Genomic DNA, 72,089 nt, shown 5'->3' on the forward strand with positions numbered 1-72,089 from the left:
AAAAGAGACAGGATCCTGGGAAATTTTCAATACCTTGTACCATAGGCACCATGACCTTCAAGAAGGCCTTGTGTGACTTAGGGTCAAGTGTAAACCTCATGCCTCTCTCTGTAATGGAGAAGTTAGGGATCTCTGAGGTGCAAGTTGCAAAAATCTCACTAGAGATGGCAGACAACTCAAGAAAACAAGCCCATGGACTTGTAGAGGATGTTCTGGTTAAAGTTGAAGACCATTACATCCCTACTGATTTCATAGTCCTAGAGACTGGGAAGTGCATGAATGAATCCATCATCCTTGGCAGACCCTTCCTAGCCACAGCAAAGGCTGTGATTGATGTTGATAGAGGAGAGTTGATTATTCAAGTGAATGAAGAATCCTTGGTGTTTAAGGCCCAAGGATATCCCTCTGTCATCATGGAGAGGAAGCATGAAGAGCTTCTCTCAAAAACAGAGCCCCCACAGTCAAACTCTAAGTTTAGTGTTGGGAGGCCACAACCAACTTCTAAGTTTGGTGTTGAACCCCCACATTCAAACTCTAAGTTTGGTGTTGGGAGGTTTCAACATAGCTCTGAGCATTTCTGAGGCTCCATGAGAGTCCTCTGTCAAGCTAATGACATTAAAGAAGCGCTTGTTGGGAGGCAACCCAATGTTTTATAATTAACTATTTTCCTTTGTCATTTTATGTTTTTTTTTTGTAGGTTGATGATCATGAGAAGTCACAAAATCAATGAAAAAAGCAAAAACAGAATGACAAACAGGAAGAAAAATAGCACACCCTGGAGGACGCACCTACTGGCGTTTAAACGCCAGTGAGGTTAGCAGATGGGCGTTTAACGCCCAGTCTGGCACCATTCTGGGCGTTTAACGCCAGAAAGGGGCACCAGACTGGCGTTAAACGCCAGAAAAGGGCAAGAAGCTGGCGTTAAATGCCAGAAATGGGCACCAGCCCGGCGTTTAACGCCAGAATTGGCACAAAACGAGATTTTGCTTGCCATTTGGTGCAGGGATGACTTTTCCTTGACACCTCAGGATCTGTGGACCCCACAGGATCCCCACCTACCCCACCACTCTCTCTCTTCTTTACCCACTCACCAATCACCTCAACACCTCTTCCCCAAAAACCCTTCACCTATCAAATCCCATCTTTCTCTTCACCACTCACATCCATCCTTCATAAAACCTCACCTACCTCACCATTCAAATTCAAACCACTTTCCCACCTAAACCCACCCTCCCTTGACCGAACCCTACCCTTCCCCCACTCCTATATAAACCCTCCTTCACTCCTTCATTTTCACACAACATACACACCACTTCTCCCCCTTTTGGCCGAACACAAAGCCATTCCCTTCTTCCTCATTTCTTCTTCTTCTACTCTCTTCTTTCTTCTTTTGCTCGAGGACGAGCAAACATTTTAAGTTTGGTGTGGTAAAAGCATTGCTTTTTGTTTTTCCATAACCATTTATGGCATCCAAGGCCGGAGAAACCTCTAGAAAGAGGAAAGGGAAGGCAAAAGCTTCTACCTCCGAGTCATGGGAGATGGAGAGATTCATCTCAAGGGTGCATCAAGACCACTTCTATGAAGTTGTGGCCTTGAAGAAGGTGATCCCCGAGGTCCCTTTTTCACTCAAAAAGGGTGAATATCCGGAGATCCAACATGAGATCCGAAGAAGAGGTTGGGAAGTTCTTACCAACCCCATTCAACAAGTCAGAATCTTGATGGTTCAAGAGTTCTATGCCAATGCATGGATCACCAAGAACCATGATCAAAGTGTGAACCCGGATCCAAAGAATTATCTTACTATGGTTCGGGGGAAATACTTGGATTTTAGTCCAGAAAGTGTAAGGTTGGCATTCAATTTGCCCATGATGCAAGGAGATGAACACCCTTATACTAGAAGGGTCAACTTTGATCAAAGGTTGGACCAAGTCCTCACAATCATATGTGAAGAGGGCGCCCAATGGAAGAGAGATTCAAGAGGGAAGCCGGTTCAATTGAGAAGGCATGACCTCAAACCCGTGGCTAGAGGATGGTTGGAGTTTATCCAACGCTCAATCATTCCCACTAGCAACCGGTCCGAAGTTACCATAGACCGGGCTATCATGATTCATAGCATCATGATTGGAGAAGAAATAGAAGTTCATGAGGTTATAGCTCAAGAGCTTTATAAGGTGGCGGACAAGTCCTCTACCTTGGCAAGGTTAGCCTTCCCTCATCTCATTTGTCACCTCTGTTATTCAGTTGGAGTTGACATAGAGGGAGACACCCCTATTGATGAGGAAAAGCCCATCACTAAGAAGAGGATGGAGCACACAAGAGACCCCAATCATCATGAGATCCCTGAGATACCTCAAGGGATGCACTTTCCTCCACAAAACTATTGGGAGCAACTAAACACCTCCCTAGGAGAATTGAGTTCCAACATGGGACAACTAAGGGTGGAGCATCAAGAACACTCCATCATCCTCCATGAAATTAGAGAAGATCAAAGAATCATGAGAGAGGAGCAACAAAGACAAGGAAGAGATATTGAGGAGCTCAAGCACTCCATAGGATCTTCAAGAGGAAGAAAGAGCCGCCATCACTAAGGTGGACCCGTTCTTTGATTTCCTTGTTCTTTATTCTTCTGTTTTTCGAATTTTATGCTTATGTTTATCTATGTTTGTGTCTTGTGATCATTAGTGTCTTAGTGTCTATGCCTTAAAGTTATGAATGTCCTATGAATCCATCACCTCTCTTAAATAAAAACGTGCTTAATTGAAAAAGAAAAAGAATTGCATGAATTTTGAATTTTATAACAGTTTAATTATTTTGATGTGGTGGCAATATTTTTGTTTTCTGAATGTATGCTTAAACAGTGCATATGTATCTTGAATTTGTGGTTCATGAATATTGGCTCTTGAAAGAATGATGAAAAAGGAGACATGTTACTGAGGATCTGAAAAATCATAAAAATGATTCTTGAAGCAAGAAAAAGCAATGAACAAAAAATCGAAAAAAATAGAGAAAAGGGGAGAAAAAGAAAGAAAAAGAAATAAAGTTGTGATCCAAGGCAAAAAGAGTGTGCTTAAGAACCCTGGACACCTCTAATTGGGGACTCTAGCAAAGCTGAGTCACAATCTGAAAAGGTTCACCCAATTATGTGTCTGTGGCATGTATGTATTCGGTGGTAATACTGGAAGACAGAGTGCTTTGGGCCACGGCCAAGACTCAATAAGTAGCTATGTTCAAGAATCATCATACTTAACTAGGAGAATCAATAACACTATCTGGATTCTGAGTTCCTAAAGAAGCCAACCATTCTGAATTTCAAAGGATAGAGTGAGATGCCAAAACTGTTCAGAGGCAAAAAGCTTAAAGCCCCGCTCATCTAATTGATACTGATCTTCATAGATGTTTTTGGAATTCATTGCATATTCTCTTCTTTTTTATCTTGTTTGATTTTCAGTTGCTTGAGGACAAGCAACAATTTAAGTTTGGTGTTGTGATGAGCGGATAATTTGTACGCTTTTTGGCATTGTTTTTAGTATGTTTTTAGTATGATCTAGTTAGTTTTTAGTATATTTTTATTAGTTTTTAGTTAAAATTCACTTTTCTGGACTTTACTATGAGTTTGTGTGTTTTTCTGTGATTTCAGGTATTTTCTGGCTGAAATTGAGGGACCTGAGCAAAAATCTGATTCAGAGACTAAAAAGGACTGCAGATGCTGTTGGATTCTGACCTCCCTGCACTCGAAGTGGATTTTCTAGAGCTACAGAAAACCAATTGGCGCGCTCTCAACGGCATTGGAAATTCGACATCCTGGGCTTTCCAGCAATATATGATAGTCCATACTTTGCCCAAGATTTGATGGCCCAAACCGGCATTCAAAGTCACCCTCAGAAATTCAAGCGTTAAACGCTGGAACTGGCACCAAAATGGGAGTTAAACGCCCAAACTGGCATAAAAGCTGGCGTTTAACTCCAAGAGAAGTCTCTGCACGAAAATGCTTCATTGCTCAGCCCAAGCACACACCAAGTGGGCCTGGAAGTGGACTTTTATGTCATTTACTCATTTCTGTAAACCTTAGGCTACTAGTTTTCTATAAGTAGGACCTTTTACTATTGTATTGAGATATCGAGGGGTAGCTATCTTCATTTTTATGCTATCATAGATCATTGGGAGGCTGGCCTCATGGCCATGCCTAGACCTTGTTCTTATGTATTTTCAACGGTGGAGTTTCTACACACCATAGATTAAGGTGTGGAGCTCTGCTGTACCTTGAGTATTAATGCAATTACTATTGTTCTTCCATTCAATTCCGCTTGTTCTTGTTCTAAGATATTACTTGTTCTTCAACTTGATGAATGTGATGATCCGTGACACTCATCATCATTCTCACCTATGAACGTGTGACTGACAACCACCTCCGTTCTACCTTCGATTGGGTGAATATCTCTTGGATTCCTGATTGCACGATGCATGGTTGATCGCCTGACAACCGAGTGCTCGCCTGACAACCGAGCCAACCATTCCGTGAGATCAGAGTCTTCGTGGTATAGGCTAGAACTGATGGCAGCATTCAAGAGAATCCGGAAGGTCTAACCTTGTCTGTGGTATTCTGAGTAGGATTCAATGATTGAATGACTGTGACGTGCTTCAAACTCCTAGCAGGCGGGGCGTTAGTGACAGACGCAAAAGAATCACTGGATTCTATTCCGGCCTGACCGAGAACCGACAGATGATTAGCCATGCTGTGACAGAGCATAGGAACATTTTCACTGAGAGGATGGGAGGTAGCCACTGACAACGGTGAAACCCTTGCATAAGCTTGCCATGGAAAGGAGTAAGAAGGATTGGATGAAGACAGTAGGAAAACAGAGAGACGGAAGGGAAGGCATCTTCATGCGCTTATCTGAAGTTCCTACCAATGAATTACATAAGTACCTCTATCTTTATCTTTGTGTTTTATACGTCTATCACTATATCCATTTGAGTTTGCCTGACTAAGATTTACAAGATGACCATAGCTTGCTTCATACTAACAATCTCCGTGGGATCGACCCTTACTCGCGTAAGGTTTATTACTTGGACGACCCAGTGCACTTGCTGGTTAGTTGTGTGAAGTTGTGTTAATGCCATGGTATTGAACACCAAGTTTTTGGGGTTCATGACCGGGGATTATGAGAGTTGTGAAAAGTATTGTTCACAATTTCGCGCACCAGTAGCCATTGACGCCAGTGAAACCCAACATATAGCTTGCCATGGAAAGGAGTATGAAGGACTGGATGAAGGCAGTAGGAAAGCAGAGATTCAACAGGAACAAAGCATCTCTATGCACTTATCTGAAATTCTCACCAATGAATTACATAAGTATCTCTATATTTACTTTCTGTTTATTTATCTTTTAATTATGAAAACTCTATCACCCATTTGAATCCGCCTGACTGAGATTTACAAGGTGACCATAGCTTGCTTCAAGCCGACAATCTCCGTGGGATCGACCCTTACTCACGTAAGGTTTATTACTTGGACGACTCAGTGCACTTGCTGGTTAGTTGTGCGAAGTTGTGACAAAGAGTGAGATTACAATTGTGCGTACAACTTGTTGGCACCATTGTGTATCACAATTTCGTGCACCAATAAGCTAGAATCAATTGGCAGCATTCTTGAGATCCGGAAAGTCTAAACCTTGTCTATGGTATTCCGAGTAGGATCTGGGATGGGATGACTTTGACGAGCTTCAAACTCGCTACTGTAGGGCATGGTGACAGACGCAAAAGGATAGTAAATCCTATTCCTAAACGATTGAGAACCAATAGCTGATTAGCCATACGATATCTGTGCATGGTATTTTTCATTCGAGACGAGAAATCTGACAGTTGATTAGCCGTACAGAAACTGTAGAGGACCATTTTCACTGAGAGGACGGGAAGTAGCCATTGACAATGGTGACACCCAACATACAGCTTGCCATGGAAAGGAGTATGAATGATTGAATGAAGACAGTAGGAAAGCAGAGATTCAGAAGGAATAACGCATCTCCATACGCTTATCTGAAATTCCCACCAATGAATTACATAAGTATCTCTATCTTTATTTTATGTTTATTTATCTTTTAATTATCAAAGCTTCATAACCATTTGAATCTGCCTGACTGAGATTTACAAGATGACCATAGCTTGCTTCAAGCCGACAATCTCCGTGGGATCGACCCTTACTCACGTAAGGTATTACTTGGATGACCCAGTGCACTTGCTGGTCAGCTGCACGAAGTTATGTATCACGATTTTGTGTACCAAGTTTTTGGTGCCGTTGCCGGGGATTGTTTGAGTTTGGACAACTGACGGTTCATCTTGTTGCTCAGATTAAGTAATTTTCTTCTTGTTTCAACCATTATCTTATTTTCAAAAAGTTTTCAAAAATCTTTCAAAAATTTTTCTTCTTTTTCGTTTTTCTAAAAATAATTTTTGAAAAAACAAAAAAAATTATAAAATCATAAAAACAAAAATGTTTTGTGTTTCTTGTTTGAGTCTAGTGTCAATTTTCAAGTTTGGTGTCAATTGCATGCTTTTATTTTCCGAAAATTTTTGAAAAATTCATGCATGGTATTCTTCATGATCTTCAAGTTGTTCTTGATAAGTCTCCTTGTTTGATCTTTAAATTTTCTTGTTTTGTGTCTTTTCTTGTTTTTCATATGCATTCTTGTTTTGTTAGTATCTAACCATTAAAAATTTCTAAGTTTGGTGTCTTGCATGTCTTGCTTTTCTTAAAAATTTTTCAAAAATAAGTTCTAGATGTTCATCATGATCTTCAAAGTGTTCTTGGTGTTCATCTTGACATTCATAGTGTTCTTGCATGCATCATTTGTTTTAATCCAAAATTTTTATGTGTTGAGTCATTTTGTGGTTTTTCTCTTTCCTCATTAAATTCAAAAAAAATAAAAGATATATCTTTCCCTTATTTCTCTCATAAATTTCGAAATCTTTGGGTTGACTTAGTCAAAAAATTTTAAAATAAGTTGTTTCTTGTTAATCAATTCAAGATTTAATTTTTAAAAATCTTATCTTTTCAAATCTTTTTCAAAAATCAAATCCTTTTCATTTTTTTCTTAATATTTTTGAAAATTTTAAAAATTGATTTTCAAAATCTTTTTTCTTAATTTCATTTTCAAAGTTTCGAAAACTTTACTAACAACTAATGTGATTGATTCAAAAATTTGAAGTTTGTTACTTTCTTGTTAAGAAAGGTTCAATCTTTAAATTTTAGAATTATATCTTTTAGTTTCTTGTTAGTCAAGTAATCAATCTTAATTTTAAAAATCAAATCTTTTTAATTTCCTTTTCAAATCTTTTTCAAAATAAATTTCAATCATATCTTTTTAATCATATATTTTTCAAATCATATCTTTTTCAAACTTTAATTTCAAAATCTTTTCTAACTTCTTATCTTTTCAAAATTGATTTTCAAATCTTTTTCAATTAACCACTTGACTTTTTGTTTGTTTTAATATCTCTTAATCTTTTTCAAAACCACCTAACCACTTTTCTCTCTCTAATTTTCGAAAATCACCTTCCTCTTTTTTAAATTTTTTTTAATTAACTAATTGTTTTAAATTTTAATTTTATTTTACCTCTTCCCTTAATTTTTGAATTTTAACTAATAATTAAAATAAAAACAAAAATATTTTTCTTTTCTCTTAATTAAAATTTGAATTTTATCCTCTCCCTCTCTCTGAGTTCGAATTTTTCTCTTTCTTTCCTCATTCTTATTCTTCTTCTCTTCTACTCACATAAAGGAATCTCTATACTGTGACATAGAGGATTCAATACATTCTTTGTTTTCTTCTCTCTCATATGAGCGGGAATAAGAAAAGAGGCATTCTTGTTGAAGCTGATCCTAAACCTGAAAGGACCTTGAAGAGGAAGCTAAGAGCAGCTAAAGCACAGTACTCTGAAAAGACCTAACTGAAATTTTCGAACAGGAAAAGGACATGGCAGCCGAACCCAACAACAACAATGCAAGGAAGGTGCTTGGTGACTTTACTGCACCAAATTCCAACTTCCATGAAAGAAGCATCTCAATCCCTGCCATTGGAGCAAACAATTTTGAGCTAAAGCCTTAATTAGTTTCTCTGATGCAACAGAATTGCAAGTTTCATGGACTTCCATCAGAAGATCCTTTTCAGTTCTTAACTGAATTCTTACATATCTGTGACACTGTTAAGACCAATGTAGTTGATCCCGAGGTCTATAAGCTTATACTTTTCCCTTTTGCTGTAAAAGACAAATATAGAATATCGTTGGACTCTTAACCTAAAGATAGCCTGAACTCTTGGGATAAGCTGGTCACAGCTTTCTTAGCCAAGTTCTTTCCTCCTCAAAAGCTGAGCAAGCTTAGAGTGGATGTTCAAACCTTCAGGTAAAAAGAAGGTGAATCCCTCTATGAAGCTTGGAAGAAATACAATCAACTGACCAAAAAGTGTCCTTCTGACATGCTTTCAGAATGGACCATCCTGGATATATTATATAATGGTCTATCTGAATTGTCTAAGATGTCATTGGACCATTCTGCAGGTGGATCTATTCACCTGAAGAAAATGCTTGCAGAAGCTCAGGAACTCATTGACATGGTTGCAAATAACCAGTTCATGTACACTTCTGAAAGGAATCCTGTGAGTAATGGGACACCTCAGAGGAAGGGAGTTTTTGAAATTGATACTATGAATGCCATATTGGCTCAGAACAAAATGTTGACTCAGCAAGTCAATATGATTTCTCAGAGTCTGAATGGTTTGCAAAATGCATCCAACAGTACTAAGGAAGCATCTTTTGAGGAAGAAGCTTATGATCCTAAGAAACCTGCAATGGCAGAGGTGAATTATATGGGTGAAGCCTATGGAAACACCTGTAATCCCTCATGGAGAAATCATCCAAATTTCTCATGGAAGAATCAACAAAAGCCTCAACAAGGCTTTAATAATGGTGGAAGAAACAGGTTTAGCAATAGCAAGCCTTTTCCATCATCCTCTCAACAACAGACAGAGAATTCTGAGCAAAGCCCCTCTAGCATAGCAAACATAGTCTCTGATCTATCTAAGGCCACTCTAAGTTTCATGAATGAAATAAGATCCTCTATTAGAAATTTGGAGGCACAAGTAGGCCAGCTGAGTAAAAGAGTCACTAAAACTCCTCCTAGTGCTCTCCCAAGCAATACAGAAGAGAATCCAAAAAGAGAGTGCAAGGCCATAACCTTACTTGGTGTGGCCGAACCTAGAGAGGAGGAGAAGGACGTGAATCCCAGTGAGGAAGACCTCATAGGACGTCCTCTGGACAAAAAGGAGTTCCCATTTGAGAAACCTAAAGAATCTGAGGCTCATCTAGAGACCATAGAGATTCCATTGAACCTACTTCTACCATTCATGAGCTCTAATGATTATTCCCCATGTAATTGGCCTCTTCCATCCTCTCTGAAAACTTACACCAGCGTGCCACGCCTTGGACTTCAAGTGGCACGCCTAAGTGACATGTTCGGAAATACCTCAAATTATATTAATTAAGAAAATCAATCCTAACATGAAAAAATTCATAAGCCAAATAGGCAACATAAGTAATACAAGCATTAAAGCATCTGAAAGTAAAAGAGAAATATAAAGTAAAAGGAATATTGAACCTGATGAAGAGTTGAAATCCTAAATCCTCTAAGAGGAATCCTAATCCTAGAACCTAAGAGAGAGGAGAGAACCTCTCTCTTTCTCTAAAAACTACATCTAAAACCTAAAATTGTGAGTAATGATTGAATGAATGATTCTGCCCCACTCCTAGCCTCTAATCTGTGTTTTCTGGGCCGAGAATTGGGTTGAAATGCCACCCAGAATCTATGCCAGCGACTTCTGTAATTCTGCAGATCGCGCACGTCATGCGGCCGCATCATCCACGCGTTCACATCACTCAGCGTTTTTCGTACCACGCGTGCGCGTCGTTTACGCATTCGTGTCGTTCGTGCAGCTTCCAATCCGCGCGATCGCGTCATGCACGTGAGCGCGTCACTGTGATTTCTTCCATTTCGTGCGGTCGCGAGCCATGTGACCGTGTGACTTCTTGCTGGTCATCTCCTCAATTCCTTGTGTTCCTTCCACTTTTGCACGCTTCCTCTTCATCCTCTAAGCCATTCTTGCCCTGTAATCCCTGAAATCACTTAATACACATATCAAGGCATCGAATGATAATAAGAGAGGATTAATATCAGCGAATATAAGGCCAAAGAAGCATGTTTTCAATTATAGCACAAAATTCGGAAGGAAAACGTAAACCCATGCAATTAGTATGAATAAATGTATAAAAGGTTGATAAAATCCACTCAATTGAGCACAAGATAAACCATAAAATAGTGTTTTATCAACCTCCCCACACTTAAACATTAGCATGTCCTCATGCTAAGCTCAAGAGAAGCTATAAGGGAGTGAATAGGAATGATAGAATGTATGAAATGCAACCTATCTATGTGAATACAACTACATGCTAAAATGATTCTACCTACTTGGTGAAAAAATAAATAAATCTTTCAAGAACAAATATGAACTGGATTTTACTAATCCAAATCACAAAATACAATACAAATAACTTGCAAGAAGAAGATAGCTCATGAAAGCAGGGAACATAGAATTAAGCACTGAACCCTTACTGGTAGTGTATATCATTCTAACTCTCAAGTGTCTAGGGTCAATTCTCTCAATTCTCTACTAATCTTGCTTTCTATAGCTTGCTCTTCATCTAACAATCAACAAAATTTAATGCACGGATACACATATCAAGAGGTCTTTTAAGGATTGTAATGGGGTTAGGGTCAAGGTAGGATTGTATTTGGTCAAGTGGACTAAAATCTGAATCCTTGATTAACTTAAACTTTCCACCTAACTTAGGACAATCCATGTAATCATAATATAAAAACAATAACTACCCATTAACTGCGTTTACTACATATTTATGCATTCCAAGTTTTGAGTACAGTATATGTGCATTGCTATCACCATTTACTTTGGGGGCATTTTGTCCCCTTTTTATTTTTTCTGCTCTTTTTTTCTTTTCTTAATTTTTTTTTCAATGCATATTGTTCCGAGGGTTACCTGAAACTGGAGGTTGATCTCGGACGAGATATTCAGTACTGGTCGTAGCTGGTGTGTCCGGCAGGTGGATGACAACCGGAGCTGGTACGTCCGACTTGTTGGACTGATGGTGCTGCTGATCCTCTGTCACCGAAGGGTGGGGGTACCTACAAGGGACTCCGATGCTTAAGTTAGTAAGGGTATTAAGCAGGTTTTATGTAGAATCAGAGTATGAGTTATACCTGGGTGCTCCAGCGTATTTATAATGATGAGATGTGACCTTTTGGATAAGATAAGTTAGTTATCTTATCTTATCTTTATCTTTGAGTTGAGGTCAGCGTATCTTCAATGGAACTGCCTTTATCTCTATAGGCTTGGGTTGCCCTAGGATTTGGGTCATGTTCCTCTGTTTGGGCCCTTTACTGGGCTCTCCTGTCGATTTGGCCGGGCTCTTTGAGAAGAGGTCAGCTAGTCGGACCTAAGGAGGTCAGTCGCTTTTATCGCCAATCATCCCAGGTCGGGTAACTCGATCCAGGGTATGAATAGTGCCCCTGCTTGAGCTCGGTCTTTTTGTCGAGGTCGAGTTTTTTGGACTTCGGTCCTTCTATGATGAAGCCGAACTCAAGCATTTCGTTGATTTTTTCCTTATGAAGAATCTTTTGAATGTAGAACATTTTCCTCTATATCAGTGCTTTTTTGGGAATGCAAGAAGGTTTTAATATCTGCATTTAATTGGCATTAATTACCCCATTTTCTCTTGGTCTTTTATTTTGAATTTCTCAATCAAAAAATGGTTTCTCTTCTTCACTTCTTCTTCGTAACTTCTCCCTTTACTCTCTCATTTTCTGTTTCTTTCATAGCTTCTTCCGTCTGTTCTGTCGTTGCTTTCTGTGGAAGAGGGGTGATTTCCAGGTTTTTTCCTCCGCAGTTTTCCGCTTTCGAGGGGTGGCTTTGTGGCTTCTGTTCTTTCGGCTTTCGAGGTTTTCTTCTACTTTTTTCCAGGTTTGTTTTTTCTTTCTTCTGTTTCCTTATATGTGGAAAGTTTGCATTTTGTTTAGAGGAAGTTTGGGTCTTTCTGCTTTTATCATGCTTGACTGTTGCATGCTCTGGAATTTCTTTGTTTTTGGTGCGAATCTTTTTCTTGTTGCTTGAATCTTTTTCTTTATGTTGTCACCGTTTCTGCTTGTGCCTTCGCTGATGATTTTTTGCTTGATTCCGAAAAAGTTTGCGTCTTTGCTATTTTTCTGCTTGGCATTTTTTGGTGTTTTTGACAATGCTTTTGCTGATAAACTGTAGAAGGGTGGCAACTTTGTGTTTTTACTTCCTTTGTATCCTTTGAGACTTTATTTTCTTTTTGATGAGTGTCAGGACGTGAGCTGTAGAGATTTCTTAAAAAACCTTGCTTTGTTACTGCCTCCAAGGGATGCCCCAGGACTTTTGGCTTGAGTCTTGGGGTTTTCCTTTTCTGTTTGTCCGTCCGTCGAGTTGTTTTGCCCCTCATCCGAGATGTTTTTTTAAGTAATTCGCTCTTCTTTTCTTTTTGTAGAATTTAGTTGGCCTCATGTCTTCCCGAAATAACGTTGTAGAGATGTCTTCCCAGGTCCCTGAGGGCATGGCCGATTGGGTGGACTCGATGGTTCTTATGTGTGTCTCTCTGGTTGATTCTGAGTTTTACGCGTAGCTTAGGCAGTTTCATAGTGTCTGTAGTAATCCTGGTGATGAGAAGAACTATGAACTTGTCCCTCCCTTATATGACGAGAGAGTCTGCTTCTCTACTCGGGTTGTTGACGATTGCCCTTTCTTCTATGTTTATGACTTTTTCTTTGGTCAGCTGGGTATCACCCTTCCTTTTACTAAATTTGAGGCCGACCTGTTATGGTCCTGTAATGTCGCCCCCTCTCAACTTCACCCTAATTCCTGGGGTTTCATAAAGATTTTTCAATTGTTGTGCAATGGTTTTGGTATCCCTGCTTCCCAATCTCTCTTTTTCTATCTGTTTGCCTTGACTAAGCCCGGAGTGGTAAAAAAAGAAGGCAGCTTGGGTCTTCTTTCGCTCTACCCAGGGAAAGAAGGTCTTTTCTATGTTTGACGAGTCATTCCGCGATTTTAAAAACTACTTTTTCAAGGTCCGAGCTGTTGAAGGAGCTCGGCCCTTCTTTCTGGATGAAAATAACGAGCCTACTTTTCCCTTGGAATGGCAAAAAGATGTGAGGGTGTCCCGATATACGTGGGAAATGTTGGATGAGGCTGAGCGAGCCTTTATGACTGACTTGGAAGAACACTAGGGTCAACCTCCCAATCTCGACACAAAGAAATTTCTAACCAATCCCTCTCTTCTTCAAACTGAGCTGGGTATTTTGTGCTTCCTTTTTTATCTGTTTATATTGCTTGTGACTGTCTTTTCTGACTTGTAGCTTAATTTCTGTTTTATTTGCAGAGGCAATGAAGAATAATGAATCTGTTCATACCCTGGGTCGAGCTATCCGACCCGGGATGATTGGGCATAAAGTGACCGACCTCTTCAGGTCAAACTATCCGATCTCTTCTTAAAGAACTCGGCCAAATCGACAGAAGAGCCCAGTAAAGGGCCCAAATAAGAGCAGCACGACCCAAATCCTAAGGCGGCTTAAGCCTATAGAGATAAAGGCGGTTCCGTTGAAAGATACACTGATCTCAACTCAAAGCTAAAGATAAAGATAAGATAACTAACTTATCTTATCCAAAGGTCATATCTCACCATTATAAATACACTGGAGCACCCAGGTATAACTCATACTCTGATTCTACATAAAACTTGCTTAATACCCTTGCTAACTTAAGTATCGGAGTCCTTTGCAGGTACCCCCCACCCTTCGGTGACAAAGGATCAGCAGCACATTCAGTCCAACAAGTCGGACGCACCAGCTCCGGCTGCTATTCACCAGCCGGACACATCGGTTCCGACCAGCACAGAAGATCTCGTCCGAGATCGACCTACAGCTTCAGGTAACCCTCGAAACATTGGCACCGTCGCCGGGGACCTGGAAGTCATCCCATGACCATGGCGGACGACCATGACAACGACCACGATTCAGGTCTGGAGGATCGGACACCGCACAAAAATACAGATGTCACGCTACAAAACACTCCGGAAACCAACAAAGACAAAGACTCACCAAATTCAGGGGCAATAGAAGCGCTCCTGGATCGCCTAAAATAACTGGAAAAAGAAACCCAACAACAACGGAAAATTGGAAGAGATCTCCAAAGAGAGGTGCAGCAATGTCGGGAGTTGGAAGAAAAACTACAGCAATTGGAAGCCGATCTCAAATCAAAAGCCCCCCGGGCTAATCTCGAGGAAAATTCACGCAAAGAGCAAGACCCGTTCACCAGGGAAATCATGAAAACCAAAATTTCAAAAGACTTCAAACTCCCGGATATGACCCTGTATGATGGCACCACGGATCCCAACCACCACCTCAGCAACTTCAGAAGTAGAATGTACCTCACTGACGCCCCAGATGCTGTTCGCTGCAAGGCTTTTCCAACAACTCTCAGAAAGACAGCGATCCGATGGTTCGACAACCTACCCCCGAAGTCCATCTCAAGCTTTGATGAGTTAGCTAAAAAATTCCTAGCCATATTCTCCATTCAGAAAGATAAAGCCAAACACGCCCCCAGTTTACTAGGGATCAAACAAGTAGATCGGGAGAGCCTCCACAACTACATGAAGATATTCAACAAAACATGCATGGACATACAAAGTTTACCAATGGAGGCCACCATCATGGGACTCATCAATGGCCTACGAGAGGGACCTTTTAGCCAATCTATATCAAAAAAGTACCCGACCTCCTTAGACAAAGTGCAGGAGCGGGCAGAAAAGTATATCAGCATGGAGGAAAACGCTCGGTTAGGAGAAACCTCAAAATCGGGGGCCTCCTACCGAGACAAAGACAAGGAATCCAAAAGAAAAGAAGATTGACAAGGGGAGAAAATCAAAAAATACCATAACTACACCCCTCTCAGGGCATCCCTAGTCGAGATATACAAAGAAGTTTGCCATACAGAAAAAATCCCCCAGCACGGCCACTCAAAGGCAAAAGGGGAGGAGAAAACTGAAAGGAATATTGTGAATACCATCGAGTCCGAGGACACTCCACAAACGAATGCTTCGACCTAAAAAACATCATAGAAAAATTGGTGAGAGAAGGAAAATTAGATCGATCGATTCCTGGCCACCCGAGAAGATGATCAAAGAAAGAGACGAAGGGATGAAGATATCGACCGAACTGAACGATCACCTCGGACACCGAAAAGACATGTCCACATGATACATGGCGGATTTACAGCAGGTCGGATCTCCAAAACCTCTCGCAGAAGATATCTCAAAGAAGTATATCATGTCGAGGGAGAGGAGGAAGCCCTCAACATCCCAGCAATGGCATTCACTAAAGAGGATGCATCTGGAATCATCACAGGACACGATGATCCCATTGTTATCACCATCATATTAGCAAACGCCAACCTACATTGCACATTGATAGACCAAGGGAGTTCTTTCGACATCTTATTCAAGACAGCCTTTGATAAACTCGGCTTAGAAGAAAAAGAAATTAAGGCATATCCAAACAGTCTGTTCGGGCTAGGAGATACCCCGGTGCGACCACTAGGATACATACCACTACACACAACCTTCGGAAAAGGAAACCAATCCAGGACTCTCAAAATAGACTACATCATAGTCGATGTAAGTTCAGCTTACAATGCTCTCATAGGTCGGACAACACTCAACCAACTCGGCGCAATAGTCTCGACCCCACGCCTATGTATGAAATTCCCAACTCCAAAAGGGATAGCCTCGATAAAAGCAGACCAGAAGATGGCACGTTGCTGTTATAACGAAAGCCTAAATCTCAGAGGCAAAGGAGAAGAATTTCACACAATCGAGCTAGGCGGAGTTCAACGATGAGAAGAACTTCGTCCCCAGCCAGAGGGCGAGATAGAAAAGATTCAGATCGGGGACACCTCGGAAAAAACAACTAATATCAGCATAATCCTAAAAGGAGATTAAAATAATTACTAATACAATACTTGCGAGATAATGTCGACCTTTTTGCATTGAAAGCTGCAGACATGCCAGGTATCGACCCTAAGCTAATGTGTCACAAGTTGGTAGTCTACCCAGGATCTCGACTGGTGCAGTAGAGACGGAGAAAACTTGGGCCAGAACGATCCCAAGCTGTGGAAGAGCAAGTACAAGCACTCTTGGAAAATGCACCTTTGCGGTAGAAACAGGCAAATTCTTAGGTTTTATGCTCACACAAAGAGGAATTGAAGCAAATCCAGATAAATGCCAGGCCATACTCAACATGAAGAGCCCAACCTGCGTCAAAGAAGTACAGCAACTCAATGGGAGATTGGCTGCCCTATCCCGATTCTTAGCAGGAGCCACGATAAGATCCCTCCCCTTCTATGCTACTTTAAGAAAGGGAAAACAGTTCGAATGGACGGCAGAATGCGAACAAGCCTTCCAAGACTTTAAGAAGTTCTTAGGATAGCCACCTATCCTATCCCGACCACGAGAAGGAGAACCACTCATATTATATCTCGCAGTAGGAAGCAGGGCAGTAGCGTCAGCACTGGTCAAAGAAGACAAAAACGGACAACAACCCGTCTACTTCATTAGCAAAGCACTACAGGGATCTGAGCTGAACTATCAGAAAATAGAAAATTTGCCTATACTCTCGTTCTAACATCTCGACGACTCCGCCCTTACTTCCAGGCCCACACCATTAAAGTTCGAACTAACCAGCCCTTAAAAGGAATATTGCAGAAAACAGATTTAGCAGCAGAATTCTACAATGAGCAGTCGAGCTGTTAGAGTTTGACCTCCAATATAAAGCTCGGACGGCCATCAAATCATAACACCTGGCTGACTTTATCGCAGAATTCATAGATGTCTTGGAAACCCCCATAGAGTGGAATCTCTATATGGATGGTTCTTCAAATAAAACAGGAAGCGGCGCAGGAGTGATAATAGAAAGCAACCAGGGAACCCAAGTTGAGCTCTCCCTCAAGTTCGGATTTCTGGCTTCAAATAACCAGGCAGAATACGAAGCATTGCTAGCTGGTTTAAAACTGGCTGAAGAGGTGGGAGCTCAAAAACTTAACATTTACAGTGATTCGCAAGTGGTCACATCACAAATAACAGGGAGCTACCAAGCCAAAGATCCCACCATGAAAAAGTATTTGGATAAGACCAAGGAACAGCTCGGACAAATCGGGGAATACATGATCTGCCACATACCCCGTGAGCAAAATGCCCGAGCTGACGCTCTCTCAAAACTAGCCAGCACCAAACCAGGGGGCAACAATAGAAGCCTCATCCAGGAAATGTTACAGAACCCATCAATCTCAAAAGTAGAAAAAGTCCTAACCATAACGGGCCAGGACCAAGGATGGATGATCCCCATAATCAACTACCTCAAAACAGGAATGCTCCCCACAGAAGAAAAGGAAGCAAAGAGACTAAAAAGGGAGGCACAGTACTACACCATCATAAACAACATCCTGTAAAAAAGAGGGATCTCGGTACCATTACTAAAATGCGTGCCGACCTCCCACACCAGGGAAGTGTTAGAAGAGGTACACGGCGGCATTTGTGGCAATCATCTCGAGCATGGGCTCTCGCCAAAAAGATACTTCGGGCAGGGTTTTATTGGCCAACCTTATAGAAAGAATCTACAGAATTTGTAAAGACATGTCCACCATGTCAGAAACATGCCAACTTCCACATCGCCCCGCTAGAAAAACTCATTAGCGTGACTTCGCCTTGGCCGTTCGCAAAATAGGGACTCGACCTTCTTGGTCCCTTTCCCCAGGGATCAGGGCAAGTTAAATTCCTCATATTAGGGGTAGATTCCTTTACAAAATGGATTGAGGCAAAACCCCTAGCCAATGCCACCACCCAAAGAAGCCGAAAAGTCTTATATAGAAACGTTGTCACAAGGTTCGGAGTCCCATATTCAATAACCACAGACAATGGCACCCAATTCACAGACGCAGGCTTCAGAAAATTAGTAGCCGACTTGAATATAAAGCACCAGTACACCTTTGTCGAACATCCACAAGCCAATGGACAGGCTGAAGCCGCCAACAAAGTCATATTGGCAGGGTTAAAATGAAGATTACAAGATGCAAAGGGAGCCTGGGCAGAGGAGCTTCCATAGGTTCTATGGGCATATCGAACGACGCCACATTCCACCACGAAGGAATCCCCTTTCCGATTAGCATACGGAATGGAGTCAATGATTCCAGTAGAAATTGAAGAAGGATTGCATAGAGTAGTCCATTATAATGAGGGAGCAAACTCCCAACTTCAGAGGGAAGAACTCGACCTACTACCTGAAATCCAGGAAAAGAGCTCGGATCAGAGAAGAAGCTCTAAAACGTCGAATGGCTTCCAGATATAATCAAAGGGTAGTACCAAGAAGTTTTGCTGAGAACGATCTCATCTTAATCCAAAACGACATTGGAACAACTCGGCCCGGAGAAGGGAAGCTGGCAGCAAACTGGAAAGGACCCTACCGAGTCATAGAAGTACTTGGGAAGGGCTACTACCGACTGTCCGAACTCGATGGACGAGAGCTTCCCAGATCATGGCATGCCTGCAACCTAAGAAGGTACAACAGCTAGAAAAGGCAACGGATCTCACTAGTGGATGTGCTCTTTTTCCTGAAAAGGTTTTTTAATGAGGCACCATGGTGAGATCTAGGTCATGCCCGACTTAAAAGGATAAGAAAATTCCCACATGTATATATTTGCATTTTTTCTTTGAATGAAGTTTATTTAGATATTCTACAAAGAATCCAAGATGCATTAATCTGAAGTATTCATCGTCCGATTATAAAGCGACAGGTCGGCAGAAAGTGAAAAACAATTTCACTGCACGACTACGATAAAGATAAATCGTCCGATAAAGGTGAAAACGCGATTCACCCAAAGGACGATCAAAAGATGCCAACCACTTTCTACAAATCGGCGAAGGTGAACACAGAATAATGTAAGAAGTTATCGAAAGCAATCCAAAAAAGAACCTGACGAGGTCTTACGGATAGCTAAAATAATAACTTAAAGGCTGGCCGACGCTCACAAGTCGGACCAAGTCAACCCAACTTATCAGTAAACCCTGGAAAGAGGTCTGGCCAACCCTATTAAAGAGGATTACTTTAACTTAGAAGGGCTCGACCTAACAAAGTCAGCCTAAAAATAAAACAAGTTATAAAAGTAATCCCTGAAAGAGACTTGACAAAGGTCCAAGAAAGAGGATTACAAAAATAACTTAGAAAGAAGTCGACCTAACGAAGTTGATCTCCTACAAACAAGTTATAAAAGTAATCCCTGAAAGAGACCTGACAAAGGTCCAAGAAAGAGGATTACAAAAATAACTTAGAAAGAGGTCGACCTAACGAAGTTGATCTCCTACAAACAAGTTATAAAAGTAATCCCTGAAAGAGACCTGACAAAGGTCCAAGAAAGAGGATTACGAAAATAACCTAGAAAGAGGTCGACCTATTGAAGTCAATCTCCTACAAAACAAGTTATAAGTAATCCTTAAAAAAGACCTGACAAAGGTCCAAAAAAGAGGATTACAAAAATAACTTAGAAGAGAACCAATGCAAAGGAATCGGTCACAAATACAGAAAACCGAGAAACAAGTTGGACCTATACAATCACAGCCTCAAAGGATCCGAGATACAAGCAATCCATGGAGGTCGAGCTGCAAGATTTCAGCATCAGCAGAAAACAGAAAAAGATGCCAAGTCAAAAAACTACTTCTTTTTCTACAGAGTTATAAAGGCCTTGAAAAGCCACCAAAACCTACTATCAAAAAGATAGCAAGCTATTGTTTGCCTTTCAAAATAAAAAAGTTGCTAGATAAGCAACTAATAAATGTCAGCAATTAAATAAAAAGTTTCGAAAGCCCACAAGCCGGGCCAACTACATCCAGCAAAGATCAACAAACATCAGGGGTTTTCTTGGCAGCATCAGGACAAGGAGAAGGAGGGCGAGTCTGAATGGGCACAGCATCTACAGTTCCATCCTCCCGGTTCAGAATCTAGCAATCCAAATCAGGAGCAACTGGAGGAACAGAAGAAATCGGCACTTTGGTAGAGAACACAGGGGGAGGAGCAAGCTAATCATCATCACCCTCATCATCAGGGACAATCTTGCCATCCCTGACAACATTATCCAGGCTAAAGAGGGTGAGATCGGCCTCGGGAGTAATAACTCGAACTTGCTCCTTCAAGTTCTCATAAGCAGCAGTCACGCTGCCAACGAGATGACCTTGGAGCTCAGCATAGTCTTCCCAAGCATTGTCGAGCTCCCCCCTCAGGCGCATCCCCTCCCGATAAGATGTAACATAACTCTCCTTATGCATCATGGCTGTGTCCTCAGCCAACCTCAAAGAAGCAGCCAGTGCTTGAGAACTCGCCTTTTCATTCTCTAAGTCCTTCTCCAGCTTGGCCACCTTCACCTCAAGTTCCTCCTTCAGCCCCCTCATCCGGTCGAACTCTTGTTTTGCCTCCTCCAAAAATGCTTTGGTGGCATGGAGAGGGAGATTCTGAGCAGTCCGATGTATAGCAGCCGACATATATGCCATCTTTACATGATTTCGGGCCATAAACTCCAGATGATGGAGAATGGACACATCGTCCATGGAGATGGTACCATAGGGCCCGATTTGTTGATCTACAAACTCAATGGCATTGAAATCAGGGGCATTGAGGTCGAAGGGCTCAGCCGTCTTTTACTTCTTACTTGGAGGGGCAGCAGATGGAGCGGCAGAAGTAGGGTGAGGATCCACCAAGCGGACCCGAGGTGTTGGGATCACCTTCTTCACCCCGGGGGAACTCGGCACTGATGGCTTCTCGCGCACTTGGGAGGACCCCTCTCCAGTCGCCTTGGCAGCAATATTTCTGGCAGCAGTCGCCTTCTGCGCGCTCTTAAAAGCTTTCATAGATTCATTATTCTTCATTGCCTCTGCAAATAAAACAGAAAGTTAAGCTACATGTCGGACAAGTCGGAAAGACAGCTACAAGCAACATAAATAGATAATAAAGGAAACACAAGATACCCAGTTCAGTTTGAAGAAGAGAAGGATTGGTTAGAAATTTCTTTGTATCAAGATGGGGAGGTTGACCCCAGTGTTCTTCCAAAATAGTAACAAAGGTTTGCTCAGCCTCATCCAACATTTCCCAAGAATACCTGGAGACCCTCACGTCTTTTTGCCATGCCAAGGGAAAGGCAGGCTCATCATTTTCATCCAGAAAAAGGGCCGAGTTCCTTCAACAGCTCGGACCTTGAAAAAGTAGTTTTTAAAATCGCGGAATGACTCGTCAAACATGGAAAAGACCTTCTTTCCCTGGGTGGAACGAAAGGAGACCCAAGCTGCCTTCTTTTTCACCACTCCGGGCTTAGTCAAGACAAACAAGTAGAAAAAGAGAGATTGGGAAGCAGGAATACCAAAACCATTGCACAACAATTGGAAAATTTTTATGAAACCCCAGGAATTGGGGTGAAGTTGAGAGGGGGCAACATTACAAGACCATAACAGGTCGATTTCAAATTGAGTAAAAGGAAGGGTAATACCCAGCTGACCAAAGAAAAAATCATAAGCATAAAAGAAAGGGTGACCATCAACAACCCGAGTTGAAAAGCAGACTCTCTCGTTAGAAGAGGGAGGGACAAGTTCATAATTCTTCTCATCACCAGACTTACTACAGACACTATGAAACTGCCTAAGCTGAGCACAAAACTCAGAATCAACCAGCGAGACACACATGAGAACCATGGAGTCCACCCAATCGGCCATACCCGCAGGAACCTGGGAAGGCATCTCTACAACGTTATTTCGGGAAGACATGAGGTCAACTAAATCCTACAAAAAGAAGAGAAGAATGGATTACTTAAAAACATCCCGGACGAGGAGCAAAACATCTCGACAAATAGAAAGGGAAAACCCCAAGACTCAAGATAAGAAAGTCTGGGGGCATCCCTTGGAGGCAGTAAACAGGCAAGGTTTTCAAGTTGTTTCTACAGCCTACATCCCGGCACTCATCAAAAAGAAAATAAAATCCCGAAAGGAACAAAAGAAGCAAAAAATGCAAAATCACCACCTTTTTACAGTTTATCAGAAAAAGCATCGCTCCTACAGTTTATCAGTGAAAAACACTACTGCTACAGTTTATCAGAACACCAAAAGGACCAAGAAGAAAAACAGCAAAGGCGCAAACTTTTTTGAAATCAAGTAAAAAATCATCAGCAAAAGCACATGCAGAAACGGCGGCAACATGCAAAAGAAAAAGATTCAAGCAAACAAAGAAGAGATTCACACCAAAAAAGGGGAAAAATCCAGGGCATGCAACAAGTCAAACATGATAAAAACAGAAAGATCCAGACTTTCTCCAAAAGGAAGATCAAAAGGAAAACTCCATCGCAAAGTCAAAAATAAATGAGGAAACATGAAATGGGACTAACCTGGAGATGAAAGAAGCTTCGAGGAAAAGAATGGAAGCGCAGAAACAAAGGCTACCCAGAAAATTGCCAAGTGACGCCGCAACGCAAGAAAGCAGAAGCGCAAATGAAAGACAGAGAGCAGATGAGAGAAACAAAAAACGAGAGAGTAAAGGGGGAAGTTATGAAGAAGAAATGAAGAAGAAAAACCATTTTTGATCGAGAAAATTCAAAATAAAGCCAAGAGAGAATGGGGGCAATTAATGCCAATTAAATGTGGATGTTAAAATCGCTTGCGTTCCCAAAAAAGCGCTAATACAAAAGCGCACGCTTTTAGAGGAAAACGTTCTACATTCAAAAAAGACTCTACAAAGAAAGGAATCGACAAAATGCTTGAGTTCGACTTCACTGAAGAAGAACCGAAGTCAAGGACTCGACCTCCAAAGGAAGAACCGAGCTCAAGCAGGGGCACTGTTCATAACCTGGGTCAAGCTATCCGACCCGAGATGATTGGAGATAAAGCGACCGACCTCTTCAGGTCAGACTATCCGATCTCTTCTTAAAGAGCTCGGCCAAATCGACAGAAGAGCCCAGTAAAGGGCCCAAATAAGAGCAGCACGACCCAAATCCTAAGGTGGCCTAAGCCTATAGAGATAAAGGCGGTTCCATTGAAAGATACGATGACCTCAACTCAAAGATAAAGATAAAGATAAGATAACTAACTTATCTTATCCAAAGGTCACATCTCACCATTATAAATACATTGGAGCACCCAGGTATAACTCATACTCTGATTCTACATAAAACCTGCTTAATACCCTTGCTAACTTAAGCATCAGAGTCCCTTGCAGGTACCCCCCACCCTTCGGTGACATAGGATCAACAGCACATTCAGTCCAACAAGTCGGACGCACCAGCTCCGGCCGCTATGCACTAGCCGAACACATCGGTTCCGACCAGCACAGAAGATCTCGTCCGAGATCGACCTACAGCTTCAGGTAACCCTCGGAATAGAATCCATAAAAGCTTTTAAAAGAGCGCAGAGGGCGACTGCTGCTAGAAACATCTCAGCCAAGGCGGCTGGGGAAGGATCCTCCCAAGTGCGCGTGAAGCCGTCTATGCCGAGTTCCCCTGGGGTGAAGAAGGTGATCCCTACTCCCCGAGTTCGTGTGGTGGATCCTCACCCTACTTTTGCTGCTCCTTCTGTTGCTCCTCCCAATAAAAAACAAAAAACAGCTGAGCCTTTCGACCTCAATGCGCCCGATTTTAATGCCATTGAATTTGTGGATCAGCAAATCGGTCCCTATGGTACCCTCTCCATGGACGATGTGTCCATCCTCCATCATTTGAAATTTATGGCCCGAAATAATATAAAGATGGCGTATATGGCGGCTGCTATATACCGGACTGCTCATAATCTTCCTCTCCACGCCACCAAAGCATTTATGGAGGAGGCAAAGCAGGAGTTTGACCGGATGAGGGAGCTGAAGGAGGAACTTGAAGTAAAGGTGACCAAGTTGGAAAAAGATCTAGAGAACGAGAAGGCGAGTTCCCTTTCACTGGAAGCTTCTTTGAGGTTGGCCGAGGACACAGCCATGATGCATAAGGAGAGTTACGTTACGTCTTATCGGAAGGTGATGCGCCTGAGGGAGGAGTTGGATAATGCCCGGAAAGATTATTCTGAGCTCCAAGGTCATCTCGTTGGTAGCGTGACTGCTGCTTACGAGAACTTGAAGGAGCAAGTTCGGGTCATTGCTCCCGAGGCTGATCTCACTCCTTTCAGCCTGGACAACGTTGTCAGGGATGGCAAGATTGTCCCTAATGATGAGGGTGATGATGATGCTGATCCTCCCCTTGTGTCCTCTACCAAAGTGTCGACCTCTTCTGCTCCTCTGGTTGCACCTGTTTCAGATTGCCAGGTTCTGAACCAGGAGGATGGAACTATAGACGTTGTGCCTATTCAGACTCGTCCTCCTTCTCCTTGTCCTGATGCTGCCAAGAAGGCTCCTGATGCTTGCTGATCTCTTTCTGGATATTTATGTAGTTGGCCCGGCTTGTGGGCTCTTAAAACTTTTTGTTTATTTGCTGATATTTTCTAGTTTCTTGTTTTAGCAACTTTTATTTTGAAAAACAAAGAGTAGCTCGCTATCCTTTTAAGGTAGGTTTTGATGGCCTCCGAGGCTTTATAACTTTGTAGATTATATCAAGGTTTTTGACTTGTTATCTCTTCTGTTTTCTGAGAATGTTGGAACCTTGCAGCTCGACCTCTTTGGATTGCTTTGTACGTATTATTTATAGCTTGGATCCTTTGAGGTTGTGTCTGTGTGGGCCCGACTTGTTTCTCAGTTTTCTCGCTTTTGTACGTATTTTTGGCGCTCTGTAACCGATTCCTTTGCGTTGGTCCCCTTCTAAGTTATTTCTGTAATCCCCTTTCTTGGACCTTTATCAGGTTTCTTTCGGGGATTACTTTTATAACTTGTTTTGTAGGAGATCGACTTCATTAGGTCGATCTCTTTCTAAGTTATTTTTGTAATCCTCTTTCTTGGACCTTTGTCAGGTCTCTTTCAGGGATTACTTTTATAACTTTGTTTTGTAGGAAACCGACTTCGTTAGGTCGATCTCTTTCTAAGTTATTTTTGTAATCCTCTTTCTTGGACCTTTGTCAGGTCTCTTTCAGGGATTACTTTTATAACTTTGTTTTGTAGGAAACCGACTTCGTTAGGTCGATCTCTTTCTAAGTTATTTTTTTAATCCTCTTTCTTGGACCTTTGTCAGGTCTCTTTCAGGGATTACTTTTATAACTTTGTTTTGTAGGAAACCGACTTTGTTAGGTCGATCTCTTTCTAAGTTAAAGTAATCCTCTTTAATAGGGTTGGCCGGAACTCTTTCCAGGGTTTACTTATAAATTGGGTTACTTGGTCCGACTTCTGAACGTCGGCCAGTCTTTACGTTATTATTTTAGCTATCCATAAGACCTCGTCAGGTTCTTTTTTGGATTGCTTTCGATAACTTCGTACATTATTCTGTGTTCATCTTTGCCGATTTATAGAAAGTGGTTGGCATCTTTAGATCGTCTTTTGGGTGAATCGCGTTTTCACCTTTATCGGACGGTTATCTTTATCGTGATCGTGTACTGAAATTATTTTTCACTTTCTGCCGATCTGTTGCTTTATAATCGGACGATGAATACTTTAGATTAATGCGTCTTGAAATCTTGTAGAATATCTAAATAAATTTTATTCAAAGAAAAGTGCGAATATATACATGTGGGAATTTTTCCATCCTTTTAAGTCGGATAGTGTCTAGGTCTCAACCTGGTGCCTCATTAAAAAACCTTTTCAGGAAAGAAAGTGCATCCAATAATGAGATCCTTTACCTTTTCTAACTATAGTACCTTCTTAGGTTGCAGGCGTGCCATGATCTGGGAAGCTCTCGTCCATCGAGTTCGGACAGTCTATAGTAGCCCTTCCCAAGTACTTCTATAACTCGGTAGGGTCCTTTCCAGTTTGCTGCCAGCTTTCCTTCTCCTGGTCGAGTTGTTCCAATATCATTTCGGATTAGGATAAGATCATTATCTGCAAAACATCTCAGTACTACCCTTTGATTATATCTGGAAGCCATTCGGCGCTTTAGAGCTTCCTCCCTGATCCGAGCTCTTTCTTGGATTTCAGGCAGTAGGTCAAGCTCTTCCCTCTGAAGTTGGGAGTTTGCTCCCTCATTGTAATGAACTACTCTAGGCGATCTTTCCTCAATCTCTACTGGAATCATTGCCTCTATTCCGTATGCTAACTGGAAGGGGGATTCCTTTGTGGTGGAATGTGGCGTCGTTCGATATGCCCATAGGACCTGTGGAAGCTCTTCTGCCCAGGCTCCCTTTGCATCTTGTAATCTCCATTTTAACCCGGCCAATATGACTTTGTTGGCGGCTTCGGCCTGTCCATTGGCCTGTGGATGTTCGACGGAGGTGTACTGGTGCTTTATATTCAAGTAGGCTACTAGTTTTCTGAAGTCTGCATCTGTGAATTGAGTGCCATTGTCTGTGGTTATTGAATATGGAACTCCAAACCTTGTGACAATGTTTCTATATAGGAATTTTCAGCTTCTTTGGGTGGTGGCGTTGGCTAGGAGTTCTGCCTCGATCCACTTTGTAAAGTAATCTACCCCTACTATGAGAAATTTAACTTGTCCTGATCCCTGGGGAAAGGGGCCGAGAAGATCGAGTCCCCATTTTGCAAACGCCCAAGGCAAAGTCATGCTGATGAGCTCTTCTGGCGGGGCGATGTGAAAGTTGGCATGTTTCTGACATGGTGGACATGTCTTTACAAATTTTGTGGCTTCTTTCTGTAATGTTGGCCAATAGAACCCTGCCCGGAGTACTTTTTTGGCGAGGGCCCGTGCTCCGAGATGATTGCCACAAATGCCGCCGTGTACTTCTTCTAACACTTCCTTTGTGTGGGAGGTCGGCACGCATTTTAATAATGGTACTGAGATCCCTCTTTTGTATAGGATGTTATTTATGATGGTGTAGTACTGTGCCTCCCTTTTTAGCCTTTTTGCCTCCTTTTCTTCTGTGGGGAGTGTTCCTGTTTTGAGGTAGTTGATTATGGGGGTCATCCATCCTTGGCCCTGGTTTACTATGGCTAGGACGTTTTCCTCTTCCGAGATTGACAGGTTCTGTAACATTTCCTGGATGAGGCTTCTATTGTTGCCCCCTGGTTTGGTATTGGCTAGTTTCGAGAGTGCGTCAGCTCGGGCATTTTGTTCGCGGGGTATGTGGCAGATCTTATATTCCCCGATTTGTTCGAGCTATTCCTTGGTCTTATCCAAATATTTTTTCATGGTGGGATCTTTGGCTTGGTAGCTCCCTGTTATTTGTGATGTGACCACTTGTGAATCGCTGTAAATGTTGAGTTTTTGAGCTCCCACCTCTTCAGCCAGCTTTAAACCAGCTAACAATGCTTTATATTCCGCCTGGTTATTTGAGGTCGGGAACCCGAACTTGAGGGAGAGCTCAACTTGGGTTCCTTGGTTGCTTTCTATTATTACGCCTGCGTCGCTTCCAGTTTTATTTGAAGAACCGTCCACATAGAGATTCCATTCTGTGAGGGTTTCCAGGGCATCTGTGAATTCTGCAATAAAGTCAGCCAGATACTGTGATTTGATGGCCGTCCGAGCTTCATATTGGAGGTCGAACTCTGACAGCTCGACTGCCCATTGTAGAATTCTGCCTGCTAAATCTGTTTTCTGCAATATTCCTTTTAAGGGCTGGTTAGTTCGAACCTTAATGGTGTGAGCCTGGAAGTAAGGGTGGAGTAATTGGGATGTTAAAATGAGAGTATAGGCAAATTTTTCTATTTTCTGGTAGTTCAGCTCGGATCCCTGTAGTGCTTTGCTAATGAAGTAGACGGGTTGTTGTCCATTTTCGTCTTCTCTAACTAGTGCTGAGGCTATTGCCTGGCTTCCTACTGCGAGATATAATATGAGTGGTTCTCCTTCTCGTGGTCGGGATAGGATAGGTGGCCGTCCTAAGAACTTCTTAAAGTTTTGGAAGGCTTGCTCACATTCTGTTGTCCATTCGAACTGTTTTCCCTTTCTTAAAGTAGCATAGAAGGGGAGAGATCTTATTGCAGCTCCTGCTAAGAATCGGGATAGGGCGGCCAATCTCCCGTTGAGTTGCTGTACTTCTTTGACACAGGTTGAGCTCTTCATGTTGAGTATGGCCTGACATTTGTCTGGATTTGCTTCAATTCCTCTTTGTGTGAGCATAAAACCTAAGAATTTGCCCGCTTCTACTGCAAAGGTGCATTTCGCGGGATTGAGTCGCATGTCATACTTTCTTATGGTGTCGAACACTTGGGCCAGGTCGGACAATAATGTCTCCTCGCTTTGTGTTTTTATTAGCATGTCGTCCACGTAGACTTCCATGACCTTTCCAATGTGATCCGAGAAGACTTTATTCATTAGCCTTTGATAAGTAGCTCCTGTATTCTTAAGACCGAAAGGCATCACAATGTAGCAGCAGTTTGCTTTCGGTGTTAAGAACGAGGTCTTTTCTTGATCTGGTGGATACATGGGGATTTGGTTGTACCCCGAGTATGCGTCCATAAACGAGAGATATCTATATCCAGAGGAAGCATCTACCAGAGCGTCAATACTTGGGAGTGTGTATGGATCTTTTGGACAAGCATTGTTGAGATCGGTGTAATCGGTGTACATTCGCCACTTCCCATTTGATTTTTTCACCAAGACGACATTGGCTAGCCATAGTGGGTATTTGACTTCTCTTATGAATCTTGCTTCCAGTAGTCCTTGTACTTGTTCTTCCACAGCCTGGGATCGCTCTGGCGCAAGTTTTCTTCGTCTCTGCTGTACCGGCCGAGATCCTGGGTAGACCGCTAACTTATGACTCATTAGCTTAGGGTCTATTCCTGGCATGTCTACGGCTTTCCACGCGAAGAGATCAATATTATCTCGTAAGAATTATATTAGTAATTCTTTTGAATCTTCTCTTAGGATTGTGCCGATATTAGTTGTCTTTTCCGAAGTATCCCCGATCTGAATCTTCTTTATCTCACCTTCTGGCTGTGGACGAAGCTCTTCTCATCGTTGGACTCTGCCCAGCTCGATTGTGTAGAACTCTTCTCCTCCGCCTCTAAGGTTTAGGCTTTCGTTATAACAGCGACGTGCCATCTTTTGATCTGCTTGTATCGTGGCTATTCCTTTCGTAGTGGGGAATTTCATACATAGATGTGGGGTCGAGACTATTGCGCCAAGTTGGTTGAGTGTTGTCCGACCTATGAGAGCATTGTAAGCTGAACTTACATCAACCACGATGTAGTCTATTTTGAGGGTCCTGGATTGGTTCCCTTTTCCGAAGATTGTATGTAGTGGTATGTATCCCAGTGGTTGAACCGGGGTATCTCCTAGTCCAAACAGACTGTTTGGATATGCTTTAAGTTCTTTTTCTTCTAAGCCGAGTTTATCGAAGGCTGTTTTGAATAAGATGTCGGCGGAACTCCCTTGGTCTATTAAGGTGTGGTGTAGATTGGCGTTTGCCAATATGATGGTGATGACCATGGGATCGTCGTGTCCTGAGATAATGCCGAAGGCGTCCTCTTTAGTGAATGTTATTGCTGGGATGTTAAGTGCTTCTTCCTTTCCCTCGATATGATATACTTCTTTGAGATATCTTTTGCGAGATGATTTGGAGATCCCACCTCCTGCGCCATGTATCATGTGGACATGTCTCTCTGGTGTCCGAGGTGATCGTTCGGTTCGTTTGGTATCTTCATCCCTTCGTCTCTTTCTTTGATCATCATCTCGGGTGGCCAGAAATTGATCTAATTTTCCTTCTCTCACCAATTTTTCTATGATATTTTCTAAGTCGAAGCATTCGTTTGTGGAGTGTCCTCGGACTCGATGGTATTCACAATATTCCTTCCGATTTCCTCCTCCCCTTTTGCCTTTGAGTGGCCGTGCTGGGGAATTTTTTCTGTATGGCAAACTTCTTTGTATATCTCGACCAGGGATGCCCTGAGAGGAGTGTAATTATGGTATTTTTTTATTTTCTCCCCTTGTCAATCCTCTTTTCTCTTGGATTCCTTGTCTTTGTCTTGGTAGGAGGGCCCCGATTTTGAGGTCTCTCCTAACCGAGCGTTTTCTTCCATCTTGATATATTTTTCTGCTCGTTCTTGTACTTCGTCTAAGGAGGTCGGGTACTTTTTTGATATAGACTGGCTAAAAGGTCCCTATCATAGGCCGTTGATGAGTCCCATGATGGCGGCCTCTGTTGGTAAACTTTGTATGTCCATGCACGTTTTGTTGAATCTCTCCATGTAGTTGCGGAGGCTCTCTCGATCTCCTTGTTTGATCCCTAGTAAGCTTGGGGCGTGCTTGGAGAATCTGGCTAGGAATTTTTTAGCTAGGTCATCAAAGCTTGAGATGGAATTTGGGGGTAGGTTGTCAAACCATCAGATTGCTATCTTTGTGAGAGTTGTTGGAAAGGCTTTATAGCAAACGGCATCTGGGGCGTTGGTAAGGTACATTCTGCTTCTGAAGTTGCTGAGGTGGTGGTTGGGGTCTGTGGTGCCATCATACAGGGTCATATCCGGGAGTTTGAAGTCTTTTGGAATTTTGGTTTTCATGATTTCCCTGGTGAACGGGTCTTGCTCTTTGCGTGAATTTTCTTCGAGATTGGCCCGAGGGGCTTTTAATTTAAGATCGACTTCCAATTGCTGTAGTTTTTCTTCCAATTCTCGACGTCGCCGCACCTCTCTTTGTAGATCTTTTTCGATTTCTCGTTGTTGTTGGGTTTCTTTTTCAAGTTGTTTTAGGCGATCTAGGAGCGCTTCTATTGCCCCCGAATTTGGTGAGTCTTTGTCCTTGTTGGTTTCTGGGGTATCTTGCAGCGTGACATCCGCATTTTTATGCGGTGTTCTATCTTCCAGACATAAATCGTGGTCGTTGTCATGGTCGTCCGCCATGGTGATGGGATGACTTCCAGGTCCCCGACAATGGCGCCAATGTTCCGACGGTTACCTGAAACTAAAGGTCAATCTCGGACGAGATCTTCCGTACTGGTCGTAGCTGGTGTGTCCGGCAGGTGGATGACAGCCGGAGCTGGTACGTCCTACTTGTTGGACTGATGGTGCTGCTGATCCTCTGTCACCGAAGGGTGGGGGTACCTGCAAGGGACTCCGATGCTTAAGTTAGCAAGGGTATTAAGCAGGTTTTATGTAGAATCAGAGTATGAGTTATACCTGGGTGCTCCAGCGTATTTATAATGATGAGATGTGACCTTTTGGATAAGATAAGTTAATTATCTTATCTTATCTTTATCTTTGAGTTGAGGTCAGCGTATCTTCAATGGAACCGCCTTTATCTCTATAGGCTTAGGTTGCCCTAGGATTTGGGTCGTGTTCCTCTGTTTGGGCCCTTTACTGGGCTCTCCTGTCGATTTGGCTGGTGATGAGCGGATAATTTATACGCTTTTTGGCATTGTTTTTAGTATGTTTTTAGTATGTTCTAGTTAGTTTTTAGTATATTTTTATTAGTTTTTAGCTAAAAATCACTTTTCTGGACTTTACTATGAGTTTGTGTGTTTTTCTGTGATTTCAGGTATTTTCTGGCTGAAATTGAGGGACTTGCGCAAAAATCTGATTCAGAGACTAAAAAGGACTGCAGATGCTGTTGGATTCTGACCTCCCTGCACTCGAAGTAGATTTTCTGGAGCTACAGAAACCCAATTGGCGCGCTCTCAACAGCGTTGGAAAGTAGACATCCTGGGCTTTCCAGAAATATATAATAGTCCATACTTTGCCCAAGATTTGATGGCCCAAACCGGCGTTCAAAGTCACCATCAGAATTCCCAGCGTTAAACGCCGGAACTGGCACCAAAGTGGGAGTTAAACGCCCAAACTGGCACAAAAGCTGGCGTTTAACTCCAAGAGAAGTCTCTACACGAAAATGCTTCAATGCTCAGCCCAAGCACACACCAAGTGGGCCCGGAAGTGGATTTTTATGTCATTTACTCATCTTTGTAAACCTTAGGCTACTAGTCCCTTATAAATAGGACCTTTTGCTATTGTATTTTCATCTTTAGATCTTTGAATCTTTGGATCATTTTAGATCTTTTGATCACATTTGGAGGCTGGCCTCTCGGCCATGCATAGACCTTGTTCTTATGTATTTTCAACGGTGGAGTTTCTACACACCATAGATTAAGGTGTGGAGCTCTGCTGTACCTCGAGTATTAATGCAATTACTATTGTTCTTCTATTCAATTCAGCTTGTTCTTGTTCCAAGATATCACTTGTTCTTCAACTTGATGAATGTGATGATTCGTGACACTCATCATCATTCTCACCTATGAACGTGTGCCTGACAACCACCTCCGTTCTACCTTAGATTGGGTGGATATCTCTTGGATTCTTTAACCGGAATCTTCGTGGTATAAGCTAGAATTGATGGCGGCATTCAAGAGAATCCGGAAGGTCTAAACCTTGTCTGTGGTATTCTGAGTAGGATTCAATGATTGAATGACTGTGACGAGCTTCAAACTCACGATTGTGGGGCGTTAGTGATAGACGCAAAAGAATCACTGGATTCTATTCTGACATGATCGAGAACCGACAGCTGAATAGCCGTGCCGTGACAGGTGCGTTGAACATTTTCACTGAGAGGATGGGAGGTAGCCACTGACAATGGTGAAACCCTACATACAGCTTGCCATGGAAAGGAGTAAGAAGGATGGGATGAAGACAGTAGGAAAGCAGAGAGACGGAAGGGACCAAGCATCTTCATACGCTTATCTGAAATTCCCACCAATGAATTACATAAGTATCTCTATCTTTATCTTTATGTTTTATTCATCATTCATAACCATTTGAGTTTGCCTGACTAAGATTTACAAGGTGACCATAGCTTGCTTCATACCAACAATCTCTGTGGGATCGACCCTTACTCGCGTAAGGTTTATTACTTGGACGACCCAGTACACTTGCTGGTTAGTTATGCGAAGTTGTGATAAAGAGTTGAGATTACAATTGTGCGTACCATGTTGATGGCGCCATTGATGATCACAATTCCGCGCACCAAGTTTTTGGCACCGTTGCCGGGGATTGTTCGAGTATGGACAACTGACGGCTCATCTTGTTGCTTAGATTAGGTATTTTTCTTCAGAGTTCTTAAGAATGAATTCTAGTGTTTCAAGGTGATGTCCTTATCATCACCAAAGCTGATTGATTTTCATCAATTTAGCTCTTGAATGCAATGTCCTGCTGAAGCTTGTTCAGCCATGTCTAATTTCTTTAGACTAAAGCTTTAGACTAACATTGCATGATTCCTGGAATTCTCATTAAGAATTTTGATACCTGTATTTTCTTTTTCCACTTAATTTTCGAAAAAATCCAAAAAAAAATTACAAAATCATAAAATCCAAAAATATTTCTTGTTTGAGTCTAGAGTCTCATTTTAAGTTTGGTGTCAATTGCATGTTTCTGTTCTTTTTGCATTCATGCATGTGTCTTCATTAATCTTCAAGTTGTTCTTGATGGTTTCATTGCTTTGATTTTTAAATTCTCTTGACTTGAGTGTTTATGTGTCTCATATGCATTCTCATTTTGTTAGTGTCAGTAGTATACAAACTGCTAAGTTTGCTGTCTTGCATGCATTGTCTATTTGATCTTAGTTGTATTTTGATTATTCCTCATCATTAAAAATCCAAAAATACTTTTAATTTGTGTCTTTTCAAGTCAATAATACAGAGGATTGAACATTCAGAACATTCAGCAGATGAATTATACAGAAAAAGCTGGGTGTTCAAAACGCCCAGTGAAAAAGGGCAAACTGGCGTTTAAACGCCAGCCAGGGTGCCTGGCTGGGCGTTTAACGCCCAAAAGGGTAGTAGTTTGGGCGTTAAATGCCAGAATGTGCACCATTCTGGGCGTTTAACGCCAGGATGGCACAAGAGGGAAGATTTTGTTTTCAAATCAATTTTTTTTTAGTTTTCAAAATGTTTTCAATCAAATGTTTTTCAAAATCAATTTCTTTCCATTTTCAAAAATACTTGCTATCAATTAATGATTTGATTCAACATTTCAAGTATGTTGCCTTTTCTGTTGAGCAAGGTTTAATGTTTGAATCATATCTTTTCTTGTTAGCCAAGTTATTATTTTTTAAAATCAAATCCCTTTAAAATGTTTTTCAAATCATATCTTCTCAATAACATTTTTTTTTACCAATCATATCTTCTTAACCACATCTTTTTTAAAATAGTTTTCAATCAAATCTTTTTGATTTCTAATTTCAAAATCTTTTTCAAAAATCACTTTACTTCTTTCTCAATCTTGGTTTTCGAAAATCAATTAAAGTTTTCCAAAATGTTGTTAAAATCTTTTTAAATTATTTTCGAAAATTTCTTCCCCTCTTCTCACATCTTTCTATTTATGGACTAACACTACTCTTTAATGCACAATTCGAACTCCATCTTTCATTGATAAGTTCGAATTTTCTACCCCTTCCTTCTATTTTTCTTTTCCTCTGACACCTCAAGGAATCTCTATATTGTGACATAGAGGATTCCATATTCCCTTGTTATCTTCTCTTGCATATGAGCAGGAGCAAAGACAAAAGCATTCTTGTTGAGGCTGATCCTGAACCTGAAAGGACCATGAAGCGGAAGCTAAGAGAAGCTAAGGCACAATTCTCTGTAGAGGACCTAACAGAAACCTTCAAAGAAGAAGAACCCATGGTAGCCGAAAACAACAACAATGCCAACAATGCAAGGAAGGTGCTGGGTGACTTTACTGCACCTACTCCCGACTTCTATGGGAGAAGCATCTCTATCCCTGCCATTGGAGCAAACAACTTTGAGCTTAAGCCTCAATTAGTTTCTCTAATGCAACAGAATTGCAAGTTTCATGGACTTCCATTGGAAGATCCTCATCAGTTTTTAGCTGAATTCTTGCAAATCTGTGACACTGTCAAGACCAATGGGGTTGACCCTGAGGTCTACAGACTTATGCTATTCCCTTTTGCTGTAAGAGACAGAGCTAGGATATGGTTGGACTCCCAACCTAAAGAAAGCCTAAACTCTTGGGAAAAGCTTAGAGTGGAAGTCCAAACCTTCAGACAGAAGGAAGGATAATCCCTCTATGAAGCTTGGGAAAGATACAAACAATTAATCAGAAAGTGTCCCTCTGATATGCTTTCTGAATGGAGCATCATAGGTATTTTCTATGATGGTCTGTCTGAACTGTCCAAGATGTCTTTGGATAGCTCTGCTGGAGGATCTCTTCATTTGAAGAAGACGCCTACAGAAGCTCAAGAACTAATTGAAATGGTTGCAAATAACCAATTCATGTACACTTCTGAAAGGAATCCTGTGAACAATGGGACTAATCAGAAGAAAGGAGTTCTTGAGATTGATACTCTGAATGCCATATTGGCTCAGAACAAGATATTGACTCAGCAAGTCAATTTGATTTCTCAAAGTCTGTCTGGAATGCAAAATGCACCAGGCAGTACTAAGGAAGCTTCATCTGAAGAAAAAGCTTATGATCCTGAGAACCCTTCAATGGAAGAGGTGAATTACATGGGAGAACCCTATGGAAACACCTATAATCCTTCATGGAGAAATCATCCAAATCTCTCATGGAAGGATCAACAGAGACCTCAACAAGGTTTCAACAACAATAATGGTGGAAGAAACAGGTTTAGCAATGGCAAGCCTTTTCCATCATCTTCTCAGCAACAGACAGAAAATTCTAAGCAGAACCACTCTGACTTAGCAACCATGGTCTCTGATCTAATCAAAACCACTCAAAGTTTCATGACTGAAACAAGATCCTCCATTAGAAATTTGGAGGCACAAGTGGGTCAGCTGAGCAAGAAAATTACTGAACTCCCTCCTAGTACTCTTCCAAGCAATACAGAAGAAAATCCAAAAGGAGAGTGCAAGGCCATCAACATGGCCGAACATGGAGAGGAGGGAGAGGCAGTGAACGCCACTGAGGAAGACCTCAATGGACGTCCACTGGCCTCCAATGAGTTCCCTAATGAGGAACCATGGGAATCTGAGGCTCATAATGAGACCATAGAGATTCCACTGGACTTACTTCTGCCATTCATGAGCTCTGATGAGTATTCTTCCTCTGAAGAGGATGAGTATGTCACTGAAGAGCAAGTTGCTAAATACCTTGGAGCAATCATGAAGCTAAATGACAAGTTATTTGGTAATGAGACTTGGGAGGATGAACCCCCTTTGCTCACCAAAGAACTGGATGACTTGTCTAGGCAGAAATTACCTCAAAAGAGACAAGATCCTAGGAAGTTTTCAATACCTTGTACCATAGGCACCATGACCTTTAAGAAGGCTCTGTGTGACTTAGGGTCAAGTGTAAACCTCATGCCTCTCTCTGTAATGGAGAAGCTAGAGATCTTTGAGGTGCAAGCTGCAAAAATCTCACTAGAGATGGCAGACAATTCAAGAAAACAAGCCTATGGACTTGTAGAGGATGTTCTGGTAAAAGTTGAAGACCATTACATCCCTACTGATTTCATAGTCCTAGAGACTGGGAAGTGCATGGATGAATCTATCATCCTTGGTAGACCCTTCCTAGCCACAGCAAAAGCTGTGATTGATGTTGATAGAGGAGAATTGATCATTCAAGTGAATGAAAAATCCTTTGTGTTTGAGGCTCAAGGATATCCCTCTGTCACCATGGAGAGGAAGCATGAAGAGCTTCTCTCAAAACAGAGTCAAACAGAGCCCCCACAGTCAAACTCTAAGTTTGGTGTTGGGAGGCCACAACCAACTTCCAAGTTTGGTGTTGAACCCCCACATTCAAACTCTAAGTTTGGTGTTGGGAGGTTCCAACATTGCTCTGAGTATCTGTGAGGCTCCATGAGAGCCCTCTGTCAAGCTACTGACATTAAAGAAGCGCTTGTTGGGAGGCAACCCAATGTTATATTTTATCTATTTTTCTTTGTTATTTTATGTTTTCTGTAGGTTGATGATCATGAGAAGTCACAAAATCAATTGAAAAAGCAAAAACAGAAAGAAAAACAGAAAGAAAAACAGCACACCCTAGAGGAGAACTTGCTGGTGTTTAAATGCCAGTAAGGCTAGCAGATGGGCGTTTAACGCCCAGTCTGGCACCATTCTGGGTGTTTAACGCCAGAAAGGGGCACCAGACTGGCGTTAAACGCCAGGAAAGGGCAAGAAGTTGGCGTTAAACGCCAGAAATGGGCACCAGCCCGGCGTTTAACGCTAGAATTGGCACAGGGAGCAATTTTGCTCGCCACTTGGTGCAGGGATGACTTTTCCTTGACACCTCAGGATCTGTGGACCCCACAGGATCCCCACCTACCCCACCACTCTCTCTCTTCTTCACCCATTCACCACTCACATCCATCCTTAAACAAATAAGAGTTGTGATCCAAGGCAATAAGAGTGTGCTTAAGAACCCTGGACACCTCTAGTTGGGGACTTTAGCAAAGCTGAGTCACAATACACAGATCCTGAGTGGTGAATGGGTGAAGAAGAGAGAGAGTGGTAGGGTAGGTAGGGATCCTGTGGGGTCCACAGATCCTGAGGTGTCAAGGAAAAGTCATCCCTGCACCGAATGGCATTCAAAATCACGTTTTGTACCATTTCTGGCGTTAAACGCCGGGCTGGTGCCCATTTCTGGCGTTTAACGCCAGCTTCTTGCCCTTCTCTGGCGTTTAACGCCAGTCTGGTGCCCCTTTCTGGCGTTAAACGCCCAGAATGGTGCCAGACTGGGCGTTAAACGCCCAACAGCTAACCTCACTGGCGTTTAAACGCCAGTGGGTGCGTCCTCCAGGGTGTGCTATTTTTCTTCCTGTTTTTCATTCTGTTTTTGCTTTTTTCATTAATTTTGTTACTTCTCATGATCATCAACCTACAAAAAAGATAAAATAACAAAAGAAAATAATTACTTATAAAACATTGGGTTGCCTCCCAACAAGCGCTTCTTTATTGTCATTAGCTTGACAGAGGACTCTCATGGAGCCTCACAGATTCTCAGAGCCATGTTGGAACCTCCCAACACCAAACTTAGAGTTTGAATGTGGGGGTTCAACACCAAACTTAGAGTTTGGTTGTGGCCTCCCAACACCAAACTTAGAGTTTGACTGTGGGGGCTCTGTTTGGCTCTGTTTTGAGAGAAGCTCTTCATGCTTCCTCTCCATGATGATAGAGGGGTATCCTTGGGCCTTAAACACCAAGGATTCTTCATTCACTTGAATGATCAACTCTCCTCTATCAACATCAATCACAGCCTTTGCTGTGGCTAGGAAGGGTCTGCCAAGGATGATGGATTCATCCATGCACTTCCCAGTCTCTAAGACTATGAAATCAGTAGGGATGTAATGGTCTTCAACTTTGACCAGAACATCCTCTACAAGTCCATGGGCTTGTTTTCTTGAGTTGTCTGCCATCTCTAGTGAGATTTTTGCAGCTTGCACCTCAAAGATCCCTAGCTTCTCCATTACAGAGAGAGGCATGAGGTTTACACTTGACCCTAAGTCACACAAGGCCTTCTTGAAGGTCATGGTGCCTATGGTACAAGGTATAGAAAACTTCCCAGGATCCTGTCTCTCTTGAGGCAGTTTCTGCCTAGACAAGTCATCCAGTTCTTTGGTGAGCAAAGGGGATTCATCCTCCCAAGTCTCATTTCCAAATAACTTGTCATTTAGCTTCATGATTGCTCCAAGGTATTTAGCAACTTGCTCTTCAGTGACATACTCATCCTCTTCAGAGGAAGAATACTCATCAGAGCTCATGAATGGCAAAAGTAAGTCCAATGGAATCTCTATGGTCTCATTTTGAGCTTCAGATTCCCATGGTTCCTCATTGGGGAACTCATTGGAGGCCAGTGGACGTCCAGTGAGGTCTTCCTCAGTGGCGTTCACTGCCTCTTCTTCCTCCCAGAATTCGGCCATGTTGATGGCCTTGCATTCTCCTTTTGGATTTTCTTCTGTATTGCTTGGGAGAGTACTAGGAGGGAGTTCAGTAATTTTCTTGCTCAGCTGACCCACCTGTCCTTCCAAGTTTCTAATGGAGGACCTTGTTTCAGTCATGAAACTTTGAGTGGTTTTGATTAGATCAGAGACCATGGTTGCTAAGTACGAGGTATTCTGCTTAGAGCTCTCTGTCTGTTGCTGAGAAGATGATGGAAAAGGCTTGCTATTGCTAAACCTGTTTCTTCCACCATTATTGTTATTGAAACCTTGTTGAGGTCTCTGTTGATCCTTCCATGAAAGATTTGGATGATTCCTCCATGAAGGATTGTAGGTGTTTCCATAGGGTTCTCCCATGTAATTCACCTCTTCCATTGAAGGGTTCTCAGGATCATAAGCTTCTTCCTCAGATGAAGCTTCCTTAGTACTGCTTGGTGCATTTTGCATTCCAGACAGACTTTGAGAAATCATATTGACTTGTTGAGTCAATATTTTGTTCTGAGCCAATATGGCATTCAGAGTGTCAATCTCAAGAACTCCTTTCTTCTGACTAGTCCCATTGTTCACAGGATTTCTTTCAGAAGTGTACATGAATTGGTTATTTGCAACCATTTCAATCAGTTCTTGAGCCTCAGTAGGCGTCTTCTTCAGATGAAGAGATCCTCCAGAAGAGCTATCCAAAGACATCTTGGACAGTTCAGAGAGGCCATCATAGAAAATACCTATGATGCTCCATTCAGAAAGCATATCAGTGGGACACTTTCTGATCTATTGTTTGTATCTTTCCCAAGCTTCATAGAGGGATTCTCCTTCCTTCTGTCTGAAGGTTTGGACTTCCACTCTAAGCTTACTCAATTTTTGAGGTGGAAAGAACTTTGCCAAGAAGGCATTGACTAGCTTTTCCCAAGAGTCCAGGCTTTCTTTAGGTTGGGAATCCAACCATGTCCTAGCTCTGTCTCTTACAGCAAAAGGGAATAGCATTAGTCTATAGACCTCAGGGTCTACCCCATTAGTCTTGACAGTGTCACAGATTTGCAAGAATTCAGCTAAGAACTGATGAGGATCTTCCAATGGAAGTCCATGGAACTTGCAATTCTGTTGCATTAGAGAAACTAATTGAGGCTTAAGCTCAAAGTTGTTTGCTCCAATGGCAGGGATAGAGATGCTTCTCCCATAGAAATCAGGAGTAGGTGCAGTAAAGTCACCCAGCACCTTCCTTGCATTGTTGGCATTGTTGTTGTTTTCGGCTGCCATGAGTTCTTCTTCTTTGAAGAATTCGGTCAGGTGCTCTAAAGAGAGTTGTGCTTTGGCTTCTCTGAGCTTTCTCTTCAAGGTCCTTTCAGGTTCAGGATCAGCCTCAACAAGAATGCCTTTGTCTTTGCTCCTGCTCATAAGAAAGAGAAGAGAACAAGAAAATGTGGAATCCTCTATGTCACAGTATAGAGATTCCTTTAGGTGTCAGAGGAAAAGAAGAGTAGAAGACAGAAGTAGAAAATTCGAACTTATCAGAGAAAATGGAGTTCGAATTTTGCATTAAGGGATAGTGTTAGTCCATAAATAGAAGGATGTGAGAAGAAGGGAGGTGATTTTCGAAAATTAAGTAGAAAATTTGAAAACATTTTTGAAAAACATTACTTAATTTTCGAAAATGAAAATGGAAAAGAAATCAAGTGATTTTTGAAAAAAGATTTTGAAATTAGAAGTCAAAAAGATTTGATTGAAAACTATTCTGAAAAAGATGTTGTTAAGAAGATATGATTAGTTTTAAAAAGATGTGATTGAGAAAACATGATTTGAAAAACATTTTAAAAAGATTTGATTTCAAAATTAAAAACTTGACTAACAAGAAAAGATATGATTCAAACATTAAACCTTTCTCAACAGAAAAGGTAACATACTTGAAATGTTGAATCAAATCATTAATTGATAGTAAGTATCTTTGAAAATGGAAAGAAATTGATTTTGAAAAAGATTTGATTGAAAAATTGATTTGAAAAAGATTTGATTTTGAAAAGATTTTGAAAACTTAGAAAAAATTTGATTTGAAAACAAAATCTTCCCTTCTAGCCATCCTGGCGTTAAACGCCCAGAATGGTGCACATTCTGGCGTTTAACGCCCAAAATGCTACCCTTTTGGGCGTTAAACGCCCAACCAGGTACCCTGGCTGGCGTTTAAACGCCAGTCTGTCCTTCTTCACTGGGCGTTTTGAACGCCCAGCTTTTTCTGTGCAATTCCTCTGCTGTATGTTCTGAATCTTCAATTCTCTGTATTATTGACTTGAGAAGACACAAATTAGAAATATTTTTGGATTTTTAATAATAAGGAAAAATCAAAATGCAACAAGAATCAAATAACAATGCATGCAAGACACCAAACTTAGCAGTTTGTATACTACTGACACTAACAAAATGAAGATGCATATGAGACACACAAGACACTCAAGTCAATAGAATTCAAAGATTAGAGCAAGTAAATCATCAAGAACATCTTGAAGATCACCAAGATACATGAATGAATGCATGCAATTGACACCAAACTTAAGATGAGACACTAGACTCAAACAAGAAATATTTTTGGATTTTATGATTTTTTTGATTTTTTTGTGTTTTTCGAAAATTAAATGGGAAAAAAGTATCAAAATTCTCAATGCGAATTCCAGGAATCAGTGCAATGCTAGTCTAAGACTCCGGTCCAGGAATTAGACATGGCTTCACAGCCAGCCAAGCTTTCAAAGAAAGCTTCGGTCCAAAACACTAGACATGGCCAAAGGCCAGCCAAGCCTTAGCAGATCACTGCTCCAAAAGCAAGATTGATAAAAATCAACAAGCTCTTGTGGTGATAAGTTGAAACCTCAGTCCAATGAGATTAGACATGGCTTCTCAGCCAGCCAGATTTCAACAAATCATCATGAAACTCTAGAATTCATCTTCAAGAATTTCGAAAAAATAAATACCTAATCTAAGCAACAAGATGAACCGTCAGTTGTCCAAACTTGAACAATCCCTGGCAATAACGCCAAAAACTTGGTGTTGTTGCCGGATCTTGGCACTGATGTTACCAAAAGCTTGCTCAAAACTTGAACAATCCCCGGCAACGGCGCCAAAAACTTGGTGTTGTTGCCGGATCTTGGCACTGATGTTACCAAAAGCTTGCTCAAAACTTGAACAATCCCCGGCAACGGCGCCAAAAACTTGGTGCGCGAAATTGTGAACAATACTTTTTCACAACTCTCATAATCCTCGGTCATGAGCCCCAAAAACTTGGTGGCTCAATACCATGGCATTACACAACTTCGCACAACTAACCAGCAAGTGCACTGGGTCGTCCAAGTAATAAACCTTACGCGAGTAAGGGTCGATCCCACGGAGATTGTTAGTATGAAGCAAGCTATGGTCATCTTGTAAATCTTAGTCAGGCAAACTCAAATGGATATGGTGATGAACGAAAACAACACAAAGGTAAAGATAGAGATACTTATGTAATTCATTGGTAGGAACTTCAGATAAGCGCATGAAGATGCCTTCCCTTCCGTCTCTCTGCTTTCCTACTGTCTTCATCCAATCCTTCTTACTCCTTTCCATGGTAACCTTGTGTAGGGTTTCACCGTTGTCAATGGCTACCTCCCATCCTCTCAGTGAAAACGATTGCATATGCTCTGTCACAGCACGCGAAATTCAGCTGTCGGTTCTCGGTCAGGCCGGAATAGAATCCATCGATTCTTTTGCGTCTGTCACTAACGCCCCGCCTGCTAGGAGTTTGAAGCACGTCACAGTCATTCAGTCATTGAATCCTACTCAAAATACCACAGACAAGGTTAGACCTTCCGGATTCTCTTGAATGCCGCCATCAGTTCTTGCCTATACCACGAAGATTCCGGTTAAAGAATCCAAGAGATATTCACTAGAGCCTTGGTTGCTTGTAGAACAGAAGTGGTTGTCAGTCACCTTGTTCATGGGTGAGAATGATGATGAGTGTCACGGATCATCACATTCATCAAGTTGAAGAACAAGTGATATCTTAGAACAAGAACAAGCGGAATTGAATGGAAGAACAATAGTAATTGCATTAATACTCGAGGTACAGCAGAGCTCCACACCTTAATCTATGGTGTGTAGAAGCTCCACCGTTGAAAATACATAAGAACAAGGTCTAGGCATGGCCGAATGGCCAGCCTCCCAATGATCTAAGATAGCATAAAAATGAAGATAGCTACCAAAGTCTTCTAATACAATAGTAAAAGGTCCTACTTATAGAGAACTAGTAGCCTAAGGTTTACAGAAATGAGTAAATGACATAAAAATCCACTTCCGGGCCCACTTGGTGTGTGCTTGGGCTGAGCAATGAAGCATTTCGTGTAGAGACTCTTCTTGGAGTTAAACGCCAGCTTTTGTGCCAGTTTGGGCGTTTAACTCCCATTTTGGTGCCAGTTCCGGCGTTTAAAGCTGGAATTCCTGAGGGTGACTTTGAACGCCGGTTTGGGCCATCAAATCTTGGGCAAAGTATGGACTATCATATATTGCTGGAAAGCCCAGGATGTATACTTTTCAACGCCGTTGAGAGCGCGCCAATTGGGCTTTTGTAGCTCCAGAAAATCCACTTCGAGTGCAGGGAGGTCAGAATCCAACAGCATCTGCAGTCCTTTTTAGTCTCTGAATCAGATTTTTGCTCAGGTCCCTCAATTTCAGCCAGAAAATACCTGAAATCACAGAAAAACACACAAACCCATAGTAAAGTCCAGAAAAGTGAATTTTAACTAAAAACTAATAAAAATATACTAAAAACTAACTATATCATACTAAAAACATACTAAAAACAATGCCAAAAAGTGTATAAATTATCCGCTCATCAAGGAGCTCAAGCACTCCATAGGATCTTCAAGAGGAAGAACAAGCCGCCATCACTAAGGTGGACCCGTTCTTTAATTTCCTTGTTCTTTATTTTCTGTTTTTTGAAAAATCATGCTTATGTTTATCTATGTTTGTGTATTGTGATCATTAGTGTCTTAGTGTCTATGCCTTAAAGTTATGAATGTCCTATGAATCCATCACCCTTCTTGAATGAAAAATGTTCTTAATTGAAAAAGAGAAGAATTGCATGAATTTTGAATTTTATAACCGATTAATTATTTTGATGTGGTGGCAATACTTCTGTTTTTTGAATGTATGCTTAAACAGTGCATAAATCTTTTGAATTTGTTGTTCATGAATGTTGGCTCTTGAAAGAATGATGAAAAAGGAGACATGTTACTGAGGATCTGAAAAATCATAAAAATGATTCTTGAAGCAAGAAAAAGCAGTGAATTCAAAAAAAAAAGAGAAGGAGAAAAACGAAAAAAGGGAGAAAAGAAAACGAAAAAAAAAGAGAAAGAAATAAAGTTGTGATCCAAGGCAAAAAGAGTGCACTTAAGAACCCTGGACATCTCTAATTGGGGACTCTAGCAAAGCTGAGTCACAATCTGAAAAGGTTCACCCAATTATATGTCTGTGGCATGTATGTATCCGGTGGTAATACTGGAAGACAGAGTGCTTTGGGCCACGGCCAAGACTCAATAAGTTGCTGTGTTCAAGAATCATCATACTTAACTAGGAGAATCAATGACACTATCTGGATTCTGAGTTCCTAAAGAAGCCAATCTTTCTGAATTTCAAAGGATAGAGTGAGATGCCAAAACTGTTCAGAGGCAAAAAGCTAAAAGCCCCGCTCATCTAATTAATATTGATCTTCATAGATGTTTTTAGAATTCATTGTATATTCTCTTCTTTTTATCTTATTTGATTTTCAGTTGCTTGAGGACAAGCAACAATTTAAGTTTAGTGTTGTGATGAGCGGATAATTTATACGCTTTTTGGCATTGTTTTTAGTATGTTTTTAGTATGTTCTATTTAGTTTTTAGTATATTTTTATTAGTTTTTAGCTAAAAATCACTTTTCTGGACTTTACAATGAGTTTGTGTGTTTTTCTGTGATTTCAGGTATTTTCTGGCTGAAATTGAGGGACTTGAGCAAAAATCTGATTCATAGACTAAAAAGGACTGCAGATGTTGTTAGATTCTGACCTCCCTGCACTCGAAGTGAATTTTCTGGAGTTACAGAAGCCCAATTGGCGCACTCTCAACGGCGTTGGAAAGTAGACATCCTGAGCTTTCCAGCAATATATAATAGTCCATACTTTGCCTAAGATTTGATGGCCCAAACCGGCGTTCAAAGTCACCATCAGAATTTCCAGCGTTAAACGCCGGAATTGGCACCAAAGTGGGAGTTAAACGCCCAAACTGGCACAAAAGCTGGCGTTTAACTCCAAGAGAAGTCTCTACACGAAAATGCTTCAATGCTCAGCCCAAGCACACACCAAGTGGGCCCGGAAGTGGATTTTTATGTCATTTACTCATCTTTGTAAACCTTAGGCTACTAGTCCCTTATAAATAGGACCTTTTGCTATTGTATTTTCATCTTTAGATCTTTGAATCTTTGGATTATTTTAGATCTTTTGATCACGTTTGGAGGCTGGCCTCTCGGCCATGCCTAGACCTTGTTCTTATGTATTTTCAACGGTGGAGTTTCTACACACCATAGATTAAGGTGTGGAGCTCTGCTGTACCTCGAGTATTAATGCAATTACTATTGTTCTTCTATTCAATTCAGCTTGTTCTTGTTCCAAGATATCACTTGTTCTTCAACTTGATGAATGTGATGATCTGTGACACTCATCATCATTCTCACCTATGAACGTGTGCCTGACAACCACCTCCGTTCTACCTTAGATTGGGTGGATATCTCTTGGATTCTTTAACCGGAATCTTCGTGGTATAAGCTAGAATTGATGGCGGCATTCAAGAGAATCCGGAAGGTCTAAACCTTGTCTGTGGTATTCTGAGTAGGATTCAATGATTGAATGACTGTGACGAGCTTCAAACTCGTGATTGTGGGGCGTTAGTGACAGATGCAAAAGAATCACTGGATTCTATTCCGACATGATCGAGAACCAACAGCTGAATAGCCGTGCCATGATAGGGTGCGTTGAACATTTTCACTGAGAGGATGGGAGGTAGCCACTGACAACGGTGAAACCCTACATACAGCTTGCCATGGAAAGGAGTAAAAAGGATGGGATGAAGACAGTAGGAAAGCAGAGAGACGGAAGGGACCAAGCATCTTCATACGCTTATCTGAAATTCCCACCAATAAATTACATAAGTATCTCTATCTTTATCTTTATATTTTATTCATCATTCATAACCATTTGAGTTTGCCTGACTAAGATTTATAAGGTGACCATAGCTTGCTTCATACCAACAATCTCTGTGGGATCGACCCTTACTCGCGTAAGGTTTATTACTTGGACGACCCAGTACACTTGCTGGTTAGTTGTGCGTAGTTGTAATAAAGAGTTGAGATTACAATTGTGCGTACCATGTTGATGGCGCCATTGATGATCACAATTCCGCGCACCAGGTGGGCTCTTTGAGAAGAGGTCGGCTAGTCGGACCTAAGGAGGTCGGTCGCTTTTATCGCCAATCATCCCAGGTCGGGTAACTCGACCCAGGGTATGAACACATATGATTAAGGTATTGAATGCATAAACATGTTCTTAACATTTTTCGCATTTTCACAGAAAGTCTAACATACTCAATTCCCAAACCAAATGTTTCCAAACCCACTTTCTCCACACTTGATTTATGAGTGCTTTCATTAGTCTAAGCTAATCAAGGATTCAAATTAAGGACATTATTATTTTTTGCTTAGAGTTAATGATGTGATAAAGTAAAGAACAAAGGGGTAAAATTGGCTCAACATTGGTTTGCAAAGGATAATGAAAGGGTAAGGCCATATGGGTATGTAAGCTTAGTAAAACAAGGCCTCAATCATATAAGTGCACGCATACATCAAATAATGGAAATATAGAATTAAGCAAGACAAAGATCATAATTTTAGAGAAAAAAGCACACACCAAAAATAAAATATTGGTTGGTAAAATACAACCAATCAAGTAGGCTCAAAATCTCACTGGTTTTGTGTGTTCGAGCTCTAAATCATGTTCCAAAATAATATTTCTTCAAATAAGTTTTTCAAAAAGTTTTTTAATTTAAATTAGTGAAATACTATAAAAAAAGTTTCTTGAAAATGAAAATATTACTTCAACCAAGTAATGGTAATATATGCACAAAATCAAACAAACATGCAAATGTAACAACTAATTTAAACGTTGGTGTTGAGACAGAAAGGTACTAACCCACAGAGATTGGTATCGACCTCCCCACACTTAAAGAGTGCACCGTCCTCGGTGCATGCAAAGCTATACAGGTGGGCGGGGGTTGTGGTTCCTCAGCTGGTGCTCTTAGTAGAGTCTTTCTCTTTATCCTTCCTGGTGGCCATCCTGAAAAGGGAGAAGAGAAAGGGACATGAAGTCAAAGGGATAGAGCAGAGAGGAGGGCAGTATGAGTGATAATCATGCCAAAGTAAAGAAGAATGTCGTTAACACATGGTCGCGACTCTATGAAATTAGGACAACAATGGAAACAGGGCATGATAAATTGAGGCAATTAGATGCAAGATGTTTATTGGCATGCTGGCAAAGACATGAGTAGCATAAATCAAGCATTAAAAGCCATAATAGTGAAAGACCTAAATAAAGTTCCAACACCAACATAAAAATGCATGAAGAAGAAAGAAATAAGAAGGGAAAGAAAAGATGTAGATTTGGGGAAGAAAAGATAAGATATTTGGCTGATTTTGATAAGCTGTGCGGCGTAGGTGACGCGAGTGCGTGGGGCACGCGGTCGCGTGGATAGCGCTTCAATGAAGTGACGCAAACGCGTGGGGCACACGTTTGCGTGAAGTGATTCATGCCTTCAGCGTGAGTGCAGCCTTGCGGCTGCGCAACTCTCTGGTGAAAAACTTATGTTGCCAAAACCTTGGGTGACGCGATCGCGTGGATGGCCTAAATTTGAAAACGGCGCGGACAGGTGGGGCACGCATACGCGTGGCATGGCTTGTGCTTCTAGCATGAGTCCAGCCCAATTCTAGCTCAACTTTCGGCCGTACACCCTTTTTACGTCGATTTTGAGGCACGCGTGGAAGGCATTTTTCCCACATGACGCGGACGCGTCATGGACGCAGTCACATGGACCAATTTGTGCCAAAGGCACACCTCCAGCCACGTTCTCGCGTGACTCTCTGTTCACTTTTATTTTCTTCCCAACATACATATGACGCGGACGCATCATCGACGCTGTCGCGTCGCGTGCTCTCTTGTTTTTTTTAATGCAAAAGGCAATGAATGTCATGCAAAAATTCCAGGTTCAAAATAAAATTCAAAAATAGAGTAAAATGGAGAAGGAATGATCATACCATGGTGGGTTGTCTCCCACCTAGCACTTTTAGTTAAAGTCCTTAAGTTGGACATTTGATGAGCTTCCTATTATGGTGGCTTGTGCTTGAATTCGTCCAGAAATCTCCACCAGTGTTTGGAATGCCAGCATCCTCCGGGGTCCCAAACAAGGTACGTAAAGCCCTTAGGTGAGTTCAAACAGGCTTCAACGCTCCCGGGGTGTTGAATGTCAGAATAGATTCCAGGATCCCAAACTTTACTTTTACACTCATCTTTGTCTTGATCCACATTTTTCCAGCCGGGTGATAAGTAACTTGAATTCTCACTGCAGTGACCAAACAGCTTCCGAGATCCTTTCAATTGAGCTTGACACCAATCCTTGCACCTCAAATTGAAGTGTGAAACCTCATTGAATCTTGTACACCAACTCTGAGTGCGAGTCATTTCCCTTTTACTCTTAAAGACGCAAAGAGCTCTAAGCTGGCCATCTGTTTCAAGTAAACCATATTCAAGTGGAAAATTGAAGAGAAAGGTCAAGGATTTTATCCATTTGAAGTTTGTGTTGGGTGGTAATGGTCTTAGGATAGGTGTTTCCAGTGGTTCTGCAAGCTCTACTCCATTGTGGTCTTCAGTGAATTCCTCCACTTCTTTGCAAATTTCTTCAACTTCTACCATGTCTTGATCAAAATCTTCAATATCTTCCTCATCACTTGAGTAATAATTTGGAGGTTGAGAAAAATCTACCTCTGCATCATCTTCGTATTCACTTAGGGAAGATTCTTCTGTCTCGAAGAATTCACTTGCGGATGCAAATTCATTACTAAGAGGACTCGACTTGTGATCATCATCATCAAGGAAACATGCATCTTGGGTTGTTCTGTCCAATTCTTCATAGGATACCTGCTTTGGGGGTTGTGCACTATCCTCCTTAGCATCAATTGTAACGTCTTCGACAGAATTCTCCACAACTCTGGATTCTGGCGAAGGTTCGGCATCTCCTAAATCATCAACCAACTCTTCTTTTTCTATAATGACAGCTTCCTCTACTTCTTCTAGTATGAAGTTATGCTCTATGCTGTCCACTGCAGTTTCTAGTGTCTTCTTCGTGCTACGTTCTTCATTAGATTCTCCATATGAAGCAATGGGGGTCTGTTGAATGTTCGAATGTCTGGAAGATAATTGATTTATTGCTTGCTCCAGTTGATGAAGCGTTGCATGAAATTGGTTTACTGATTCTTCAAAGCGAACCTGTGATTCTTGGCTTGATGGATATGGACATGGTGCATAGGAGAGTGGTGGTTCTTGGGAGTCATTGGATTGGCGTTGGGGCGGATAAGGATCATATGGTGGTGACTGGTGAAAAAAAGCTTGTGAGTGTGGTGGTTCGAAGCTATGTTGAGAGGATGGTCTCTGCGCATAGGGTGGGGGCTTGTTGGTAACTACAAGGGGGTCCACCATATCTATCAGTTTGGTATGCATTGTAGAATGGTCTCTGTCCATGATATCTTGGAAGGTGTTGTTGCCTCAAGGGTTGATCATATTCTCTCGGCTCCATCCATCTTTGATTGCTTTGACAGTGATGCATAGTCCTGTGATAGCATCTATTTCTTTCAACAAAATTAGAACTAAAATCAAAGCGAGAGGGGTGAGAACTCGTAGTAATTATCAGAATTAAGAAGGGAAAACAAAAACAAATAAACAAATAAAAGAAAAATATTTACAATAACCAATAATAAGGCACACGTTTGCAATTCCCCGGCAACGGCGCCATTTTGACGTTAGGATTTTTGCTAGTAAAGATTTTATAAAAATAGTCGCGTTGTAAGTATAGATTCTAAACTAACAGAAAATCCTTTCGTACAAACGTTTGGTTGTCACAAGTAACAAACCCAATAAAATTTATAAACCAAAGTATTCAAACCTCAGGTTGTCTTCTCAAGGAATTTTAGGGAAGTATGAATTATTATTGGTTATGCAAAATAGTGTTTTTAGGTTTTGAAAAGGTTTTGAACAAGAGAAATAAATTGCAGGAATTAATAAATCAATAACAAATAAAACTCTTGGCAAGGTATGATAACTGGAAGTCCTATCCTAGTTATCCATATCAATGGTGATGAGAATTATATTTTTGCTACCACTAAGTCAACCTCTAACTATGAAGGCCAGTTAAGTGGACAAATTAATTTAACACCTAAAGTCCTAGTCAACTCCCGAGGAAAGACTAGAGTTATAGGAATCTAAATCAATCAGCAAGAATAACAATTATCAATCACGATGAGTTTGATAACTCAAGAGTCACCAATTAATCAACCAAAGCCAAAAGGGAAAAGTCTAAATTATTTATATAAAGAAATGGAAGCAATCATAAGTCTAAAATACCTCAAATTATATTAATTAAGAAAATCAATCCCAACATGGAAAAATTCATAAGCCAAATAGGCAACATAAGTAATACAAGCATTAAAGCATCTGAAAGTAAAAGAGAAATATAAAGTAAAAGGAATATTGAACCTGATGAAGAGTCGAAATCCTAAATCCTCTAAGAGGAATCCTAATCCTAGAACCTAAGAGAGAGGAGAGAACCTCTCTCTCTAAAAACTATATCTAAAACCTAAAATTGTGAGTAATGATTGAATGAATGATTCTGCCCCACTCACAGCCTCTAATATGTGTTTTCTGGGCCGAGAACTGGGTTGAAATACGGCCCAAAATCTGTGCCAGTGACTTTTGTAATTCTGCAGATCGCGCACGTCACGCAGCCGCGTCGTCCACGCGTTCGCGTCACTCAGTGTTTTTCGTACCACGCGTGCACGTCGTCCACGTATTCGCGTCATTCGTACAGCTTCCAATCCTCGCGGTCGCGTCAGGCACGCGAGCACGTCACTGTGATTTCTTCCATTTCACGCGGTCGCGTGAGCCATGTGACCGCGTGACTTCTCGCTGGTCATCTCCTCAATTCCTTGTGTTCCTTCCACTTTTGCACGCTTCCTCTTCATCCTCTAAGCCATTCCTGCCCTGTAATCCTTGAAATCACTTAATACACATATCAAGGCATCAAATGATAATAAGAGAGGATTAATATTAGCGAATATAAGACCAAAGAAGCATGTTTTCAATCATAGCACAAAATTCGGAAGGAAAACGTAAACCCATGCAATTAGTATGAATAAGTGTATGAAAGGTTGCTAAAATCCACTCAATTGAGCACAAGATAAACCATAAAATAGTGGTTTATCACACGCCCAATCCTTGCTTATATTATCTTGTGCATTGGCATGCCACGCCTGGTTGCTCAAGTGGCACGCCTAAGTGTGGTTGAGAGGTTGGCGTGCCACGCCTTCAACTTCGAGTGGCACGCCCAGTCTTCAATTGCCTTCAACCACTTCTCTGGATCATTGTACCAGCGTGCCACGCCATGTTGCTCAAGTGGCATGTCCATGTATTTGTGCACTTTTCAAGCTTGGCGTGCCACACCTGGGTCTTCAAGTGGCACGCCAAAGTTACTTTTTGAAGCTGGCGTGCAACGCCTTCGACACCAAGTGGCACGCCATAGTGGAGGTTCTTCGTGAGATTGTGAGTTGGCATGCGACGCCTTCGACTTCAAGTGGCATGCCCATAGTAGTTGATGGGTCAGGCATGCCATGCCCTACCTGGCGTGCCACGCCCCTTTTATGTCCTCCATCTTGCTTTCTGGAATTTTGTACTAGCGTGCCACGCCCAGTCCCTGGCGTGCCACGCCCACATGCATGCTTGGATCTCCCTTCTGGAATTTAGTACTGTCGTGCCACGCTTAGCTCCTGACGTGCCACACCAGTGCATTTTTGTGGTGTTTGCCCCCAAGTGGCATGCCAGTTTCACACGCCCAACTTCTTGTTTGTCTTCTTCCTATTCTTGATGCCTTTTTCACCTGAAATTCAGCACAACTCATCTCAAAGTAATGTACCATAATATTCATCAAATAATGCATGAATTGTACTGATCAAATGAGATTTGTGCTCTTTTATGGTCTTCTTTATGCAAGAAAGAAGGGTAGATGATGCAAGTCATCAGTCTCTGAGAGGTCTTTGAAGATCTTCGTGATGAGTCTCTTGTAGGTGGCAACTGTGTTCTTTATCCTGAAAGGTATGATTGTGTAACAGTACGTGCCTTTAGGGGTTACGAAGCCATTTTCTCCTTGTTTGGCCCATTCATGGGTACCTAGTTGTATCCCAAGTATGCATCCATGAAATTGAGGTACTAGTGTCGCGAGGCACCATCCACTAATCCGTCGATGTTTGCCAGGAAAAAGGCATCTTTTGGACAAGTTTTGTTTAAGTCCGTGTAGTTGATGCACATTCACCATTATGCCATTCGCCTTTTCTACCAGTATGACGTTGGCTAGCCAAGTCATTTAAGTCGGTTCCTGAATGAAGCCTGCTTCGAGTAAGCCTTGACTTGCTTTTTAACTTTGTTTGCTCATTCAAGGGACATCTTCCTTCTTCTCTGGGCTAGCGGCTTGGCCTTGGGGTTTACGGCTAGCAGGTGAGGCATCGGGTCTGGGTCTATCCCCAGCATGTTAGTAGGAGTGAAGGTGTCAAGGTCTCTATTTTCTTTCAGAGGTTCCACGAGGTTCTTGTTGATGAAGGTGAACTCTTCCTTAGTTTGCCCTATCTCTAGATTTTCCATGTCTCCTTCTAGTTTTGGCCTGGGTTGATCGTCTTGCCGTGCGTCCAGGTCATCTAGGTCGTCTTGCACTGCGACTTCTCGGTCACCATATATTTTTCTTATGGTCCCGTCGTCTGGTCGAAACTTCATGATTAGGAACTTGGTGAATATGGCGATGAAGAGGTTGTTGATTTACTTTCTTCCCAAAATGATGTTGTTAGCCATGGAGTCCTTTAGGACCACAAACCTGAAGAGGTTGTTGATTCACTTTCTTCCGGTCCCAATGGTGACTGGTAGTACTATAGAACCGTCTAGCTTGGGAAAGTTATCTTCGAATCCGATTACTCTGTTGCAATGACTTTGTAGGCTTTTGTATCAAAATCCTAGCTTGTTGAAGGCTCCCCTAAAAAGGATGTTGGAATCGGCTCCGGTGTCCACCAGTATCTGTTTTACTAAACCAGTTTTGACCATGGACGAGATGATGAAAGGGTCTTCTTTTGCCGAAGTGCCCTTTTGGCAATCATCGGAGGAGAATTTTATAGTTGTTAGAAGGAAGGGGTTTCTTTTTTCGTCTTTTAAAGCTAGCACCTGGAGATCCTTTTATAATGCAAATTTGGATTTTTCCAGCACATCTTTCCCGATGATAACATTTACTATGATAGTTGGGTTGGTTTTTGGGCTTTCCTGGTGCGCCGGTCTCACCATTTTGAGATTTTGTCCATCCATCTTTTGCAATCTTTCCCTTTTGACTTTCCTGGGCTCTCGAATAATTTTGGTGACCTCGGGGAGTTTGCTGTCTCTGATGGCTTGTTTAAGGGCGTCTTTGAGGTCGAAGTAGTCTTGAGTCTTGTGTCTGTATCCTCTATGATAGTCACAGTACAGGCTTTTGTTATCACATGTTCGTTCTTTCAATTGTCTGGCCTTCGGGAGAATGCGTCACTCTGCTATTTGGTTGCAGATCTTCGTGATTGGGGGCGGTAGAGGGGTGTAGTTTGTGAACTTTCCCACTTTAGAGCGACCAGTTGGGGGCGGTGGATTTGAAATGCTCTTTTGGGGTTTCTTTGGGCGGCGGCTTATTTCATGGTGCCGTGTTGCCATAGTGCCGTTTATTGGCTACGATGACTTGGCTTACTTCTTTGTTGTTTATGTATTCCCTTGCCACATTCTGGATTTCATGCATCGTTCTGACCGGCATGTTTGTGAGGCGTTTTTGAAAATCCTCATTCATTAGCCCGTTGGTAAGACACTGATTGGCCATTAAGTCTATTAGCCCGTCAACTATCAGATACTCATCATTGAACCTGTTTAGGTACTTCCTTACGAGTTCGTCTGGCCATTGTATTACTCCGAGTAAGCTAATCAGGTGCTTCACCTTTGAAATCCTTGTGGTGAATTGTGCCATAAATTTTCTAGAGATGTCGGCGAAACAAGATATGAAGCCGATCCGGAGGGCGTTGAACCACTTGATTGCTGGACTAGCTAGTGTTATCGAGAAAGCTCTCCATCAAACTACGTCGGTTGCTCCCTCTAGGTTCATCCTGGCCTCCAAGGCCATTAGGTGCTCCTGAGGGTCCTTGGTGCCATCGTACTTCATGTCAGTCAGTTTGTCGAAATCTTTCAATAGCTTGGCCTTCAGGACTTTCTAGGTGAATGGAGTGGCTCCCATTATTATGTACTCGCTCTTCCTTTGTCTGGAATCTCTCTGGTGTCTCTTCTCATCGTCATCTTGTAGGTTCTAGGATTCACGAGATCTGCTGCAATTTTGACTTCTATCATGATGTCGGTTATATGATCTTTCATTCTCGGCTTCTCATCGTGATAGGCTCATGGAGATCACTTTGTGATGAGCGGATAATTTATACACTTTTTGGCATTAATTTTATATAGTTTTTAGTATGATTTAGTTAGTTTTTAGTATATTTTTATTAGTTTTTAAGCAAAATTCACATTTTTGGACTTTACAATGAGTTTTTGTGTTTTTCTATGATTTCAGGTATGTTTTGGCTGAAATTGAGGGACCTGAGCAAAAATCTGATTCAGAGGCTGACAAAAGACTGCTGATGCTGTTGGATTCTGACCTCCTTGCACTCTAAATGAAATTTTTGGAGCTACAGAAGTCCAAATGGTGCGCTCTCAGTTGTGTTAGAAATTAGACATCCAGGGCTTTCCAGAAATATATAATAGTTTATACTTTGCCCAAGTTTAGATGACGTAAACTGGTATTTAACGCCAGCTTTCTACCCTATTCTTGCGTTAAACGCCAGAAACAAGTTGCAAAGCAGAGTCAAATGCCAGAAACAAGTTACAAACTAGCGTTCAACTCCAAGGAAGACCTCTACACGTGAAAGTTTCAATGCTCAGCCCAAGCACACACCAAGTGAGCCCGAAAGTGGATTTCTGCATCATTTACTCATTTCTGTACCCCTAGTAACTAGTCTAGTATAAATAGGATTTTTACCATTGTATTTTCATCTTGGTATCTATCTTTGATCAGTTTATGCAATCTTAGACATTGGGGGGCCTCACGGCCATGCCTACCCTATCATCACTTATGTATTTTCAACGGTGGAGTTTCTACACACTATAGATTAAGGGTGTGGAGCTCTGCTGTTCCTCGAGTATTAATGCAATTACTACTGTTTTCTATTCAATTCATGCTTATTCTTATTCTAAGATATTCATTCGCACTTCAACCTGATGAATGTGATTATCCATGACACTCATCACCATTCTCACTTATGAACGCGTGCCTGACAAACACTTCCATTCTACCTGCAAAAGCTAGAGTGTGTATCTCTTGGATTCCTGGTCCACGACGCATGGTTGCCTCTCCTGAAAACAGAGCCTTCCATTCTGTGAGATTAGAGTCTTCGTGGTATAAGCTAGAATCCATTGGCAGCATTCTTGAGATCCGGAAAGTCTAAACCTTGTATGTGGTATTCCGAGTAGGATCTGGGATAGGATGACTGTGACGAGCTTCAAACTCATGACTATAGGACGTGGTGACAGACGCAAAAGGATAGTAAATCCTATTCCTACACGATCTAGAACCAACAGCTGATTAGCCATGCGGAAAACCGTAGAGGACCTTTTTCACTGAGAGGATAGGAAGTAGCAATTAACAACGGTGACTCCCTACATACAGCTTGCCATGGAAAGGAGAATGAAGGATTGGATAAAGGCAGTAGGAAAGCAGAGATTTAGAAGGAACAACGCATCTCCATACGCTTATCTGAAATTCCCACCAATGAATTACATAAGTATCTCTATCTTTATTTTACGTTTTATTTATATTTTAATTATCAAAACTCCATAACCATTTGAATCCGCTTGACTGAGATTTACAAGATGACCATAGCTTGCCTCAAGCCGACAATCTCCGTGGGATCGACCCTTACTCACGTAAGGTTTATTACTTGGAAGACCCAGTGCACTTGCTGGTTAGTTGTGCGAAGTTAAGAAAAAAGAGTGATATTACAATTGTGCGTACCAAGTTGTTGGCGCCATTGAGATCACAATTTTGTGCACCAAGGTTTTGGTGCCGTTGCCGGAGATTGTTCGAGTTTGGACAATTGACGGTTCATCTTGTTGCTCAAATTAGGTAATTTTCTTTTTGTTTCAACCTTTATTTTATTTTCAAAAAGTTTTCAAAAATCTTTCAAAATTTTTCTTCTTTTTTGTTTTTCTAAAAATAATTTTTGGAAAAAAATTTATAAAATCAAAAAAATAAAAAATATTTTGTGTTTCTTGTTTGAGTCTCGTGTCAATTTTTAAGTTTGGTGTCAATTGTATGTTTTAAAAATTTGTGCATTTTTTGAAAATTTCATGCGTTGCATTCTTCATGATCTTCAAATTGTTCTTGACAAGTCTTCTTGTTTGATCTTTACATTTTATTGTTTTGTGTCTTTTCTTGTTTTTCATATGCATTTTTAGTTTGTTAGTGTCTAAGCATTAAAAATTTCTAAGTTTGGTGTCTTGCATGTTTTTCTTTTCTTAAAAAATTTTCAAAAATAAGTCTTGATGTTCATCTTAATCTTCAAAGTGTTCTTGGTGTTCATCTTGATATCCATAGTGTTCTTGCATGCATCATGTGTTTTGATTCATAATTTTTATGTTTTGAGTCATTTAATTGTTTTTCTCTCTCCTCATTAAAAATTAAAAAAAAATAAAAAATATCTTTTCCTTATTTCTCTCATAAATTTCGAAATCTTTGGGTTGACTTAGTCAAAAATTCTCAAAATAAGTTGTTTCTTGTTAGTCAAGTCAAGATTTCAATTTCAAAAATCCTATATTTTCAAAATCTTTTTCAAAAATCAAATCTTTTCATTTTTTATTATTTTCAAAAAGTTAAAAAAAATTGATTTTCAAAATCTTTTTCTTAATTTTATTTCATAATTTTCGAAAACTTTACTAACAATTAATGTGATTGTCTCAAAAATTTGAAGTTTGTTACTTTCTTATTAAGAAAGGTTGAATCTTTGAATTCTAGAATCATATCTTTTAGTTTCTTGTTAGTCAAGTAATCAATTTTAATTTTAAAAATCAAATCTTAAATTCTTTTTTAAATCTTTTTCAAAATATCTTTTCAATCATATCTTTTTAACCATATCTTTTTCAAATCATATCTTTTTCAAAATCTTTTTCTAACTTCTTATCTTTTCAAAATTGATTTTTAAATCTCTCTCAACTAACTAATTGATTTTTTTAGTTTGTTTTACTATCTCTTATCTTTTTCAAAACCACCTAACTATTTTTCTCTCTCTAATTTTCGAAAATCACCTTCCTCTTTTCTAAAATATTTTTATTTAACTAATTGTTTCAAATTTTCATTTTAATTTTATTTTTTCTCTTGATTTTCGAAAATCACTAACCATTTTTCAAAAACTATTTTTGAAATTCTCTCCCTCTCATCTCCTTCTATTTTTTTATTTATCTACTAACACTTCTCTTCTACTCATAATTCGAACCCTCTTCTCTTCTCTCTCTGTGTTCGAATTTTTCTCCTCCTTCTTCTATTCTTTTCTTCTTCTACTCACATAAAGGAATCTCTATACTGTGACATAAAGGATTCCTCTTCTTTTCTGTTCTCTTCTCTTTCATATGTGCAGGAGCAAGGACAAGGACATTCTTGTTGAAGCAGATCCTAAACCTGAAAGGACTCTAAAGAAGAAGGTAAGAGAAGCTAAAGCATAACAATTCAGAGAAAACCTTACAGAGAATCTCGAAAAAGAAGGAGACATGGCTGAACCTAACAACAATGCAAGGAAGAAGCTTGGTGACTTTACTGCACCAAATTCCAACTTACATGGAAGAAGCATCTCAATCCTTGCCATTGGAGCAAACAATTTTGAGCTAAAGCCTCAATTAGTTTCTCTGATACAACAGAATTGCAAGTTTCATGGACTTCCATCAGAAGATCCTTTTTAGTTCTTAACTGAATTCTTGCAGATTTGTGATACTGTTAAGACCAATGGGGTTGATCCCGAGGTCTACAGGCTTATGCTTTTCCCTTTTGCTGTAAGAGACAGAGCTAGAGTATGGTTGGACTCTCAACCTAAAAATAGCTTGAACTCTTGGGATAAGCTAGTTACGGCTTTCTTAGCCAAGTTCTTTCCTCCTCAAAAGCTGAGTAAGCTTAGAGTGGATGTTCAAACCTTCAGACAGAAAGAAGGTGAATCCCTCTATGAAGCTTGGGAGAGATACAAGCTACTGACCAAAAAGTGTCCTTGTGATGACAAGTCATCTTAGCCTAGTTTTACTAGTCTTTTTCTTTGTTTTCATTAGGTTTTATGCACTTTCTTGCATTATAAGTAAGTAATTTGGAATGGAAATCCATGACTTCTTTGAATCAGACAACCACCACTTAATTGATGCTAAATCATGAGGTTTGGGCTAAAATTAATTGGTTTTTAATGATTTATAAACCTTGTGAATTTGGTGATACTTTGATTGGTTGTTTTGATTAATTGTAGGTGAAGAAAAGAAGAAAACAAGAAAGCATGTCTTAAAAAGTGTGGCTCAAGGAAAAGAAAAGTGTGGCAAAGAAAAGAGGAAGCGTGGCACATGGAAGGAGGGAAGCCACAAGAGCTCAGTGCTCTCCAAAGGAGCACAAAAATAAACCAAGGAAGCAATGTCTCAATGCTCTGCTCACCTTGTGAGCTGAGCACAATTTGAAGCCAAGAAACAAGGAAAGGAAAAACAATGCTCAGCTCACCAAGGGAGCATTATCGGGCATTCATCAAAAGAAATTCAAGGAAATTATTTGCCAAATGCCTTCTCCAAGAGTCGAACCAAGAACCAAGGGGGAGTGGGAAAGCGCTACTCACAAGGAAAATAAGGCAAGAATTGGCCAAATGCATCCCCCAAGGTTCGAACCAAGCACCTCACAGAAGAGAAGAGAGAGAAGCGCTACTTTCCTCACAAAGAAAAGAAAGCAGCGTGCCTTCACCAAGGGTTTGAACCAAGGACCTCCCTTGGAAGCTCCAATGCTCAGCTCACTTGAGAGCTGAGCACTACTCATGGTGCACCACACACAAGCGTGACACGGGCCAGGGAAATGGAGCGCGCATCATGACAAGGCATGGAGCACAGGGCGCGCACAAGACATGCACCAAGGCACCAATGCTCAGCTCCCCAGCATAGCACGCTACGCAAGGATCCCCACACAAAGCCTCAATGCTCAGCTCCCCACTGGAGCTGAGCATCCTCCTGGAAGCAAATTCTCCATGGGCTGAAAATTGAATTAAAAATCCAACTTAATTCATTTCTTCACCAAATCAAAAGCCCATCCAAATTCCAAATCCAAGAATAGAAAGTGTATAAATAGTAGGTAGTTTGATGTAATTAGGACCTCTAGAATCACTTTTGAATTTTCTTTTTTACTTTCATTTTCATTTTAAGCTTTTACTTTTGAATTTAGATCTTAGAGAATTGGGAAGGAGAATTGATCTCTCTTAGCTTCTTCCTTGTTCTTGCTTGAGCACTCTTTAATTTTCTTGCTTTGGATCTTGGGTGAAGAATTGAAGAACTTCTGTTTCAATCTCACCTTGTGATCTCATGTTTTACTTTTCTGCATAATTGAATTTCAATCTCTATTTACTGCTTCATCTTCTACTATTTCTGCAATCTACTTTCCTTTATTTCTTTTGCAATTGTTCTTGTTGGATCAAGGAAGGATTTGAGATCTAGAATTATTTTCTAGTCTCTTCCACTCCTGAGATCTTCAATCCTCTTTTAAATTGCTGCAAATTAAGCATTGCTCATTTTCTGTTCTTAAATTTTCAAAGCATTCTTACTCTTCTGTTTGAGATCTACCTTAATTCAATTCATCTTCTACTTGTCTGTTCCTTGTAATTCACTTGTTCTTGTTTAAATTCTGCAATCCCAATTCCCAATCCCTTTTATTAATTCAAGCAATTTACATTTCTTGCACTTTAGGTTTCAGTCATTTATATTTCTTGCAATCTAAGTTTCTGCACTTTATATTACTTGCATTTTAAGATTCAGCTTCTTTACTTTCTTTGCTCTTTAATTTACTGCAATTCTTCCCTTCTCCTTTACATTTCAAGCAATTTAGCTTCTGTTAATCACAAACACTCAACCAATGCTTGATTCACTTGACTAAATCAACCACTAAACTAAAATTGCTCAATCCTTCAATCCCTGTGGGATCGACCTCACTCATGTGAGTTATTATTACTTGATGCGACCCGGTACACTTGCCGGTGAGTTTCGTATTGGATCGTTTTCCACACATCACCTTCTGACATGCTTTCAGAATGGACCATCATGGATATATTCTATGATAGTCTGTCTGAATTGTCTAAGATGTCATTGGACCATTCTGCAGGTGGATCTATTCACCTGAAGAAAATGCCTGCAGAAGCTCAGGAACTCATTGACATGGTTACAAATAACTAGTTTATGTACACTTCTGAAAGGAATCCTGTGAATAATGGGACGCCTCAGAGGAAGGGAGTTCTTGAAATTGATGCTCTGAATGCCATATTGGCTCAGAACAAAATGTTGACTCAACAAGTCAATATGATTTCTCAGAGTCTGAATGGATTGCAAAATGCATCCAACAGGACTAAAGAGGCATCTTCTGAAGAAGAAGCCTATGATCCTGAGAACCCTGCAATAGCAGAGGTGAATTACATGGGTGAAGCCTATGGAAACACCTATAACCCCTCATGGAGGAATCATCCAAATTTCTCTTGGAAGGATCAACAAAAGCCTCAACAAGGCTTTAATAATGGTGGAAGAAACAGGTTTAGCAACAGCAAGCCTTTTCCATAATCTTCTCAGCAACAGATAGAGAATTCTGAGCAGAGTCCATCTAGCTTAGCAAACATAGTCTCTGATCTATCTAAGGTCACTCTAAGTTTCATGAATGAAACAAGGTCTTCCATTAGAAATTTGGAGGCACAAGTGGGCCAGCTGAGTAAAACAGTCACTGAAACTCCTCCTAGTACTCTCCCAAGTAATACAGAAGAGAACCCAAAAAGAGAATTGTTCATACCCTGGGTCGAGCTGTCCGACCCGGGATGTTCGACAGACAAAGCGACCGACCTCTTCAGGTCAGGACAACCCGACCACTTCCCAAAGAGCTCGGTCAAGTCCTCAGAATGCCCAAAGAAGGGCCCAAATAGAGGAATTAGTTAGGGAAGGAAAACTAGATCGGTTCTTGGCCAATCGGGACGAAGAACCAAGAAAAAGAAGAAGGGATGAAGATGTTGGACGATCTGAATGATCACCCCGCACACCGGAAAGACATATCCACGTGATACACGACGGATTTGCTGGAAGAGAAATCTCCAAATCATCCCGCAAGTGACACCTCAAAGAAGTATACCATGTCGAAGGCAAGAAAGAGGTGCCAGACATCCCAGCAATCACGTTTACCAAAGAAGATGCATCCGGAATCATCTCAGGACACGACGACCCCATGGTCATCACAATCATATTGGCAAACGCCAACCTCCACCGTACATTAATTGACCAAGGAAGCTCCGCCGACATCTTATTCAAAACTACCTTCGACAAGCTCGGCTTAGAAGAAAAAGAGTTAAGAACATACCCGAACAGCCTGTTCGGACTTGGGGATACCCCAGTATAGCCATTGGGATACGTATCGTTACATACAACCTTCGGAAAGGGGAACCAATCCAGAACACTTAGGGTGTGTGTGGTTGGAGGAATTATAAATAATTCCTAGGAATTTTAAGATGGGAATATTATATTCCCATGTTTGGTTCAAAGTTTGAAAAGCTATTCTTAAGCAAGTTTGATTCCCGGGGATCAAAATACCATCATTTCAATTCCCACCTTCCCCTTGGGTATCTTTAATTCCCATGGGAATGGAATCTTTGTAACAAAGTAATACTTGAACCACACACACCCTTAAGATAGACTATATCATGGTCGACGTAAGCTTCGCCTACAATGCCTTAATAGGTCGGACAACGTTAAATCAACTCGGAGCAATAGTTTCAACTCCACATCTATGTATGAAATTCCCAACTACAGAAGGGATAGCTACAATAAAAGTAGATCAAAAGATGGCGCGTCGCTATTATAACGAAAGTCTAAATCTCTGAGGTGAAGGAGGAGAGTTCCACACAATCGAACTCGGTGGAGATCAGAGATGAGAAGAACTCCACCCACGACCCGAAGGAGAAATAGAAAGAGTCCAGATCGGAGATACCTCAGACAAAACAACTAATATTTGCACGATCCTAAAAGGAGATGCAAAAGAATTGCTAATACGGTTTCTACGAGATAATGTTGATCTCTTCGCATGGAAAGCTACCGACATGCCAGGCATAAATCCCGAACTAATGAGCCACAAGTTGGCAGTCTACCCGGGATCCCGGTCGGTACAACAAAGACGAAGAAAACTCGGGTCAGACCAGTCTCAAGCTGTAGAAGAACAAGTACAAGCACTACTAGAGGCAGGGTTCATAAGAGAAGTTAAATACCCACTATGGCTAGCAAACGTCGTCTTGGTGAAAAAGTCAAATGGGAAGTGGCGAATGTGCACCAACTACACCGACTTCAACAAAGCCTGCCCAAAAGAACCTTATCCACTCTCAAGCATTGATGCTCTAGTCGATGCCTCATCAGGATATAAGTATCTCTCATTCATGGACGCATACTCAGGCTACAACCAGATTCCAATGTATCCACCGGATCAAGAAAAAACTTTGTTTATCACACCAAAAGCAAATTATTGCTATATCGTAATGCCTTTCGGCCTTAAGAATGCGGGAGCCACTTATCAAAGGCTAATGAATAAAGTCTTTTCAGACCACATCGGAAAAATCATGGAGGTCTATGTGGACGACATGTTGATAAAGATACAAAGTGAAGAAACATTACTAACCGACTTGGTTCAAGTGTTCAACAACATACGGAAGCACGACATGCGACTCAATCCGGCTAAATGCACCTTCGCAGTGGAGGCAGGAAAATTCCTGGGCTTCATGCTCACACAAAGAGGAATCGAGGTAAATCCAGATAAATGACAGGCCATACTCAACATGAAAAGCCTGACCTGCATCAAAGAAGTCCAATGACTCAATGGGAGACTGGCGGCCTTGTCCAGATTCCTAGCAGGGTCAGCAATAAGATCCCTCCCCTTCTACGCTACCTTAAGAAAAGGAAAAAACTTCGAGTGGACAACAGAATGTGAACAATCCTTCTGAGACTTTAAAGAATTCCTGGGACAGCCCCCTATCCTATCTCGACCACAAGAGGGAGAACTACTCATACTATACCTCGCCGTAGGAAGTCGGGCAATAGCCTCAGCACTAATTAGAGAAGATGAAGGGGGACAACAACCCGTCTACTTCATTAGTAAAACACTACAGGGGTCAGAGCTGAACTACCAGAAAATAGAGAAGTTCGCATACGCTTTGATACTCACATCCCGACGACTTCGCCCATACTTCCAAGCGCACACCATCAAAGTTCGGACCAACCAGCCCATAAAAGAGATACTGCAGAAAACAGATCTAGCAGGAAGAATCCTACAGTGGGCAATCGAGTTGTCCGAGTTCGACCTCCAATACGAGGCGCAGACAGCCATCAAATCACAATACCTAGCCGACTTCATTGCAGAATTCACAGACACCACAGAAATCCCCATAGAGTGGAACATATACGTGGGCGGTTCCTCAAATAAAGCCGGAAGCGGTGCAGGTGTGATAATCGAAAGCAACCAAGGAACCCAACTTGAGTATTCCCTGAAATTCGGATTCCCGGCCTCAAACAACCAGGCGGAATATGAAGCGTTATTAGCTGGTTTGAAGCTGGCTAGGGAAGTTGGAGCTCAGAAACTCAACATCTACAGTGACTCACAAGTCGTTACCTCGCAAATAACGGGAAGCTACCAAGCCAAAGATCCTACCATGAAAAAATATTTGGATAAAACCAAAGAACAGCTCGGACAACTCGGGGAATATAGGATCTGCCACATACCCCGCGAGCAAAATGCCCGAGCTGACGCGCTCTCAAAGCTAGCCAGCACCAAACCAGGGGACAATAATAGAAGCCTCATCTAGGAAATACTGCAGAACCCATCAATATCGGAAGAAGAAAAAATCCTAGCCATAACAGGTCGGGATCAAGGATGGATGACCCCCATAATTAACTATCTCAAAACAGAAGCGCTTCCCACAGATGAAAAGGAGGCAAAGAGGTTAAAAAGGGAGGCACAGTACTACACTATTATAAACAACATCCTATACAAAAGAGGGATCTCAACACCATTGTTAAAATGCGTACCGACCCCCAATACAAAGGAAGTCTTGGAAGAAGTACACAGCGGCATTTGTGACAATCATCTCGGAGCACAAGCTCTCACCAAAAAGGTACTCTGGGCAGGATTCTATTGGCCAACTCTACGAAAGGAAGCTACAGAATTTGTAAAGACATGTCCACCATGTCAGAAGCATGCCAACTTTCACATCCCCGCCAGAAAAACTCATTAGCGTGACCTCACCCTGGCCATTTGCAAAATGGGGACTCGATCTTCTCGTACCCTTCCAGCACGCCCCCAGCCTACTAGGGATCAAACAAGGAGATTGGGAGAGCCTTCGCAACTACATGGAAAGATTCAACAAAACGTGCATGGATATACAAATTTTACCAACAGAAGCCGCCATCATAGGACTCATCAACGGCCTGCAAGAAGGACCTTTTAGCCAATCTATATCAAAGAAGTACCCGACCTCCTTAGACAAAGTACAGGAACGAGCAGAAAAATATATCAACATGGAAGAAAACACTCGGTTAGGAGAGACCTCAAAATCGGGGACCTCCTACCGAGACAAAGACAAGGAATCCAAGAGAAAAGAAGATCGACAAGGGGAGAAAATAAAAAATACCACAATTACACTCCTCTCAGGGCATCCCTGGTCGAGATATACAAAGAAGTCTGCCATACAGAAAAAATTCCCCCAGCTCGGCCACTCAAAGGAAAAAAGGGAGGAGGAAACTGGAAGGAATATTGTGAATAACATCGAGTCCGTGGACACTCCACAAATGAATGCTTCGACTTAAAAAATATCATAGAGAAATTAGTGAGAGAAGGAAAATTAGATCGATTTCTGGCCACCCGAGATGAAGATCAAAGAAAGAGACGAAGGGATGAAGATACCGAGTGAACTGAACGATCACCTCAGACACCAGAGAGACATGTCCACATGATACATGGTGGATTCGTAGGAGGTGGGATCTCCAAATCATCTCGCAAAAGATATCTCAAAGAAGTATATCATGTCGAGGGAAAGGAGGAAGCACTCAACATCCCGACAATAACATTCACTAAAGAGGACGCCTCCAGCATCATCTCAGGACACGACGATCCCATGGTCATCACCATCATATTGGCAAACGCCAATCTACACCGCACCTTAATAGACCAAGGGAGTTCTGCCGATATCTTATTCAAAACAGCCTTCGATAAACTCGGCTTAGAAGAGAAAGAACTTAAAGCATATCCAAACAGTCTGTTCGGACTAGGAGATACCCCGGTTCAACCGTTGGGATACATACCACTACATACAACCTTCGAAAAAGGGAACTAATCCAAGACCCTCAGAATAGACTACATCGTGGTCGATGTAAGGTCAGCTTACAATGCTCTCATAGGTCGGACAACACTCAACCAACTTGGCGCGATAGTATCGACCCCACATCTATGTATGAAATTCCCCACTACGAAAGGAATAGCCACGATAAAAGTATATCAAAAAATGGCATGTCGCTGTTATAACGAAAGCCTAAATCTCAGAGGCAGGGGAGAAGAGTTCCACACAATCGAGCTGGGCGGAGCCCAACAACGAGAAGAGCTTCGTCCACAACTAGAAGGTGCGATAGAGGAGATTCAGATCGGGGATACTTCGGAAAAAACAACCAATATCGGCACAATCCTAAGAGAAGATTCAAAAGAATTACTAATACCATTCTTACGAGATAATGTTGATCTCTTCACGTGGAAAGTGGTGCACGAAATTGTGATCATCAATGGCGCCATCAACATGGTACGCTCAATTGCAATCTCAACTCTTTATCACAACTTCGCACAACTAACCAGCAAGTGCACTGGGTCGTCCAAGTAATAAACCTTACGCAAGTAAGGGTCGATCCCACGGAGATTGTTGGTATGAAGCAAGCTATGGTCATCTTGTAAATCTTAGTCAGGCAGATTCAAATGGTTATGGATGATATATGAATAAATCATAAAGATAGAGATACTTATGTAATTCATTGGTGAGGATTTTAGATAAGCGAATGGAGATGCTTTGTCCCTTCCGTCTCTCTGCTTTCCTACTGTCTTCATCCAATCCTTCTTACTTCTTTCCATGGCAAGCTGTATGTAGGGTTTCACCGTTGTCAGTGGCTACCTCCCATCCTCTCAGTGAAAATGTTCAATGCACCCTGTCACGGCACAGCTAATCATCTGTCGGTTCTCAATCAGGTTGGAATAAAATCCAGTGATTCTTTTGCGTCTGTCACTAACGCCCAGCCTTCAGGAGTTTGAAGCTTGTCACAATCATTCAATCCTTGAATCCTACTAAGAATACCACAGACAAGGTTTAGACCTTCCAGATTCTCTTGAATGCCGCCATCAGTTCTAGCTTATACCACGAAGATTCCGATTAAGAAATCCAAGAGATAAACATTCAAGCCTTGTTTGCTTATAGAACAGAAGTGGTTGTCAGGCACTCGTTCATAAGTGAGAATGATGATAAGTGTCACATAATCATCACATTCATCATGTTCTTGGGTGCAAATGAATATCTTAGAACAAGAACAAGCCGAATTGAATAGAAGAACAATAGTAATTGCATTAATACTCGAGGTACAGCAGAGCTCCACACCTTAATCTATGGTGTGTAGAAACTCCACCATTGAAAATACATAAGAACAAGGTCTAGGCATGGCCGTGAGGCCAGCCCCTCAATGATCTAAGAACTAGATGTCCAAAGATGATCTAAGGATCTAAAATGATCAAAAGATCCCCAGATGAAAATACAATAGCAAAAGGTCCTACTTATAGAGAACTAGTAGCCTCAGGTTTACAAAGATGAGTAAATGACATAAAAATCCACTTCCGGGCCCACTTGGTGTGTGCTTGGGCTGAGCATTGAAGCATTTTCGTGTAGAGACTCTTCTTGGAGTTAAACGCCTGCTTTTATGCCAGTTTGGGCGTTTAACTCCCATTCTTGTGCCAGTTCCGGCGTTTAACGCCGGGCAATTTTGAGCTGATTTAGAACGCCGGTTTGGGCCATTAAATCTCGGGCAAAGTATGGACTATTATATATTGCTGGAAAGCCCAGGATGTCTGCTTTCGTATGCCGTTGAGAGCGTGCCAATTGGGCTTCTGTAGCTCCAGAAAATCCACTTCGAGTGCAGGGAGGTCAGAATCCAACAGCATCTGTAGTCCTTTTTAGTCTCTGAATCAGATTTTTGCTCAAGTCCCTCAATTTCAGCCAGAAAATACCTGAAATCACAGAAAAACACACAAAATCATAGTAAAGTCCAGAAAAGTGAATTTTAACTAAAAACTAATAAAAATATACTAAAAACTAACTAGAACATACTAAAAACATACTAAAAACAATGCCAAAAAGCGTACAAATTATCCGCTCATCACAACACCAAACTTAAATTGTTGCTTGCCCTCAAGCAACTGAAAATCAAATAAGATAAAGAGAAGAGAATATGAAATGAATTCCAAAAACATCTATGAAGATCAGTATTAATTAGATGAGCGGGGCTTTTAGCTTTTTGCCTCTGAACAGTTTTGGCATCTCACTCTATTCTTTGAAATTCAGAATGATTGGCTTCTTTAAGAACTCAGAATCCAGATAGTGTCATTGATTCTCCTAGTTAAGTATGATGATTCTTGAACACAGCTACTTTATGAGTCTTGGCCGTGGCCCAAAGCACTCTGTCTTCCAGTATTACCACCGGATACGTACATGCCACAGACACATAATTGGGTGAACCTTTTCAGATTGTGACTCAGCTTTGCTAGAGTCCCCAATTAGAGGTGTCCAGGGTTCTTAAGCACACTCTTTTTGCCTTGGATCACAACTTTATTTCTTTCTTTTTCTTTCTTTTTCTCTTTCTCCTTTTTTTTTCCATTTTTTTTCTTCTTTTTTTTTACTGCTCTTTCTTGCTTCAAGAATCATTTTTATGATTTTTCAGATCCTCAGTAACATGTCTCCTTTTTCATCATTCTTTCAAGAGCCAACATTCATGAACAACAAATTCAAAAGATTTATGCACTGTTTAAGCATACATTCAGAAAACAAAAGCATTGCCACCACATCAAAATAATTAATCTGTTATAAAATTCAAAATTCATGCAATTCTTCTCTTTTTCAATTAAGAACATTTTTCATTCAAGAGAGGTGATGGATTCATAGGACATTCATAACTTTAAGGCATAGACACTAAGACACTAATGATCATGAGACACAAACATGGATAAACATAAGCATAAAATTCGAAAAATAGGAAAATAAAGAACAAGGAAATTAAAGAACGGGTCTACCTTAATGATGGCGGCTTGTTCTTCCTCTTGAAGATCTTATGGAGTGCTTGAGCTCCTCAATGTCTCTTCCTTGCCTTTGTTGCTCATCTCTCATGCTTCTTTGATCTTCTCTAATTTCATGGAGGAGGATGGAATGTTGTTGGTGCTCCACCCTTAGTTGTCCCATGTTGGAACTCAACTCTCCTAGGGAGGTGTTTAGTTGCTCCCAATAGTTTTGTGGAGAAAAGTGCATCCCTTGAGGCATCTCAGGGATTTCATGATGAGATGGATCTCTTGTTTGCTCCATCCTTTTCTTAGTGATGGGCTTGTCCTCATCAATAAGGATGTTTCCCTCAATGTCAATTCCAACTGAATAACAGAGGTGACAAATGAGATGAGGAAAGGCTAACCTTGCCAAGGTAGAGGACTTGTCCACCACCTTATAAAGTTCTTGGGCTATAACCTCATGAACTTCTATTTCTTCTCCAATCTTGATGCTATGAATCATGATGGCCCGGTCTAGAGTAACTTCGGACCGGTTGCTAGTCGGAATGATTGAGCGTTGGATAAACTCCAACCATCCTCTAGCCACGGGCTTGAGGTCATGCCTTCTCAGTTGAACCGGCTTCCCTCTTGAATCTCTCTTCCATTGAGCGCCCTCTTCACAGATGACTGTGAGGACTTGGTCCAACCTTTGATCAAAGTTGACCCTTCTAGTGTAAGGGTGTTCATCTCCTTGCATCATGGGCAAGTTGAATGCCAACCTTATATTTTCCGGACTAAAATCTAAGTACTTCCCCCGAACCATTGTAAGCCAATTCTTTGGGTCCGGGTTCACACTTTGATCATGGTTCTTGGTGATCCATGCATTGGCATAGAACTCTTGAACCATTAAGATTCCGACTTCTTGAATGGGGTTGGTAAGAACTTCCCAACCTCTTCTTCGGATCTCATGTTGGATCTCCGGATATTCACTCTTTTTGAGTTTAAAAGGGACCTCGGGGATCACCTTCTTCAAGGCCACAACTTTATAGAAGTGGTATTGATGCACCCTTGAGATGAATCTCTCCATCTCCCATGACTCGGAGGAGGAGGCTTTTGCCCTCCCTTTCCTCTTTCTAGAGGTTTCTCCGGCCTTGGATGCCATAAATGGTTATGAAAAAACAAAAAGCAATGCTTTTACCACACCAAACTTAAAAGGTTTGGTCGTCCTCGAGCAAAAGAAGAAAGAAGAGAATAGAAGAAGAATAAATGAAGGAGATGGAGATAGCTTTGTGGTTCGGCCAAAGGGGGAGAAGTAGTGTTTAGGGTGTGTGAAAATAAAGGAGTGAAGATGGGTTTATATAGAGGTGAAGATAGGGGTAGGGTTCGGCTATGGGAGGGTGGGTTTGGGTGGGAGAGTGGTTTGAATTTGAATGGTGAGGTAGGTGGAGTTTTATGAAGGATGGATGTGAGTGGTGAAGAGAAAGATGGGATTTGATAGGTGAAGGGTTTTTGGGGAAGAGGGGTTAAGGTGATTGGTGAATGGGTGAAGAAGAAGAGAGAAGGTGGTGGGGTAGGTGGGGATCCTGTGGGGTCCACAGATCCTGAGGTGTCAAGGAAAAGTCATCCCTGCACCAAGTGGCGAGCAAAATTGCCCTTCATGCCAATTCTGGCGTTAAACGCTGGGCTGGTGCCCATTTTTGGCGTTTAACGCCAAGTTCTTGCCCTTCTCTGGCGTTTAACGCCAGTCTGGTGTCCCTTTCTGGCGTTAAACGCCTAAAATGGTGCTAGACTGGGCGTTAAATGCCCATTTGCTACTCTTACTGGCGTTTAAACGCCAGCAAGATCTTCCTCCAGGGTGTGCTGTTTTTCTTTCTATTTTTCATTCTGTTTTTGCTTTTTCAATTGATTTTGTGACTTCTCATGATCATCAACCTACAAAAAACATAAGATAACAAAAGAAAATAGATAAATATAATAAGATTGGGTTGCCTCCCAACAAGCGCTTCTTTAATGTCAGTAGCTTGACAGAGGGCTCTCATGGAGCCTCACAGATACTCAGAGCAATGTTGGAACCTCCCAACACTAAACTTAGAGTTTGAATGTGGGGGTTCAACACCAAACTTAGAGTTTGGTTGTGGCCTCCCAACACCAAACTTAGAGTTTGACTGTGGGGGCTCTGTTTGACTCTGTTTTGAGAGAAGCTCTTCATGCTTCCTCTCTATGGTGATAGAGGGATATCCTTGAGCCTTAAACATAAAGGATTCTTCATTCACTTGAATGATCAATTCTCCTCTGTCAACATCAATCACAGCCTTTGCTGTGGCTAGGAAGGGTCTGCCAAGGATGATGGATTCATCCATGCACTTCCCAGTCTCTAGGACTATGAAATCAGCACGGATGTAATGGTCTTCAATTTTTACCAGAACATCCTCTACAAGTCCATAAGCTTGTTTTCTTGAATTGTCTACCATCTCTAGTGAGATTTTTGCAGCTTGCACCTCAAATATCCCTAGCTTCTCCATTACAGAGAGAGGCATGAGGTTTACACTTGACCCTAGGTCACACAAGGCCTTCTTGAAGGTCATGGTGCCTATGGCACAAGGTATTGAAAACATCCCAGGATCCTGTCTCTTTTGAGGTAATATCTGCCTAGACAAGTCATCCAGTTCTTTGGTGAGCAAAGGGGGTTCATCCTCCCAAGTCTCATTACCAAATAACTTGTCATTTAGCTTCATGATTGCTCCAAGGTATTTAGCAACTTGCTCTTCAGTGACATATTCATCCTCTTCAGAGGAAGAATCATCAGAGCTCATGAATGGCAGAAGTAAATCCAATGGGATCTCTATGGTCTCAGTGTGAGCCTCAGATTCCCATGGTTCCTCATTAGGGAACTCATTGGAGGCCAGTGAACGTCCATTGAGGCCTTCCTCAGTGGCGCTCACTGCCTCTTCCTCCTCTCCAAATTCGGACATGTAGGTCATGTTAATGGCCTTGCACTCTCCTTTTGGATTCTCTTCTGT

General features: G+C 41.4%; 2 non-coding genes across 2 annotated transcripts; one reads left to right on the forward strand and one right to left on the reverse strand.

Moving 5' to 3' along the window:
* The first annotated feature begins 39,805 nt into the window (after positions 1 to 39,805).
* LOC112713159 (small nucleolar RNA R71) lies at positions 39,806 to 39,913 on the forward strand. The gene has a single exon (XR_003158134.1). It is a non-coding gene; the product is annotated as a small nucleolar RNA R71 (small nucleolar RNA).
* An 18,754-nt stretch (positions 39,914 to 58,667) lies between these two features.
* On the reverse strand, positions 58,668 to 58,774 carry LOC112714113 (small nucleolar RNA R71). The gene has a single exon (XR_003159068.1). It is a non-coding gene; the product is annotated as a small nucleolar RNA R71 (small nucleolar RNA).
* Between the last annotated feature and the right edge of the window lie 13,315 nt (positions 58,775 to 72,089).

This window comes from Arachis hypogaea, chromosome 9 (assembly GCF_003086295.3).
Source record: "Arachis hypogaea cultivar Tifrunner chromosome 9, arahy.Tifrunner.gnm2.J5K5, whole genome shotgun sequence".
Taxonomy (NCBI): Eukaryota; Viridiplantae; Streptophyta; class Magnoliopsida; order Fabales; family Fabaceae; genus Arachis; species Arachis hypogaea.